This window comes from Artemia franciscana, chromosome 17, assembly GCF_032884065.1.
Source record: "Artemia franciscana chromosome 17, ASM3288406v1, whole genome shotgun sequence".
In the NCBI taxonomy this organism is placed as follows: domain Eukaryota; kingdom Metazoa; phylum Arthropoda; class Branchiopoda; order Anostraca; family Artemiidae; genus Artemia; species Artemia franciscana.
In genome coordinates, this window is record NC_088879.1 from 7,720,469 (window position 1) to 7,792,557 (window position 72,089).

At 34.4% G+C, this 72,089-nt stretch overlaps 2 protein-coding genes across 8 annotated transcripts in view; one reads left to right on the forward strand and one right to left on the reverse strand.

The window, feature by feature from the left end:
• The first annotated feature begins 12,321 nt into the window (after positions 1-12,321).
• On the forward strand, positions 12,322-45,396 carry LOC136037824 (MFS-type transporter SLC18B1-like). The gene is made up of 9 exons (XM_065720660.1): positions 12,322-12,348; positions 13,723-13,796; positions 21,199-21,346; positions 26,904-27,090; positions 29,443-29,558; positions 31,764-31,954; positions 36,865-36,960; positions 39,987-40,155; positions 45,210-45,396. Exons 1-9 carry the CDS (start codon positions 12,322-12,324, stop codon positions 45,366-45,368), a joined length of 1,167 nt encoding a protein of 388 aa, XP_065576732.1. The 3' UTR covers positions 45,369-45,396.
• A 22,721-nt stretch (positions 45,397-68,117) lies between these two features.
• The window catches only part of LOC136037778 (rho GTPase-activating protein 45-like), a 242,982-nt gene continuing 239,010 nt past the window's right edge, over positions 68,118-72,089 (reverse strand). For all 7 annotated transcript variants that reach the window (XM_065720602.1, XM_065720603.1, XM_065720599.1 and 4 more), the window contains one exon: positions 68,118-71,102. In XM_065720602.1, the coding sequence (XP_065576674.1) occupies positions 70,272-71,102 (831 nt within the window). In that variant the 3' untranslated portion in view covers positions 68,118-70,271. The remainder of the gene's footprint in view (positions 71,103-72,089) is intronic.

The window sequence follows — 72,089 nt, forward strand, 5'->3', positions numbered from 1 at the left end:
CAGACAGACAACTTATTTTTATATATATAGATAGATAGATAGATATAGATATTCACAGGGGGGACACAGGGACACAACTACAATGCTTGGGTCGATTTTAATGCCTCCTCCCTCAAATCATTACTAAAATACATGTGAAATCGTAGTATGACGAGGAAAACTTCATTTACCTGCCTCTCAGAGGCTTTGACCGAGAGATATATTCCCATTACCCCTAGCTACACCATTGGCTGTTAGTAAGATTAAGGCTAATTTAAAAAAATACAGTGAAAATTGTCAAAATGAGTCTAAATTTCTTTCTTAACAAAGGCTATATGCAGGCATCAGTGACATAATTTGCGAGGAGACTGTCCCCCCAGACTTCTTTGAACCTCTAGATCTTGAAAAAATCTTTTTTCGGGGAAAGGGAGGGGGTTTCTATGGAAGAAGGGTAATTTTGTATTTTTATTTGAAATACTGCAAAATAGCAAATATTTTTCCTCTGGAGTTTAAAAACCTTTGTGTATTCCTGTATTATTGTGAATTGACACCGCTACCCGACACTCGGGGGAGTAAGTTAGAAAGGAAGCGACCCTGAAATGGCAATATATAGAAATTGACACATAAAGAAATTTCGTTATTGTTAAAAAATTAGAATTTTGTTGAAATGGTATGTAGTTCAGAGTGATATATACACTAGACTAGTTGTCATTTTTATTTCACTTGGTATTGTGACACAGTGACAAGTGACATAGAGCAATCGCAAATTCTGTCGGTTTGTCTGTCTGTCTATCTATCGGTCCCGGTTTTGCTACTTTTGGCACTTCCAGGTAAGCTAGGACGGTGAAATTTGGCAGGCGTATCAGGGTCTGGACCAGATTAAATTAGAAATAGCCGGTTTCCCGATTTGACCATCTGGAGAGGGGATTGGGGGGCCCGTTAATTCGGAAAAAATAGAAAATTGAAGTATTTTTAACTTACGAACGGTTGATCAGATCTTAGTGAAATTTGATATTTGGAAGGATATTGTGTCTCAGAGCTGTTATTTCAAATGCCTACCGGATCTGGTGACATTGGGGGGGGATTTGGGAGGGGGAAACCTAAAATCTTGAAAAACACTTAGAGTGAGGGATCGGGATGAAACTTGGTGTAAAAAATAAACACAAGTCCTAGATACATGATTGACATAACCGGAACGGATCCACTCTCTTGGGGATAGTTAGGGGAGGGGGGGGGGGGGTAATTCTGAAAAATTAAAAAAATATGAGGTGTTTTTAACTTACAAACGGGAGATCAGATCTCAGTGAAATTTGATATTTAGAATAATATCATGTCTCAGAGCTCTTATTTTAAATCCCGAACGGATCTGGTGACACTTGGGGGAGTTGGGAGGGGGAAACCTAAAATCTTGGAAAATACTTAGAGTGGAGGGATCGGGATGAAACTTGGTGGGAAAAATAAACACAAGTCCTAGATACATGATTGACATAAACGGAACGGGTCCGCTCTCTTTGGGGTAGTTGGGGGGGGGGGGCACCCACATCATCTGCTTTTGACAATTTTGTCCGAATGAGGTATTTACCAAGTGACATATAGCGATCGCGAATTCTTTCGGTCTATCTATCTGTCGGCCTGTCAGTCGGTCCATGTTTTGCTAGTGTAGGCACTTCCTGATAAGCTAGGACATGAATTTTGGCACGTGTATCAGGGACCAGACCAAATTAACTTATAAATGGTCTTTTCCCCAATTCGGCCATCTGGGGGACGAGTGGGGGACGGTTAATTCGGAAAAATTAGAAAATATGATATATGTTTAACTTAGGAACAGGCGATCGGTTTTTTATGAAATTTGATAATTAGAAGCATATTGTGTCTCAGAGCTCTTATTTTAAATCCCGATCGGATCCGGTGACATTGGGGGGTGGTTGGGGAAACCTAAAATCCTGAAAAATGCTTTGAGTGGAGGGATCGGGATGAAACTTGGTGGGGGTAGGGTTAATTCTGAAAAATTAGAAAAAACGAGGTATTTTTAACTTACGAAGGAGTGATCGGATCTTAAGGAAATTTTATATTTAGAAGGACCTTGTAACTCAGATCTCTTATTTATGATCCCCACCTGCATCCAGTGTCATTGGGGGGAGTTGGCGGAGGGGACCGGAAATCTCGCAAGACCTTAGAGTGGAGAGATCAGGATGGAAGTTGGTGGGAAGAATAAGCACAAAAGAGCTCAAATAAGATTTCAAATAAGAGCTCTTCTCTTATTTGAAACCCCGACCGGATCCAGTGACATTGTGGGGAGTTTGAGGGGTAAACCAGAAATGTTGGAAAACGTGAAAATTGAGGTATCCTTATCTTACGAATGGGTTATCAGATCTTAATTATTCTTGATATATAGAAAGATCTTATGTCTCAGATACTCCATTTTCAATTCGAATTGGATCCAGGGACGTAGGGGGCTAGAGGGGGGAAACAGAAATCTTGGAAACTGGAAAACCCTTAGATTGGAGAGATCGGGGTGGAATTTGATGGGAAGAATAAGCACGAGTTCTAGATACATGATTGACATAATTGGAATAGATCCGTTCTCTTTGGGGGAGTTGGGAGGGGGGGGGGGTCCAGTGCTTTGGTGACTTCGGTGCTTCTGGACGTGCTAGGACGATGAAAATTGGTAGGCGTGTCAGGGACCTCCACAAATTGACTTGATAACAGTCGTTATTCTGATTCGACCATCTGGGGGGCCACAGGGAGAGGAAAAATTGAAAAAACGAGGTATTTTTAACTCACGAATGGGTGATCGGATATTAATGAAATTTCATATTTAGAAGGACCTCGTGTCTCAGAGCTCTTTTTTTGAGCCCCGACCGTATCCAGTGATATTGGGAGAGCTGGAGGGGGAAACGGAAAATCTTGGAAAACGCTTAGAATGGACAAATCGGGATAAAACTTGATGGGAAGAATAAGCAAAAGTCCTAGATACGTGATTGACATAACCGGAGTAAATCTGCTCTTTTTTAGGGAGTTGGGGTGGGGTTGTTCATTCGGAAAAATTAGAAAAATTGAGATATTTTTAACTTCAGCACGAGTGACCGGATCGTAGTGAAATTTGATATTCAGAAGGAGCTTATGTTCCAAAACTCTTATTTTAGATACCGCCAGATTTGGTGACATTAGGGGAGTTTGAGGGGAAAACCGGAAATCTTGGAAAACCCTTAGAGTGGAGAGATCGGGATGAAAATTGATGGGTAGAAAAAACTAATGTCGTAGATACGTGATTGATGTAACTGGACTGGATCCGCTTTCTTTGGGGGAGTTAGGGGGGTTCCAGTGCCTTGAAAAGCTCGGTGCTTCTGGACGTTCTAGGACGATGAAAATTGGTAGGCGTGTCAGGGACCTGTACAAATTGACTTCATAATGTCGTTTTCCTCTATTTGACCATCTTGGGGGGGCTGAAGAGAGGGGGAAAATGAGAAAAAATGAGGTATTTTTAATTTACGAGTGGGTGATCGGATCTTAATAAATTTGGCTATTTAGAAGGACCCTGTGTCTCAGAGCTCTTGTTTTAAATCCAGGCCGGCATTAAGCCTCTGATTTTCCTTTTAAATCAATCAATTTTGCTAGAGATCGTTCGATACGAGCTCTTGGCTCTTGGCTCTTCCGACCTCGTCACAAGTGCCACATGAGCTCTTAGCTTTCGTTGTAAACGAAAATCCCCAAGAATGTGGAGGGATGAAACAATTCATATGCATATACATATTTGTCAATCTCTGCCAAGCTGCGCCTTAACTTCTCTATTTTTCATTGATTTGGATGTAATTTAGACTTCGAAGAAAGAGGCGAGTAAAGATCACATTTTTATTTAGCAAAATTTCGATAAACATCTCCAAGAATAATTCTTGTGGATTTAATTAAAAACTAACCTTTTACAGCTATAAGACACAAAATATTATTTCTTTAAACAGTGAAGTAAACATAACCAATTTTGGAAAATGGTTAATGCCGGAGTTAAGTCGTTCCACTTTCTTGCTTTCTTTCTAAGATTTCCTAGGAACTTGGGGCTAGAGTCACTCTTCTAACATACATTAGATCAGAAATGGTTTTCAGATTGAGTGTGTTGGGTATTAGGTTTTTTTTTTTATTATTTATAACTCAGAAAAATGAGCACAGGAATGGGGTAGGTGACCGTATGAAATTTGGCTAAAACTTCAACGACGGTTGTCAGCTCCCTTTTTTAAATTGACAACAGACTTCCGGAAAGTATCTACAGACTGATTAAAATCTAAATCCGCCTAACTCATAAAATGAAGGTGTCTCCATTTTGTGTTTAACTCTTAAGATCGACATGAAGAAAGCATTGTTTAAATATCTCAAACAGAAGAAGAATTGACTTTACTTGCCTGGAAATTGTGGAGAAAGACTTGAAATTTCAAATGGTCAGATGGTAAAGTAAATCCAATTTCAAATGCTATATAGTTTCTTTTTACTTCTTGCATTTGGCGCTTTTCGAATCGGGCGAATTGAAATTCACTAAGGAAATTGGCTCCTCTTTCTTGAAGGAGGAATGAGTCACTACACTTTAATTTATGGGTTTTTACTTACGTATGAAATTCGGCTTTTAGTTTGTTAACACTGGGTAAAACATGTTTAAGAAACAAATAAAACAATTTTACTTTTGGATCAACTCGAATAAAGATTGACAGCACCCATGCTCTTTCCATCTAAGAACGGTATCTTAAAAGACTTAGAGAGTACAGCCCATTGTTCAATCAAGTGGTTGGCAACTCATTCAAATACCAACCTTCTTGTTGCCCATTGGTAGAGTAGGGCAGTTGATGTTCCGCTGCCTGTAGCAAAAGATTAAATTCTTTCAGCTCTGCTTATCAATGCACACTTCCTGAAATTTATGATATTTTATGACGATTACGTTCAATATTATGATATTTCATGGCGGTGACGTTCAATATTATGATATTTCATGACGATGACGTTCAATATTATGATATTTCATGACGATTACGTTCAATATTATGATATTTCATGACGATTACGTTCAATATTATGATATTTCATGACGATTACGTTCAATATTGTGATATTTCATGACGATTACGTTCAATATTATGATATTTCATGACGATGACGTTCAATATTATGATATTTTATGACGTTGAATAATTATGAAAGTCAAGACTGAATTGCACGGTTTCAGAAGGAAGTTTTTGCAGGCGAGAAGAAAAGAGCTAAAACAAGTGACGAACACCATTAATTATTGCAAGCTAGGGTAAATTGTGTTTAATTAAAGTGGTTAAGCCGTTTTTTTTTGCCTAGCAATATACTGGCATTGTCCTGAAGCTGGATTTCATCAAAGTCGAGATCGCAGACACCCATATTAAGAAAGAAGAATTTCATCACTAGATTCAATACAGCAATAGAATATATTACTACAGCTATGTCTGGGTGCTCAAGGGGAGGGGGGGGGGGGTTACAACAACAGAAAATTGACCATGATATTTGGAAGTAGATTAGCGTAAGATACTCCAATTCCAACTTAACTGATCCCTTCCCCTCAGTGCTTGGGTATAGGCTTGGTTATAACTGAAAATTGGCTCATTTAGAAATTTTCAACTTTTTTTTTTGTCAGTATCAGCTGTCCACAATCCCATATCAAAATAACAAGCTTTTGTTTATAACCTACAAAAAAGTGTTTAAAAATAATGTAAATGTACTGCAGGTGATAACACAAGAAATTACTCTCTGTTTTTCTTTTTCTTCAAATATTGTGGTCTCAGATGTCTTCACTGTTAGATATGAGGTTTGTCGACAGGTCTTCCGTGGGATGTTTAAACACTGTTGTCAGCACTTGTATGAATTTTGAATCTATTACTTGAATTTGAATTATCAGTTGAATTTGAAACTGAAGAGTTTAAATTTTGACAATGTAGAAGATAAATGGAGTATTTCAGGAAAAGAGTTTTTTTTGTTCTTGAGAAAAAATTGGTGATATCAGGCTGCTAAAAGCTTGAGAATCAATGTAGAACTAGTCAAACATTGACCTAGGTCTGAGAAAAGGTAGAAATACAGCTGGGAATACAGCTTTAAGTTTGATAGAAGAGAGAAGGAGCTTTTACAAAAAGTTGCAGGGGGGGGGGTAGATGTTACGGAAATAAAAGGAAAAAATAAGGGAAATAGAAGAAGTCACAGGTTAAATTAAGGTGGTATGAAAGGGGTGCCATGGACAAAGATGTCGCGGATCTGGAAGATATCACCAGAAGTAAGATACTGAATTAGCATGCTAAGAAATCAAGAGGAAGTAGTCATTACGGAATTTCCTAGTAAAAGATAGAAACAGTGAATGACTAGTGATAAAAAAAAGTGTTAAAGAGAGGTGCCAAAACATTTTGAGAGTGTGTTTTACCGCTATTAAAAAAAAAAGAAAAAAAAAAAACAAGTCTCATCAACTGAAAGTAAGGGAATACATTAAAAATTAAAGCAAACAGAAATTATTACTTATATTGGGGGGCTTGTCCCCTCCTCATTACCTCACTCAGCTTCACATTGTTCTGATTAAACAACCCTTGGTTTCAGGAGCCGTTCTTAAGGAATTGGGACAAAAAGTTAAACTTAGCGTAAAGAGCGAGGAATTGAGGAGGGGATAGCCCCCCTCAAAGATAAGAATAAAAAAATCGACAATTTTGAAATGAAGGAATATTTATTTTGTGAAAAAGAGTTCGACAGTACTAAAATTATTTCGAAGTAATAAGGCATCAGGTGCCGATAGCTTGGTAAGCTATTTTTGAAATATTATGGTTGAGGAGTCAGTGATAATATACTAAAAAATATGAACATGATTTGTGAAAAAGCTGTCAATTAATATCACAAGAATTTTGATGTAACCCCTTTTATAACAATGGTTATAAGAGTCAGTGTGATGATGATGTTACTTACTAGATTAAGAGAGGTTGTAGGCAAAGTTTCAAGAGAAGAAAAGGGCGGTTTTAGTAAGGGGAGTTGATGTGCCGACCAAATTTTCACTCTTAAATAAAAGATTGTGAAGAGGCATTCGGTTCAGCTGATAAAAAGCTTCGGTGAATGTCCTATCCTTGGATATTATACCAGATAAGTATTAAAATGATCAGTACACTGTGCGAGGGTAATGTTGATGTGGTAAAGCTTATGAAGTAAAGTTAGCAGTTGGTTCAGTGTTGAATCAGGAGTTACGAAGAAGTTGTGCCCCATCCCCTCTTTTAAGGAGTAAGCTCTATCCACGCTTATAATACTGTCCAAAATGGGGATATAGAACTCTTCTATAGAAAGATAACGGAGATGATTCTAGTGCTTTACATATAATGTTTGCAAAATAATTGTGTTTGGAGGTTTCCACAGTTGAGGGTGCTTTTTTGGAAATTAATCTCAAGTAGACATTGTCGCTAGAAATAAATCAGTAGAAAAAACAAGAAATAAATAAATTAGATTTAATAAATACAAATTATTAATTAATAACCAGTAATTAATAAATAACTAGAAATAAATGATAGAATCAACTAAAAATAAACGAGGGCGAATAGATTATGTTAAAAAACAAGAAAATAGATAAACTAATCTTGTGTACTATACAAGGATTTGACATTCACTCAAGCTTTTTTATCAGCTGAATCCAATGGTTCCGATTTTGAATAATAGATTTTCCACTTTGCTCAAGAAAGTTTTTAGTGTGAAGTATGTAGAAAGTATATGGTAGGCCAAGAGGATTAATGATGTTGAAAAACAAGAAAAAAGACCAACTAATCAGGTGTACTATACAAGGATATGACATTCACTGAGGCTTTTTTATCAGCTGAATCAAATGCCTCTTCATAATCTAGAATATGGTAAAGAATGCGGCATTAGTCTTTACAGTCCCTACCAGCGGTGCTGATTTCCGTTTCTTGGCCCTTCAGCCAGGAAGTGCAATGCGGGGTTGGGGGCCAACAATCCTGTGCTTTTGCACACCCTTCCCGTTTACCTTCCCCAGATTTCTCCAGGTACCCATTTAGAGCTGGGTCGACTCTGGCTGAGCTTACAGAGTCACGCCACTGACCACCGACCCAAACTAAATAATTAGAAACACTATGATTCGAACCTTCGCCCTCCCACACAAAGGATCCTGAATCCAGCGCAAAATAATCTAGAATACTAAGTATAAAATTCGGGGGGTTGAGGGCTTGAACCCCTCCAAAATTTTGTCAGACTCCGAAATATAATAAAAATCCATATAAAAATTTTTTGAAGCGTTTTTTTTAAAGTTTTTTTTTATCTGGACCAAATGATGAAATGTAGGGCTTAAAATTAAGAGCAACATATGAGATATACATTTATTAAGAAAAGAAAACAAACACTGTTCGCCTGCCAAGAAAGGCAATAAGCTTGTAAGGGCAAGCGAGGTTATCACCCTCAGCTAATTAAAAACACATTCATATCACGCTACTCAATACAAAAGAAACTCAACTGATGAAGGAAGAAAGGAAAAAAGAGAAAGAGGAAAAAGACAAGAAGAAGACAGAGAAAAAAATTAACAGAAAAAAATTAACAGCAAGTAAATCATGGAAATGCCTTGAATAGAATGACAACCTGGAACGGGGCTTACATCAAAATTATTCACGAGATAAAAGAAACTTCTTTACCCGTGACTTGAAAGCCGGAAGACTAGGCACATTTTTCAAACCCTCGGGCAAAATATTCCAAACATGGGGACCATAATGGCGAATCACAAAAGATGCCCGAGTAGTACTCCTAAACTCATGAGTTAAGTTATCAGCTTTTCTTGTATTATGATCATGATGGTCTCTATTAAAAGTAAAAAAAAATTCAAAAGCAGAGATGAGCAGGCGATTCAAATATTTATACGAGAAAATTGCAACTTGGTAATCACGAATTTGGGATACATCCATTAACTTATTCTTTTTAAAATGCTCGTGAGCAGGAACATCATCAGAATCATAAAATTCCGATAATAATTTTACAGCTCTATTCTGAAGTTTTTGTACTCTTTTGAAACATGTTACAAAATTACTTGTCCATATAGAGCATCCGTAGCTAATATATGGACAAAATATAGAAAATAAATCCTTTTTAGAATCTTTTTTGGGACTAGATTTTTAATTCTTCGCATCACCCTAAGACCTCTGCTTAATTTTTCAGCTACAGCATTTGAATGGTTTTTCCACGACAGGTTTTCATCAATTAAAAACCCCAAATATTTTGTTGTTGCTACTCTTTTTATCACATTTCCTCAAACATGGTTTGATCATTGCCAACACTTGACGAAAGTCTAGAGAATATCATAAAAAAAGTTTTAGAAAAGTTTAGGGTTAACAAATTTTGTTGAGAAAAAGTTAGAAATTCAGAGACAGCATTATGAATGTATTATACAAAACATCGCAGCTAGAAAGAGCAAAGTGTCATCTGCAAATAGGATGACAATAGCCTCCGACAGGTAATGCTTCATTCGATCAATAAAAATGATGAAAAGGAGGGGTCCCAGGATTGACCCTTGTGGGACCCCGCACTCTATTTTCTTTTTTGAAGATAAAAATGATCCATTCTGTACTATCTGATACCGGTCGTGTAGATATGATGAAAACCACTCAAGGCTTGAACCCCTCACCCCAATCGAGGCAAGAACTTGAATAAGCCCTGGGTGGTCCACCGTATCGAACGCTTTTCTCATATCCAAAAACACAGCTGCAGGTATAAGATCATCTTTAAATGAATCATTAATCCAATCAACCAATTTTAGAACTGCCATATCTGTAGATAGCCCTTTTCTGAACCCAAATTGGTTTTCCATTAGAATTTTATTCTTTTCGATATAATAACTTAACTGGGCATGTACAGCTTTCTCATATAACTTAGAGAAAAATGGAAGAATAGACATAGGTCTTCGATTCGATGGGTCATCTTTTTTCCCTTCTTTATGAAGAGGAACCACTCTTACAATTTTTAGTGCTTGCGGGAAGACTCCATGATCCAGAGAAAGGTTGATGAGGTGCGTCAAGACAGGTAAGACACTCGTTTTTGCGGCTTTTATGAGTTTCAGCGAAAACTCATCCATCCCACTAGAACTCGATTTCATCGTAGCCAGGAATTGTGCCACTTCCCGTTCCAAACATCTTGTAAATTCAAAGGAATTCTCACTTGCAGGCTGTCTTTCAAAAACAGATCCAAAACTCACAAATGTGCGTAAGCTAGCCCGCGCTTGATCGCAAAGTCTTCTTCCTTCATTTACAAAACAATCACACAGAAATTCAGCTATGTGTTGAGAATCAGTAAGACGACCTTCTGTCGTCTCCATGGCTCTCACCTCCTCCCTACTGTGAAAATTACCCAAAAGTTTATTTATTGTTTTCCATGTATTTTTCATATTCCCTTGATTTTCATGAAATTTATTTTGGAAATGAAGTTGCTGAGCTTTCCGTTTAACTGAATTTAAAATATTCCGAAACTTTTTGAAGTTTATAAAATTATCATTTGAACGATCCTTTAAATAATTTACATAAAGTTGGTTTTTCTGCTTTATTGAAGCTAGAATGGCTTTTGTTATCCATGATTTCTAAGGAAAATTTCTATTAAGGTTGATTCTCCGTAAGGGACATGTTTCATTCATTACATTAGTCACTATCTCACTGAAGAGGTCATATGCTGCATTTGGACACTTTTCCTCTATTACACGCGAAAAATTCGTTTCATCCATCTTATTTGCAAAACTGTTTAGGTTTTTACTTTTCATTTCACGGTAAAACGATGCCCTTGCATACCGTTTATTTTCCTTTGACTGATTCAGCTTTATTTTACTTATTAAAACAAGGTGATCCGACCCGTCGGACACAATCACATCTGCTTGGGATCTTTCAAGTAATCCACCATTAACGAATAAATTATCAATTAAGGTTGCCGAAAGATTCGAAATCCGAGTTGGAATAGTTACAAGAGGAAAACTATCATTTGAAACCATCATATTAACAAAATCTGAGCTATTCGCTTTTTTTAGTAAATCAATATTAAAATTGCCCATCATAAATTTATTTTTATTTTCATTGTTAATTTTGTCTAATAACAATTCAAATTCATCAATAAAAAAACAAATATCACATGATGGATTTTTGTAAATTAACCCCAAAATCAAATTTTTTTTCCCTTCATTTTTTATTTCGACGAAAAGGGTTTCGATCCTATACTTCCAGTCGCAGGGAGAGGTCATTCCTAACCCAATATTGGGTAGCTTCATTTATCAAAATACATAGACCGCTCCATGGCTGTCCGTTCTCTTCGCTCGCAAACATATCCCGGAAAAGGAAAATCCCAGGGCAGTGACTTGCTAGAAACAAATGTCTCACATAGGCCTACAATGTACGGTTTATTATCTAGTAAATTTAAAATCGCACATAAAGGAGAATATGCCGTCCTTAGACCTTGACAATTCCAGAACACGATCGCTCTTTGATCTGCACTCACAAGTTTTGAATACTCATAAAGATTATTCGGATTCACATAATTACTTGGGCGACAATTCAACGAAAAATTATCGATGCATTCATCATCCCCCGCAAGTGTGTAACGAGCTTGGCTTCCAAGAATAAACCGGTTTTGTTCAAATTCATTCAAAACTTCATCATATCTGTTCACGCTCGTTTAAGGTGACTATTTAATACAAAAAAAAAGTCTGATAGGCAGAAAGAAGAAGGAAAAAGAAAGAGATAAACATGAAAGAAACTGACAATGCAAAGAGGAAAACAAACATACAAGTAGTGCAACAACATAATTTCATAACTCGAAATTATGCGGTGGGATTCGGCAAACGGACCACTTCAGCCATAGCTCTAATTTTACGGATCTCTCCTGCTGAGTCTTTTCCAAAAATTGTCCCGTTGTTCGACCAAACATTTCTGTTTCCGAGCTTACTTTTAGCCAAGTCAAGAATCTGTTTCTTTTTTGATGTTAGGTACTCGGTAACAAATATTTCCGACCGAACAAGTTTTGACTTACATGAAAACACTTTTCTTGCTCATTACTGTGTTTGTTCTTGATAGCTTCGACTATGGAAACTATAAAAACTATAACTGATGTCATAGGAGAATGCATTTTAGATCAAGAAAATCTTTTTGGGGAAACAAAACAATAGTGGATAGGTTCACTTACCTGGCTAGTTTTATTTGAAAAAAAATAATGGATGCGATGAATATGTAAAAACTAGAATAGCCAAGATACAGGGTGATATTTGCAGTTGGAAAATTTGGACAAATAGGAAGTTGTCTGCGAGCTTAGCTTGGAGAAAATGAGCTCCATATATTGAAGGTCACGGTTACGATAATGGCCAAATTTGGATCTGAAGCATGGGTACTTCGAAGCACTGAGGAAGATTTGTTAACTTTCTCCAAAGAAATTATCCAAGGATGGTTTTAGGTATTTGTTGGCTATACTTAGTCCTAATAGCTTCGTGTTGTTGTTAGGACGTTAATCAAACAGTAAAAAGATTACAAGCTGTATGAAGAATAGGGCTTGGTGCACTTCCTAGAGTTAATAAAAAAAAAGGGTTAGGGTAATTAGGGTAATAAAGAGTTAATAAACAAAGGTTTAGGTAGCTAGGCCGATTTTTAGAGATAAAGAATGGCAGATTGCCAAGATTGTGCTTTTTCGTCTTTCATTAGGGTTAAAAAGAAAGCAGGCTGGTACTCTAATGAGAAGAGAAGAGGTCATAAGAAAGAATTGATAGAAAATTGGAACTAAATGGGCAGAGGTAAAGAGTGAAGTATTGAATAGGTTGAGGTAGAGAAGCATGCGCAGTTATGTTTGGCTCGTGTGGTCTGGTGCTGCAGTGTCTTGTTAAAATTAGCAGTACGTATATTTATTTATTTATTGCTTGTTTAATTGTTTTGTAAGAGGGTTACCCGAATACACTGGTGTATGGACACGTACGAACTCAGCTTACTAGACTACCGGATGATATTTTTTAATTTTAGAATATATACTATTGTTTCCACTGAATAAATTGTTTCGTTTATTTCACATTATTTTATTTTTCAAATATCCTTTGTTCTAATGTAAAGAAGTAAATTACTTACAGTACACGCATAAATTATACATTACTTGTTTGCCTGTTTTAGATAGCAAATTTGTTTCAACACTGAAGCTCCCATTGACTATTCAGAAAAAAACATTCTTTGGCCATTTTTTGGTAGCCTTTAATAAATCTTTACTTTTTTGTGTATTGGGGTCCCTTAGCACAGTGACTTCTCGAGAATGCACTGCTGAAACTGACCGAAAAAAATAAAATAGTTCTGGCCCGTTTTTATTCTTCGTTTTAGGGCAGCTACACACATCCAGTGTTTCTAAGGTTTCTTACTGATCAAGGGCAAAAAGTGCTTAGCCCATTTTCAGACTTTTTAACACTATTCCCTCTTTCAACAAATGTGTGGTCTCAATGGCCTGTGTAATGATCCCTGAAGGCCTCAAACTATTCAGGCAAGAAAGATTGAACATGTTAGCCCTTTTTCACTTAAAACCTGTCTGTAAATAGAGGAGTGTGTATTAAACTTGCGTAACAGGGTCCTTGCCCATGAATCTGTATAGATTATGTCATCCCAGAGGTTATATTTGTCTGATTTTTCGACTTATTATCCGTTGTCTTTTAAGGAAAATAGTGACAAATTTTGGATTGTGACTAATGATAATTGAGTTGAAGAATGCACTTTAACGTTCTTTTTGTTGCAGTTAAATGTCATCGGTGCCAAATTTGTATTCACTACCGGCAGCTTCGTTGTTGCTCTGTGTACATTGCTATTTGGGTAAGTCCGAATGTGTTTTTTATAATTTCGTATCTTAATTTTCATAGTGTACAAACTGCCATATTGTCATAAACTGTCAAACATATTGTCATAAACTGTCAATCTGTCATAAATAGTGAGTCATTTGAGCCAGTGACGGAATTCCACCATTTTCGATAACCAGGTCACTAAAAATCAGGAAATTTGAGAATCAAGTTTTTAAGAACTGACTGAATACTACCAGAGGTGAAAACGGTTTAACTCCTTCTCATTTTTGAAGCTTATGGTTGCGACAGAGAAATCCCGAAGTCAATCACAGAATGTGATTGATTAATTGATTGTTGATTGATTAATTGTGATTGATTGATTAATTGTGTGATCGATTGATTAATGTGATTGATTAATTGATTAATTGTGATTGATTAATCACAGAATGTGATTGATTAATTGATTAATTGATTTTTGATTGATTAATTGTGATTGATTGATTAATTATGTGATTGATTGATTAATATGATTGATTAATTGATTAATTGTGATTGATTAATCACAGAATGTGATTGATTAATTGATTAATTGATTGTTGATTGATTAATTGTGATTGATTGATTAATTGTGTGATTGATTGATTAATGTGATTGATTAATTGATTAATTGTGATTGATTAATCACAGAATGTGATTAATATTAAGACCAAAAGACCCTTTCACCTGTCACTATATTGATAATATATGATACACTATCAATAGTGATATATTGATATATTGATACACTATATTGTGTATCAATTATTTTGTATCAATATATTGTATATTGTGTATCAATGTGAAGCGATTGAGCGATTTAGCTTTATTCGGCAAATAATGTTTTTTTCAGACTTCGTCCTTTCACTTGACTTTTCAATTGCTAAGAAAGTTCTTATCTTGAACCGGAAATATTTTTGCACCTGTATGAATTTGAAATATTCCAGTCCATATAATAATTCCCTATAATATTCACCACACCCACGTATGGGGCTCTAGACCAAGACTCCCTCTAAAAAAAATGAGGTGTTTTAATTTCCCATAATTTCGGACAATTGTAACCCCATAATTACCGCAGAGGGCACCTTTGGAGGGATGAATTCGGCCACCCCCATGCCTGAAAAGGGTCATCTTATTTACCACATATTGTCAACGTCAGTACATCACATAAATATGCGTGACTTCAGCAGAAGAAGGTCCTGCTACTCGGCATTTTGAAAATTTATCTGGCTTCTAAATCAATTGCTAAGAAGTTCTTATCTTGAACTTTTTGGTTTTAAATACTGTTAAATATGCCTTCGGTTTGGGGTTTACAGTAGGACAGCCAAAGTGATGGCTGTGTCCCACAAGTGCCACTAATTATTCATTTCATGTAACATAGTAGAAGGGGGAGAAGAAGGGGATGGCCCCTTCTTTTGTGAGGGTGGGATGGCTATCTGTTGGATTTTCTTCCTTTCCTGTGTAGTAGAAACTGCATAAAGTAAACTGCGCCCACGAGGATCGGTCATTCGTTATTCATTGCAGAAGCAGATGAAAATGTACTAGATGTTTTCCAGAGAAATTGCCTACGCGTTGTTCTGGGTACCGGGCTGACTGACCGTATTTCAAACAGTAGGTTGTACGAAAAGTGTGGTTCAATCCCGCTTTCCTGGGCTATAATGAAAGAAAGGTTGAGATGGTTAGGCCACGTTCTACGGATGAAGGATGACAGATTACCGAAGGTTGTCCTTTTTGGCCAACCGTCTGGGGCTACACGGAAAGCAGGTCGTCCTTGTCTGGGTTGGGAGGATGTCATAAATAAAGATTTAAAGGAAATGGGAACTTCCTGGGAGGGTGTAAAGAGGGAGACTTTAAATAGATTAGGTTGGAGGAGGAGCGTGCGTAGCTGTGTTGGCCTCAGGCGGCTTGGTGCTGCAGTGAGTTAGTAGTAGTAGTAGTATCATTAGAGGTAAACAGCCTTTTTACCGTTGTGGGACGTTGCAGTAATACTGAACTCGGTCCTACGTATGACACTCGCCCAGAGTGCAACGTACTACCAAGGTCTCTTCTAATGCAACCAAAGATTTAATTACTATGCTGTTGAAAAAATTACAAGAATAGATTCAATATGGATAATAATGAAAGATCAAATACTATCGAAAACCACTGAAAATATACCAACATTTAAAACATACAAGAAATGCGTAAAACGCCTGAGAATCAATACCGTATAACCATAGTCTTTGGAATGTTTAATGAAAATCATTTTGCGATTTTCCGCTATAATTCTTTGCAAACTATAGACGTCTCCTCAAATTCACATTTATTGTTCGGATTGGTGATAACTTTTTTGAAGAAGCTGAAAAGGAAAAAATAATTTCAAATACAAAACATAAAGTCATACTGAAAGCATTGCTTACATTTAACAAGCCACGTGCGAAGAGAGCAATGGTGCATTAAAAAATTTACATGGGGGGAGGGGAAGCTAAAAATTCAAGTGAAAGGAAGAAGTCTGAAAAAAACATTATTTGCCGAATAAAGCTAAATATCCTGAAAATATTGCAAAACATTACTTTTTATGCAAGTTTTTCGTCAGAAACTGCTGGCGCCTTCAAAAGAGCACAATTGCTAAAAAGAGAAGAGTTTTTTTTCATTTCGTTTTGTTGAGTTTCACTAAAGTAATTTACTATTATTATTTTTTTTTTTGAAAAAAATTCTACCCTAGCCAAAATAAGCATTTAGGAAATATACTGTTCAAAATTCGGATTAACAGTTGATCCACATTCACCAACGTTGTTGTGAGGTAAAACAAAATTGGCTCACAATGTATTGCGAGTTTTTCGCCAGAAAATACTTTTGCCCTCAAAAGAGCACAATTGCTAATAAAAGAAGCTTTTTTTTTTGTTTCGTTTTCGTTGAAATTGGCTCACAATATATTGGGAGTTTTTTGCCAGAAAATACTCTTGCCTTCAAAAGAGCACAATTGCTAAAAAAGAAGAGTTTTTTTTATTTCGTTTTGTTAAGTTTCACTAAAGTAATTTACTATTATTTTTTTTTTTTTTATTTCTACCCTAGCCAAGATAAGCGTTTAGGGAATATACTGTTCAAAAAATTGGATTAACAGTTGATCCACATTGACCAACGTTGCTGTGAGGTAAAACAAAATTGCCTCACAATATATTGCGAGTTTTTTGCCAGAAAATACTTTTGCCCTCAAAAGAGCACAATTACTAAAAAAAGAAGCGTTTGTTTCATTTCGTTTTGTTAAGTTTCACTAATGTAATTTACTATTATTTTTTGTTTTTAATTTCTACCCTAGCCAAGTTAAAGGTTTGGGGAATATGCTGTTAAATAATTGGACTAACAGTTGATCCACGTTGACCAAAGTTGTTGTGAGGCAAAACAAAATTGGCTCACAATATAATGCGAGTTTTTCGCCAGAAAATACTTTTGCCCTCAAAAGAGCACAATTACTAAAAAAAGAAGCGTTTGTTTCATTTCATTTTGTTAAGTTTCACTAATGTAATTTACTATTATTTTTTGTTTTTAATTTCTACCCTAGCCAAGATAAGCGTTTGGGGAATATGCTGTTAAATAATTGGACTAACAGTTGATCCACGTTGACCAAAGTTGTTGTGAGGCAAAACAAAATTGGCTCACAATATAATGCGAGTTTTTCGCCAGAAAATACTTTTGCCCTCAAAAGAGCACAATTACTAAAAAAAGAAGCGTTTGTTTCATTTCGTTTTGTTAAGTTTCACTAATGTAATTTACTATTATTTTTTGTTTTTAATTTCTACCCTAGCCAAGATAAAAGTTTGGGGAATATGCTGTTAAATAATTGGACTAACAGTTGATCCACGTTGGCCAAAGTTGTTGTGAGGCAAAACAAAATTGGCTCACAATATAATGCGAGTTTTTCGCCAGAAAATACTTTTGCCCTCAAAAGAGCACAATTACTAAAAAAAGAAGCGTTTGTTTCATTTCATTTTGTTAAGTTTCACTAATGTAATTTACTATTATTTTTTGTTTTTAATTTCTACCCTAGCCAAGATAAGCGTTTGGGGAATATGCTGTTAAATAATTGGACTAACAGTTGATCCACGTTGACCAAAGTTGTTGTGAGGCAAAACAAAATTGGCTCACAATATAATGCGAGTTTTTCGCCAGAAAATACTTTTGCCCTCAAAAGAGCACAATTACTAAAAAAAGAAGCGTTTGTTTCATTTCGTTTTGTTAAGTTTCACTAATGTAATTTACTATTATTTTTTGTTTTTAATTTCTACCCTAGCCAAGATAAAAGTTTGGGGAATATGCTGTTAAATAATTGGACTAACAGTTGATCCACGTTGACCAAAGTTGTTGTGAGGCAAAACAAAATTGGCTCACAATATAATGCGAGTTTTTCGCCAGAAAATACTTTTGCCCTCAAAAGAGCACAATTACTAAAAAAAGAAGCGTTTGTTTCATTTCGTTTTGTTAAGTTTCACTAATGTAATTTACTATTATTTTTTGTTTTTAATTTCTACCCTAGCCAAGATAAAAGTTTGGGGAATATGCTGTTAAATAATTGGACTAACAGTTGATCCACGTTGACCAAAGTTGTTGTGAGGCAAAACAAAATTGGCTCACAATATAATGCGAGTTTTTCGCCAGAAAATACTTTTGCCCTCAAAAGAGCACAATTACTAAAAAAAGAAGCGTTTGTTTCATTTCATTTTGTTAAGTTTCACTAATGTAATTTACTATTTTTTTTTTGTTTTTAATTTCTACCCTAGCCAAGATAAGCGTTTGGGGAATATGCTGTTAAATAATTGGACTAACAGTTGATCCACGTTGACCAAAGTTGTTGTGAGGCAAAACAAAATTGGCTCACAATATAATGCGAGTTTTTCGCCAGAAAATACTTTTGCCCTCAAAAGAGCACAATTACTAAAAAAAGAAGCGTTTGTTTCATTTCGTTTTGTTAAGTTTCACTAATGTAATTTACTATTATTTTTTGTTTTTAATTTCTACCCTAGCCAAGATAAAAGTTTGGGGAATATGCTGTTAAATAATTGGACTAACAGTTGATCCACGTTGACCAAAGTTGTTGTGAGGCAAAACAAAATTGGCTCACAATATAATGCGAGTTTTTCGCCAGAAAATACTTTTGCCCTCAAAAGAGCACAATTACTAAAAAAAGAAGCGTTTGTTTCATTTCATTTTGTTAAGTTTCACTAATGTAATTTACTATTATTTTTTGTTTTTAATTTCTACCCTAGCCAAGATAAGCGTTTGGGGAATATGCTGTTAAATAATTGGACTAACAGTTGATCCACGTTGACCAAAGTTGTTGTGAGGCAAAACAAAATTGGCTCACAATATAATGCGAGTTTTTCGCCAGAAAATACTTTTGCCCTCAAAAGAGCACAATTACTAATAAAAGAAGCGTTTGTTTCATTTCATTTTGTTAAGTTTCACTAATGTAATTTACTATTATTTTTTGTTTTTAATTTCTACCCTAGCCAAGATAAGCGTTTGGGGAATATGCTGTTAAATAATTGGACTAACAGTTGATCCACGTTGACCAAAGTTGTTTTGAGGCAAAACAAAATTGGCTCACAATATAATGCGAGTTTTTCGCCAGAAAATACTTTTGCCCTCAAAAGAGCACAATTGGTAGAAAAAAGAAGAGTTCTTTTTTCATTTCGTTTTGTTAAGTTTCACTGAAATAATTTACTATTATTATTTGTTTTTTGAAAAATTTCTACCCTAGCCAAGTTTGGGGAATATACTATTAAACAATTGGATTAACAGTTGATTCACATTAGCCAACGTTGTTGTGAGCTAAAACAAATTTGGCTTACAATAAATTGCGAGAGCAAGGGTGTTTATTGCACTAAAACATACTAAAAAAGGTCACCGCAGCACACCAAACAAAACAGGAAGAATTTTGCTGCATTAACCCTATGCCCTAGTTCAAGTGTCCTCGTTTTCTTTCCCTCTCTATCTCTCCCTATTTCTCACCTAAACCTAATTTATAGTTCATTCGTTTCTTGCTACCTTGTTGACTATATCAAAGAGCTATTTTGTTATTTCCTAAAATATCTTTAAACCATCTGTTAAATGAAAGCTGTTATCATAAAATATTATTTTAAAAGCTTGAAAGCCTTGTTTTGAACAAAATATTAAGTAAATTCTATATTTATTAAATAAAAAGCTCTATTATGAAACACAAAACTCTATATTTCTAAACCTGCCACATACTTCTTTTTAGACTTACAAATTTGATACTGAAAATTCTTAGGAAAATTGTATTAATTCTCACCAACAGGGCTGGATTTTTAGCTTCGATGGTTCTAGGCCCAAACATTTTTGCCACTCCGTTTTTGCAAGATTTTCGGGGAAATTCCCTGAAAATTTGGGGATAGTGGAAGCACTGAGCTAAACGCAACTGATGAGCCAAAAATAATGAAACAGGGAGGTGATAACAAACTCTCAGCTGGAATTCTTGGGAGACATCTGACGGTTTATAAATGACCAGGGATTTCCAGTGTTCTTTTAAAATCGCTTTTTATGAACAGCCAGCGCGGCGGCGGGGTCCACTTGACACTGACGATAAATCGCATCTGACCGATTTTGCTTACGAAAAAGTCAATCCCTGATAATTTATCGGGCCGCTGGCATTTTGCGCCCCCTAGGCCTGGGCCTAGTGGCCCTGTTGGTAAATCCTGGGCTGCTCACTAGGTTCAGCATTCGTAATTGCAATATAATTTGAGACTGAGCCGTGAAAATACCGCTGTCTTTGTTTAATTTTATCCTGTGTGACAAATCTGATCGCACATGTGGAAGGATCGCATGTGCCATCATATGATTACGCTTTGGAGTTGGTTCTTGAAATAAGCAATTCTTATAAGTCATAAAAGAGTTTCTATGTCTTTTAAGAGGTGTGTCACACTGAAGTTGAGAATCGAAAAAAAAGTAATGTTCTTGACTTACACAGAAATATCCATCAGATTCAGTGAGAACCTTGCTTACTGATGGTACAAATTTTGTTAGTGTGAAAAGGTGGACTTGTACCTATTTTGGACGGGTAAGGAGGGGATCGTTCATGAATTCTTAGTAGAATTTGCAGGAGACTTAGGAAATCTTTTTGTGTAAATATTCATGTTAGTCACGATCAATTCTTCTTTTGTCTAATCATTTTCCAGGGTTTTCTCTAATTTCTATGAATAAAAAGTTGTTTCTTTGAAAATTATCGTCCATAGATGTACGAACTTGATATATAATTCGTTAATTTTTGTTACTGTTCGTTTTTGGCGAAATTTTGGGGAGTCCAAATTTCTTTTGGGGTAATTTGGGGACAGGGAAAGCACTTATCACAATCCCTAACACAGCTATCCCATATGCATATTTTAACATCTAGTTTATTTTTATAGTTCACTTGACCTGGTGAATGGGCATGCCAGTTTTATCGGGCTATCCTTTGCAATCAGAATAATTGAAGCTATTGGCAATGCTGGCTATTTAACTGCAAGTTATTCCTACCTTGCAGCGGAGTTTCCAAGCACAGTTGCCACGGTATTTGTAAGTACATCTTAAGTGTTTTACAAAATACTGTAAATGTGAATACGGAGATAGTTAGTTTAATATCATGAAAAGAGAAATCACCAATGCAACAGCACAAACATAAAAAAAAGAAAAAAAAGAGAGACAGAAGGAGAAAAGGAAGACTGTTTTATATTTGATTAATATAGACCAGCACTTGAATGAGGCCTTAACTCTACTCATCCATACAATCACATAGGTCAAACAGCATAGCCACACACAATCAACCATAAAGAATAATCCATGGACAGGCAGTCATGTCGTCACTGTAAGCGATGTTTGGAGTCGTTGGACAGATAGCTCCAGGGATTAACTACTTAGAAATCTGGACGAATAACAGAAGTAATAACTGAATAAAAGAAGTAATTAGAAGTTCCAGCGTATCAAACGTTTGTATCTCTTCTTTTGAGCAATGGAACTTTTCCCCTCTTTGAATGGGATTTTTGAAACATGTAACATTTTCCCCTCTTTGACGAAACATAAGTTTCATGTCTCATTTAGACATGTGTTTAGCTAAAAACACCAGTTATCTTGTGTCTAAAGCAAAAATATGAAGAATAAACAATGGAAACAACATTGTCTGTTTAAAGCTTACAGGTTGAAATTACATTGTGTCAGGCCCGGATAGAATAGGTACGGAATCCAATTGGATTTTTTGTGAGACCCCCTCTACTGATTAAATATATAAACAGAATTCATATTCAGTATATATGTCAATAGTGAATATACTATTTGTTACGCTAAACAAATGTCAAGTAATAAACATATTAATAAATTTCATCCAGCAATACAAACTTAAAGTAAATTTATTTTCAACTTTTTGAATAATTCGCATTTTTCCATTATCTTCAGAAGCAATTTGGTTTAAATTTTGAAAAACTTTTTGTTCATTTTGATGGTAGCGCGGGGCCCGATTGGGCTCAATCGTCCTTTTTGCAGCCCTGTATTTTCTTTCAAATTTTGACTTCATTTTGCTGACTTCATTTGAAAACAATTTGCGAATCCACGGCCTCACTATTGTTCGAATTTTTATAAATTGTCAGACCAAATATTTTCTGAAACAACCTAATACAGAGACATGATCTAAGAATATTGTGGACTTTCTCCCTTCATCGAAGCATGGTATTATGGGCCAAGAGGTAGGATGAATGCTCTGAGTTCATATATAGCTTTGTTTGCTACTCATAATGCTACATTCAAACAGAACATCTTAGTCTTAGGCTGAAACTCAATGTACTGCACCGAGAGGTGGACTACGGCAGTAAGTGTCAACTTAAAACGTTCGGTAGTCTGCTGACTGCACGGTTCGAACAGGTTGTTTACAAGCTATATAGCTTACATCATGTTGACACATCTATTGCTGGTGAGCCAAATAGTCTCATACTCGCAGTCTATTCATAACGCTCGGAGTCATACCTTTGAAATCCTTTATTAATAACTCAAAACGGATTCTAAATTTTTCGGCTACTGTGGACTGGGCTTCGATATTTACTGGGTTGCAGCTTATGCTGTTAACATGATGCTACAAAAAGCATAACTAGAAGTTAAGCGTACTCAACATGTTAGTTATACTTGTTTACAATCACGTGTATTTATCAAAAATTGAGCATTCTGAAAGTCTAATTAATATCTGTCTAATCTCGTTGAAGCAGAGGTCTTGCTTGAAAGGTCAGTTTTGCTAGCTGACATTTACCCATTACGTTGCTTAATAATATCGAAATAGCTTATTCGGCTTTGTAAAAGCAAGGATGGACTGGAAAAAAGATAACAAAATCATTCACAAAATTCTGCGATAGCGTTTCTACAGCGATCCCTTTAAGGCCCATTCACAATGAGCTTTTATAATACCAAACTTAACAAGCACTAATTTGAGTCAACGAGATTTTGTATGGAATTTTCTGACTGGCTGGAAAATTCTATGAAAATTCTGATTGGCTCAAATTAGTGGTATCTATATCTTGGGGTCAATAAAATATCAGTGTGAATAGACCTTTAGCTAAATCAGACTATAAATATAACAGTTTCTGTTTTGAAGCAAATTAGATATAAATAAATATCACTCTATAAACGGGGAGGACGGAGAGGCTCCATGTGGCGGTGTATGAGGTAAGTATCAGCTAATCTAACCTAACTTTCATTCAAAAATTATATTTTGGTGTCGGCACTTGCTTTATACACAGTTACATAGTATAAACGATAGAATAGATTCCAACTGATTTGGTAGTTGGTATAAAATATTGTGTCCTCGAAAGTTAACATTAAAGAACATTAACGACTTGTTTTGAGTCAACGTTTGTGTATTTACGGAGGCTAATTTTCAGTAAGATTTTAAAGGACCTTATTTAATTTTTTGGAAAATTTGGGGAAACCCAAAAAGTTGGAGATAATGGGAGTAGTGCTTGCACTCTACTATAATTGAAAGAAATAGTGTACCATTGTAAAGAGAACGCACAGAAAACTTTTCAAAAATAGACAATATCAAAATAATAAACATTGATATCTGATTTTTAATTTTCCTAAGATAAGTGTCTTCAGAGAACCATTTACCGGCAACCACTAAAAATCTCAAAAATTGCCAACGCCAGTTGAAAATAAGAAAATGACAGAAAGATAAATAGTAAAATAGTAAATAAATAGAAAGATAAATAGTTTTCAGATGATAAATAGTTTTCAGATATATAGCCAGTAAAATAGTAGCCTACTGGTAAATGTTTTCAGATATATTTCTTTCATGTCCTAATTTTTCTGTTTAGCATTAACAAATAAAAAAAAACACTTTCGCTGGAGAAAAATCTAGGAGGGTTTACTGTTGCAGGAAAATCCATGTGACTACATACCTTTGAAATCAAATATCTAAATAAATTTAGTATAAGTAAGTAAATATTAATAGCATGTGAAATAGATAATAAATAACCAGAATTAAAATTATAATAAAAAAGAATAAACTAAAAACAGTAGTAAATAAATAAAACAATAAAGAAGACGGTAATATTCAATCCATTCCCTAATACTCGCCAATTGACCCTCCCTACCCCTTCCTGCACTTCCAAATCCACCTTACCCTCCTAAGCACTCTCACCTTAGCCCATTCTTCTTCCCCTACCCGCCCTGTTACTCACAATAAAATTCAATAAATAACCTCTAAAATAATACTCTAATTTCTTTTTAAAGTGAGAAACGTGTTCCACAGCCTTAATGGTAGCGGATTCTATAGTACAATAGATGGTAGCGACAGATTGGCATGCATGGTAGACAATGGTAGCGACAGATAGGCATACATGGTAGACAATAGGTGCTCCATTGAAAGTCTAGACCAAGTACCATGATATAAATTAACAACTATATTATAGCTAAGCCTAGCTCCATAATTATGCAGTTAACTTTTACTTTAGTAAAATCTTTTTATATCTGGTGCTAATCCATTACTACACTGAAACAAACATACTGCAGCCTGGTAGTCTCATACTTGACCGATATTAAGGAGCTTCAGAGACATAAGACCAGCAGTGGTGTCATGCACTTCCTTGACCTGCCTGATTTTTCTAACAGCTTTGTTTTGTAGAGCTTATACTCTTCTATAATTTCATTTAGGTTGCAGAGGAGTTAACCATAGGAGATGTATGGATAAACTATGGAATAGTACATGGTTAGAAGTGTGCCATGTGAGAGAAAGTGCTCAATGTATGTTACCTGGGTGATTGTACTGATAATTCCGGGGGGAAAATGCTATCTAATCTTTTTGGAAGCAAAATTTCCTAAACACAGAGGAAATGATTGAGTTTCTTAGCACTTCTTGGCAAAATGCTAATTTTCAGCGTCTTTTTTTATGTCACTGGCAGGCAATTCACTAATGACACCTACTGTAAAACAACTGAACAGAATATTCAGAATGACAGTGGATTGACAGAATATGAAAGAATGACAGTGGATTGATAATCCACTGTCAGTCTACTCTAAAGGGTTTCATGTGCCCATGCTTCAGTAGGACTAAATATTTGTTCCTCCCTGTCTATCCTCCTAGATCTAAAAAAGTACCTTTTTTGGTATTTTTATTGAAAAATACCTCTTTTGCTGGTATTTTTTTAAAGAAAATCGAAAAAATTGCCACCTCCCTTCCTTTATGAAGACGCATCCCCCTCCTCATATTGTCGTAAATTTTCACCGAGGCCTTGCTGGCCTCAATAAAACTACCCTATATACATAGTCTTTATCTGTCTGCTGGGCATCTCAAGATCCTTTGACTAGCCTTTGTTGATATGCCCAATGTGTGAGGATACCCCTTTCTACGTAAATAATAGGTTATCTTGGTAACTCTCAGGTGATCACTAATTTAGTCTCTTAAGGAAATCATAAGATGCTGTACAACAGGTACTTGAAGCCAATAATAATTATTGTACATCAATAGGTTTCGTTAAAAGGGTGTGAGTTTTATGTGCAGTTTTGTAAGTCTATCCTGCCTCACAGTTAAGAATGAATTGAATCTTCCAATTTTTGTTTTTGGGGGAGGAGGTGGAATGGGTGCAAGGTGTCTTTGATTTATTTGTTGAGGGGAAGTGGGCCATAGGTTTTTCCTCTGGTTGTTCATAATTTAGTGTGAGCTACTTTTTTTATGCCTTTTATCTGATAGTCTCTGCTGCTAGTTTTTTCATTAACAATGAGCAGCGTTTGAACAATATCAACAATTCATTATGAAATTATCTGAAAAAATATCTATCAGGAAAATATCATATCACTCTCTTCTTCAGCTCATTTTTTTTTCACTTCTTAGCTGTAATAAAATACAATTTTTTCAGACAAGATAAGAAAACAGAAAACCTGGAAAAGAAAAAAAAAAACGCGAATATTTACAGCCAGTGAAAGTGAAAATTCAATGTAAATATTTTATAAAATACATCAGAAAATTTATCTGTATAAAATACAGAAATTATGTATAAATTTTTTCGGAGGGGAGAAAAGCAGAAAAATGCATTTCTTGTTTTTTGATTGACTGTTATTAAGGACCAGTGTCCCAATTTTGTCCCCATAAAAAAAGAAAATACTGAAACTGCCAAAAATCTGCAGAAAACTTTGAACCTCGGACAGTATTACTTCGTTGATAATGTTAAGAAAACTGAACAAACTTTGATAAAATTTGTCAAATTTTGTACATTACATCTTTTTCTTCATCTAAACATAAATGACAAAATCTAAAAATTTAAAACAATTTTGCGGAAAACCAACAAAACTCCAATTATCTAAATGCATCTATAAAGCAGCATATAATTAATTTTATCATTAGTTGATGATAAACTGTTAATTTATGGTAAAGTATCTTTAAGTATTTTTGAGCCATGTGCAAATGGCTCGAAAACCTCCAAAAACTATACAAAATAAAAAACAGTTGGACTTAATATTCTAGTGAAAATCTAGTGCGATCTACCATTTTTCCACCGAAAATCACCAGAATTTTACAAATTTTATAAAAAGAAAAGCGGAAACACTGACTACAGCTGTTCTATAGATGACCTGCCCTTCTAGCTTTAATTTCTATTTGTAGGCTTCATTAGAAACCTTCTATGGGGTAGGGTTGATAGCTGGACCGGCTTTGGGTGCTATTTTCTATCATATTGGAGGATTCAGCTTACCCTTTGCTGTGTTTGGAGTGATTGTTGGTGTTGAAGCCATCTTTGCTTATTTCTTTCTTCCAAGCTATGAACCAACAGAGGTGGACACGCAAAATCCATGTAAGTTTTGTAGCTAATTTTGACATATTTGTTAGAATTAACTTATCGCAAATAACAATCAAATTTCTGCTGTTATATCAAAATCTATTTTCTATGTATTATTGCTTAGAGGGCAGAAGGTGTAAATTTGATGTTATATTGAGAAAATACTTAAGGTGTATAGCTCGGGATGATTCAAATATTAAGATTTCATCAACTTTAGCTCAAAATTGGCTAAAGACAGAGGCTTCATTTGGGCCAAATCTTAGGGTGGGCATGAACTCCATTTTGGGCCCCCCAGAAACTTTCTTATTTAAGTAAACAATACGTTGGTGTAAGTAATAGGCGTGCAGCAATTTCAAATCAATTGAACAGAATGGATTATGTTGGACATAATGGATTATTATGGCCGCCAAAGGGCCCTTTGTGGTGGAAGCTTGGGCCCCCTGAAAAATCTGGGGTTGGCATTTGCCCACCCTTGACCCCCCCCCCAAATGGCGCCTCTGGCTAAAGCTATGATTTCTTTTTATGAATATTTAAAATCCAAAACTGCTGGCATTGCTCGGAAATCCTTGTCAATTAATTGACAGCTATAATTTCGATCCCAATTAATTAATTGACAGCTATAATTTCAATCCCAAAATTAGGTGATATTCAGTCCATATGAAGAGTCTGATGAAGCAGTTCATATGGACTGAAAAATAGAAAAAGAAAAATAAGGTGCTTTTGCCTTAAACGCAAGTCACTTTACAATTTACTTCCACGACACGTAACAACCTGGTCACGTTACGCACACAACACCTTCCTATTCCCTCACACACACACAAATGGACTTTTAATATCTGAGTGTCCATGCCCTGACGGTGATGTCACCAAATTACTATTACTATTACTAACAACTCACTGTAGCACCAAGCTGCCTGAGGCCACCAGAGCTCCGCCTCCATCAAAACCTCCCTCTTTACACCATCTCAAGAAGTTCCCGTTTGCCTTAAATTTTTCCATGCGATATCTTCCAATCCTATTTGGAGACGACCTGCTTTTCATCTAACCCTAGATGGTTGGCCGACAAGGTCAATCTTTGGTCATCTGTCATCTTTCATCCGCAGTATGTGTGCTAGCTACCTCAACAAACTGCGGACCAGATAGTGGTGAGTGTATAGCGCTCTGAGCCATTCCCCGATGTTTCACTGTAAGAGCCAGCGTTTGTTGCCGCGATCTGATGACCGCGAGTATCAGATGACCTTGACGCACACTCACTGAAACTACTAATTCCTGTAGTACTAAGATGATTCAGTGTAGTAAGTCACGCTCATTCAAATTATATTTCCCGACGCGTATCGACCAATAAACATTCCTTAGAAATTTAGCGAAAATTGGTTGAAGACTTTTTATTTTACCATTCCGCTGCTTTAACTGCCGCAGGACTGGTCACCTCACCTCCGACTATAAGAATAACACGCTATGTTTCAAATATAGTGTTACTGATCATAAATAAGCTTCTGATTCACCATTTGTGAGGAATGGCTTCTTTGTTGATTGTATAACTACAGGCCATACATGACATAACGTAAAGTATACGAATAATCCCAAACATTTAAATCCATGAGCTCAATTGTTAGCCCATACTTATGTATACCATTCGAGCCGTCCTGGCCGAATGGGTGAGAAATCTGGGGAAGGTAAACAGGAAGGGTGTGCGAAAGCACAGGTTGGTTGGCCCCCAGCCCCCCATTGCACTTCCTGGCTTAAGGGCCAAGAAACGGAGATCAGCACCGCCGGTACGGACTGTAAAGTCTAATGCCGTATCCTTTACCTTTACTTCTTTACCATACTCATGGATTATAAATGGCTCTTTTGTTAAAGATCTCTAACTTTTGGTGATTCTACGCTCCCAATTTGATGCGGTACACCTTCAAAGACATTTTGTTTCCGAACAGCATCAACATAGAGTCACTTAATGATGCGGCAGCTTACTGTGTTGTTGCAGGCAGCTCCATAATAAGGACTGACCCTCTGGTAGGTGATCTTTCTGGTGATCAGAAAAGGAAGATCTGGTGATGTTTCTGAAATTTTCTTCACGTTCCAGCATTTTCGAAGCAAATAATCATTATTTAGCATTTTGAGTATTCTACTTTCTACTTTGCACCTTGTTTACTAAATTACTATTCATCTATTTTATTCCAATTATATTCCTCTTTCTCTCCCCTCTCTCTCTATCTCCCTCTCTCTCTCTCTCTCCCTCTCTCTCTCTCCCTCTCCCCCCTCTCTATCTCTCGCTCTCTTTCACTCTCTCTTCCTCTCTCTCTCTCTCAACCTCTCTCTCTAACCCTCTACTCCAAAAAACAATTTAAAAGTAATTTATTATTTTAGTTTTGGTTTTACAAGTTCTGAGAGTTCCTGGAATTTTGTTGGCAGCATGCACAATTGTAGTGTCTGCTATTTCAACTGGTTTTATTGCGGCCACTCTTGAGCCGCATTTGAGACAGGTAAGTAATCTAATATCTTATGCGAATATTAAATTTAATAAACAACTCGTATAAAGTCGTCCTTGGTCATCAGGCCTTCCTTGTCTGGGTTGGGAGGATGTCATAAAGAAAGATTTAAAGGAAATGGGAACTTCCTGGGAGGGCGTAAAGAGGGTGGCTTTGAATAGATTAGGTTGGAGGAGGAGGTGCATAGCTGTGTTGGCCTCAGGTGGCTTGGTGCTGCAGTGAGTTATTATTATTAGTAGTAGTATAAAGTTGGGATTCTAGACAGCCAGTAAAGAAAAGTAACTAGGCAGATCGGCTAAAAACACGGGCATAATAATAATTTTCAAGTGCTACAGTCACTTTTTCACCTGCATGTTTTCTTCAAGGTCATCAATATGACTTTTACCTATTGAGACAGTTTTCACGATTTTTTTTTTTGGGGGGGGGGGGGGATAGAAAGATGGATTCAAACGTCTGTGGCCTCAAAAGTCAACAATAAAAGCTATGTAACCAATAATGAAAGTAAATAAAAAGGGTGACGAGCACGATGGAAAAAAACTGGTCTGTATGGCAGCATTGGATTGGACTATGGTCAGTAAAAAAAAAGGGCAATGACTTGGTATCCACCTCTCAATCCTAGTTGTAATGCTAACAGGGATACCATTTCGGAAAGCCAAGCAAGAATCCAGGGGTGCCAATAGGGAAGGGGGACAAATCTCCTCGATTTTCCTTCTAAATTCTTTGTTCCTTCCCCCTTGGAAAAATTCCTTTTCTTGGTATGTTTATTGAAAAGAAACTTAAAAAGAGAGAGAGAGAGAGAGAGAGAGAGAGAGAGAGAGAGAGAGAGAGAGAGAGAGAGAGAGAGAGAGAGAGAGAGAGAGAGAGAATTTTATTTGACCAAAAAACAAAACACATAATATTTTTGCCGCATCTGCCATGAAAACCCCTAAAGGCTTGTTGGCAGCATGTGGGAATCCTTTATTCTAGATATTCTAAAAAAAAAAAATTATTGACATTATTCTACTTGGTTATAATACTAAATACACACATCTACAACAAACATTCTACTTACGTAAAACACATAGGCTAATAATAAATTATATTCTTTTACAAGAAAAAATTTTTTGGCTGCGGCCTTGAAGGTTACCAGAGTATATGCATTCTAAATTGCAACCGGTATTGTATCCCATTAGAGGGAGCAAAACCATATACGCAGGGAGTGCTGGGAGCATAAGTACTTCGCATAAAGATTAAGGGCTATCGAGAAAGTATAGGCAGTGAATTTTGTGGTTGTGAAACACTAATCACTAAATCACAAAGAGTGAATCAACAGAAAATCATTGTTGGTAGTGAACCTGTAAAAGAGAGGTTTGGTGTATAACCGAACATTTGTCTAAGCATAGTGTCATGTACTCGTTTGATTCACCGTTTATGCAAAAACAAGCTGTAAAAGAAGTGCGGTTCGTTCCCACTTTTTAGGGCTATAATGAAGGAGTGGTTAAATTGTCTAGGCCACGTTTAATGGACGAGTGGGCTGCAAAAATTTTGTTTTTTGGCCATCCATCTTGGACAAAACAAAACCGGGTCGTCCTTGAATGAGGTAGAAAAAACCCATAAGAAAAGGATTGGAAGAAGGTTGAAACTTCATTGAAGGGACTGAAGAGTGAAAGTTTGAACAGGTTAGAGTGGATGACCTGGAACATCTATGCTTTTAATCAGCCAACTTGGTCCTGCTGTAAGTTTATAATAGCAGCAGTAACCTTATCTTAATATACTTATTTACAGCTTGTTTAACAAATATTTTTTTTTGAGGCTCCATTTCTCTACAAATTTGCTAAGGACTTTGCTTTTCTTTACCAAAGAAAACTCATTGACAGAATTCTCACAAATCTGGAAGTGGATGTCTTTATCCTAGTCCAGTAAGAATGTAGTTTGACCTCAAGCAAATTTCTATACAAATGATTCTTTCTCTACACGACAAAAAAATATGTGCTGATTCCAAATCCGGAAAGTTTGCCTCTAGCCCTTTCACAAATTTAAATTCCCTTAGGTTGAGGGTGAATTTTATTAATGTAAAGAATGCCGTCCTGAAAAGAAAGTTCCGAATATAGGACCTGGTTTAGGGGTTTTATCTAAAATCACTGCAAACATTAGAATATTACAGAAAATTGGAATTAGGATCTAAGAATTGAGGATTTATCTCTTTATTCCTCATTTTAGTTCAATCTAAGTCATGCTCAAATTGGAAGCGTTTTTATGATTGAAGGTGGCACGTATGCTGTTTTTGCACCGATATGGGGGCGTGTTTGCGATCGATTAGATACGCCTGAGATAGTCACAATGGCTGGTAGCTCTTTCATGCTTGTTGGATTTATTTTTCTCGGACCTTTATCGATTATTCCAATCCCAACGTGAGTTTTTTAAGTAAATTTATCTTTATCATTTTTTTTCTATATATTTATATATTATATATTATTATATATTTATATACATATTTATATATATTATATTATATTATACATATTTATATCTATTTACATTTACATATATATATATATATATATATATATATATATATATATATTATATATTTGTATATTTACATACCTTTATGTATTTATCATATATTTATCGTATAATCAGAGCTGTTTAATTCTATGGGTTCACTTCACCGTCTCGACTCGGTAAGAACTTTGAAATATTTCATGTTTCTATACCACAAATTATGTATATTTATTTTAATCTTATAAATATATTCGATGCAAATGAACTGTATTCCATTTTGATTTTAGTACAGTCCTTCTGTCGAACACAATATTTTTTTTTTTTAAAGAGAATATCGTAAGTTTCTAATATCAATATTTCATGGTTTTATTTTGAAAATACTGAGTAAGATAAGCGTCTCTATTGAGATTACTAACTGTATTCTCCTCTGTAGCATCTGATGCTACGTTCAGACGGACAAGATTATGGTAAAATTCTTTAAATATTTGCTTTTATATATAACTTATAGAATTTTCAAAATATTTTATATTTTATTGTAATTAATAACTCACTAAGAATCTTTGAAATCTTCCTAACAACCTTACAGAATATAAAAAACATCAACACATTTGCTTGTTTAACATTGTTAAACGAGCAAATGTTTCACTATCCATTTTTAAGCTACTAAACAAATTTAATTGCCCTAAGATACATTCCCTCCGTGTTAACTTATCCTTTATCAGGCCGTTTTTGGAATATGCATGTCCGGTCTGGCATTCGCAACTTTCAAATGAACTTAGTGACAAAATCGAGTCGGTCCAAAAGTGTTCGCTCAGGATCATTTACAAAGAAGGCAAAATTTCATACTCCTTCCTCCTTAAAGCTGCGCACATTACCACCTTAAAAGAAAGGTAATTACCACCTTAATTGAATTATTAGCACGATTGAATTATTTAATTGAATATTGATTGCATGACTTAATTGAATTATTATTATCAGCATGGAATTAAATCCATGCTGTTATAGAAAGGTTTCGCAAAAGTTTTATACCCTTTATTCTGGAACACCTTAATAATAATTCGTGATTATGTAATTGCCAAATTCCCCTTTTCCTCTATTGCCGTTTTTATTCTTTTTTTTATTTACTGCAATGTTTTTGTAATTTAATTGTTAAGTTTACTGATTTGCCCTTTATCTTTAATGATTTTGCTTTTTTAATTCCTTTTAATTTGAAGTGTTTGACTTTTTTACTTTTTCTTAGCTTTTAGTGACATATAAAGCGAATTCGGCTCTATAGAGCTTGTGATAGTCTTTTACAAATAAATATTATCTTATCTTATCCTGTCCAAAAATAATATAGTTATCTGGTACAAAGCTGGAGCTAAAATTGAATAAAGTACACCAAATAAGTCATATTACACATTATATTGGTACAAAAAAATTAACCTAAAGCTTGAAAAGAAGAATTGTATGCTATTTCGTTTATTAGGCAGGGCACACAAGGCACTGGTAGATGATTGGCGTTTTTTTTTTTTACTTTATGGATGTGTTTTATTTTTCCCTTGTTTTGCTTTTACCTCTTTTTTGTGTTTTGCCTGTTTTTCTTTATCCCGGAATTCGTGGCCATAGAGTATTGTTTATGTGGGGGGGGGAAGTATTTGATTTTATTTTTTTTTTATTATTTATTGGATCTATTTTTATAGCAAACTTCAACGGGAGAACCTCAAATACTTCTTCTAAAAGTTTAAGTGGTGGTACTTATAGTTTGTAAATCATTTTAATGAAATCATTTCATTAATTAAAATAAATCATTAATTAAAATAAATCATTAATTAAAATAATAAAAATTTTATTAAATTATAATTAAAATAATAAAAATTTTATAAATTTTATAAATTATAATTAAAATTATATTTTAAAAAATTTATTTTATTTATATTTTAAAAATTTTTATAAATTATAATTAAAATAATAAAAATTTTAATGAATAAATCATTCATTAATTAATTAAAATAAATTCATTAATTAAAATAAATCATTTTAAAGTAAATCATTTAAATCATTTTAATGAAATGAGGCTAAACTCATTTTGTGTTGCCAAACTAAAATGACCTTTGTGCAGAAAAGAAATCGTTTTTCCTCTTACAAGTTGCAGCAAAATCAACAAACCCAAATTTGATTGTCGCAAAGCTTCAAATGGCCATAATTTCTAATTAGAATAGCTTCCGGTCAAACAACTTGTGTTTTCAATCCCAAGGGAGTGTTGAAATCCAAAACGTGTTATGTACATATGGGTTGTCAAAAAGGTGAAAATCATAAATGACTGAGCGCATTATTTTGGAATTTTTAGGGAATTGTAGGGGGGGGGGCGATGGCCTGACCGAAAAGGCAATATTTGCTTTGCTACTACTACTACTACTACCACTAAAATTACTGCTTTTTTAGTGATTAATACCAAGGCTGAGAGTATTGAAGTGAAAAATTGTTGAGGGCTTATGGGTAATTTGTTGCCTATATATATAGTTGAGGGCAATTTGGTTATAGTGACTATTAAAGGACAATATAGCTTTACTTGGACTGATGAGGAATTAATTTAGATTTTTCTGAGTTTATTTGATGTCCGTGACAATACAGTGACAAAAGAAGTGTTTAAATGCTTCTTGGGGTAAAAGCATTCCAAAATATAAACTTAGAAAAAAAAATACTGAAAGATTTTGTTCATTTATTCTTTGCTCACTAGCCAATTTCAAAAAAGTAAACATTCAGAAATTTACTTTTTACATAGATTCAGATTTTTAATTTTGCGCTGAAAATCCGTTAATTGCTTCTTCATTCTAAACATATTGCTTTGAAATTCATAAGAGAGCCGAATAGATTTGTCACTGCAAAGCTTCACTTCAAAGAATAATATGGATTATTCTTTGAATAACATGGATATTATCAAAGATATGCATATAATAATACGGAATATGAAGGATAATATTGATATTCATCGCGCTATGATTGGAGTACAAGTGGGATGACTTCCCAGATCATATAAATAATAATTTCTGTTCGTTTTGAGTTTCAGTTGAATATCAGTTTTATTATTAGTAGATTATAAGTTCGTTTTGATTTGTTTTTGTTTTTTATTAAGTCTAATATCTGTTCCTTTTAAATTTAAAATCTGTCTTTAATATCTGTTTTTTTTTTTTTTTTTTTTTTTTACTATAATAGGGGTTGAAGGGAGACAAGTTCCCTGTTCATATATCTAGTAATTTCTGTTGGTTCGGAGCTGGGCTGAATACCAGTTTTACTTTCGGTACACTTTAAGTTTCATTTTTCATTGGTTACATTTTTTTCATTGAGTCTAATATCTGTTTCTTTAACTTTTAATTCATTGTTCATTATAATTTCTGGTATTTTTTTTTGCTCTGCTCAAGACATAGCTTTGCTCTTTACTTTTGTTTAAGAAAACCTTGTTTTTTTATTTAATCAGTAACAAATCAACTTAATTTTCATCAATAAGTTATAGTTGCGTTACTCTATCTGTGTATTGGGTGCACGTGTAATTTTCTGTGTGTGTTCTGTGTGTATTTCGGAAATATCACGTAAATCTAATGAACATGAAAATCAGAGGCTTTGGAATTGAAATTAAGCTTGGTTTTTCTTGCATCTTTTGATATTAGAGATATGATTTTGACTAACTTTTTTTTACTGTTATCTTCAGAAAAAAATGAAGGAAAAGGGTCGAAGAACTATTCCTTTGGAGATAACAAGACCCCTCATAGCCCTTGGGGATAGGTCTTTAAGTTATAAATTTGTGGGTTCGTAAGGAGAAGAAAGCAAAATTGGGTAAGATATGGTCCTCGTCAATCAGTCACTGACAAACTACTGCAATAATGAAGTACCTTTTGGTTATTGAATGTAAATTAAGCTTGTTTTTTTGCATCTTTTGATCTTACAAATATTATTTTGACTAACTTTTTTTACTGTTATCTTCATATAAGAAATGCAGGAAAAAGGTCAAAGAACTATTCCTTTGAAGATAACAAGACCCCATACAGCCCTTGGGGATAGGTCTTTAAGTTATAAAATTTGTGGGTTCGTAAGGGGAAGGAAGCAAAATTAGGTAAGATATACTCCTCGCCAATCAGTCACTAACAAACTAGTGCAATGATAAAGTAACTTTCCGTTAGTGTGTGTGCGTGGTAATTCGTGTGCAATCGTTAGTTTTAGTCCTTGCCTGTGTGTGTTTTTGCACACTAGTGACTAACTATGATTATGAGTATGAGTTAGCACATGTGAGTTTGTGTCAGTGTGTGAGCTCGTGTCTAAGATAAAATCTTATTACTGGCCAAAAAATATTTAGAAAATTAAACTTTATTAAAATTTCCTTGAAGGTTCGTTCAAAGTGGGAACAGTTGGATTTGTCTCATTTTCTCTCTTGGGGAAGGTGGAAGTCATTGACTTTCTAGCGCAAATTTAAGAACCGAAAGTAACCGGAGGGCAACTTTTAGATGAGAAATTCAGGTGATCCCAATTTTAATACAAACTAGAAATCATTGTCTATTAATGATGTTGAAGGTTGAGGTTCATTTTTGTTAAACATGAAATGAACACGTTTATGTGTAGCCAAGAACACTTACATGAGGGGGACGGGGTTTGCCCTTTTTTCTCTCTCAAAAAACGACGACTATGTGACAAGCGGAAACATTTTTAATTTTTATAAAAAAAAAATACGCTTTTTTGACTAAAAGTCATTTTTAAATTCCCCTTCCCTCCCGGAAAAGTTTTAACAGTTTCTCGATCAATCACTTAACTTGCCAAAATATATCTATTTTACTTTCTTTTTTAGGCTATTATGGCTATCGTGTCTCAGTCTGGTTTCGATTGGAATAGGATCGGGTGCATTACTTGTTGCTGGATTTCTTTCTGGATTGAAAATCGCATTGTGAGCTTTCTTTTTATTTCAATATTTTCTTATGGAATGATCTTGTTTTACTGGTAGCAATCTTAATATTCCGATTTTCTTGTGAATCCAAGAAGAATGTAGGTTTTAAATGTTATCGTTACCATCAACACGTTTGAATATATGAAATGAAGAACTAGGTAAGTGATTACTAGGTAAGTCAACGTAAAAAAGGTTGCATAATAAAAGCAAAAAAGGAAAAAAAGTGACGGTTAGGTTATAATGGAAAGGAAAACTCAAAACTAGGCAGGAAAAGAATGGGATTCAGACAAATGATAATTTTTTTCCGCTTTGGTACTAACACAACTAAGTTAGTGGTAATCTAGTAAATAAACCACTTACTCCATTGAATGGGAAAGTTAAGTTGTGTAGGCATACTTACTTTTAGCCTGAGTCGTTCCTTATCTTGTTACTTGAAGAGAAAATATATCCTGATATTGGCGGGAATTGAATCCCCCATGGAACAGAAGGCTAATTTTCAAATTCAGGAAGAACTATGTAAAAAAGCTCGTGGGGCGTAATCTGTAATATTTTCTTTAGATTTATAGAAAACAGCTGCTTTCCGGACTAAATTTTTTGAAATTTCATAAAAAGTTGCAACTTTCAAAAGTAAGATCAGATCTCAATTTATCTTTCAGATATAAAAAAAACAATTTTTTGATTTTCTGTGAAATATCTCTGATGAAAAAACTGCCTCAGATTTAATAAATGATCTTCCATTTCTATCAAGAGATCTCTGATAAGCTTTGTTTTCTGAAAATAAATCTTGCGCAAGTTCCTCAGAAAATACTTACTGGATAAAATGTATGGCTATTCTGATTTTCTCCAAAATGTTTCTGATGAAATATTCTTTGATAAGAAAAACTGCAGATTTAATAGAAAACCTTGAATATCGATTAAACTTTCTTCAGAAAGAGTTTTTTTTCATAATTCTCAAAAAATATTACACTGCCGAAAATCATCAGACTTTTTATATGATTTTCTGTTAAACGTTATTGATGAATGTGCTTCCGTAAGATTTCTGGTTTTCTTCTACAACTGGCTTAACATTTTCAATAACTATCTAGCTTTATTCAAAAAATATATCGTTTTCCCACTTTCTAGATAACATTTTCCTGATAAAAGGCATTTGGCTACTTTTATAATTTCCGCTGACATCTATGTGGTAAAATAACTACTTCAAATTTAATAGATATCCTGTATATCTTTTCATTGATCCCCGATAAGTTTCTGTTTATTTTCTAAGAATTCTTCTTCAGTCCTCTAATAAAATACGTATTTGATGAAAGGTCTTAGGCTGCTCAACCATCATCTGAAATGTTTATGACGAAATATAGTCCCTGGTAAAAAAAAAAAAAAAAAAAAAAAAAAAATTGAGATTTGATAAAAAAAAAATCTTTAATACCTTTTCAGTAAATTTCAGAAAATATTTCTTTTTCTTTTTAGAAATCACTTTTCTTACGAAATCTCAGGTGCAATGGGTTAGGCTGCGTCTCTAATTTTCAGAGATGTAGCTCTCTACCTAGTTCTCTATCATTAGTAATAAAAAAGCTACCAAAAATTAGCTGTCATGTCAACCAATAAAACTAGATCACTAATGCATATCATATGATCAAAAAAAACCTTTAGCATTTCCATTGTTAGGAGAGACGTTTCTATGAGACTCCTTGAAATAGATTATCGTATTAAATCAATTTCCGAAAAAAACCTCAACTCTAATTTCATCACTAATTGAGCAGTGTTGTAAGCTGGATCTTAAAAATGAAAAAAAAAACCTTAAATGACATAAATTGCATGGAAATCTGTGGTTTCATCAAATCCAAAATATAAGAAAAATAATAACCTTAAAGAAAAATCGAAAAGCGTTTCTTTTTTATAAAAAAAAAACTAAAATAATGTTGATTTTTTTTTTAGTATGATTTTCCTTACGGTCAGGGGTAGCTCCAGCATTTTTACTGGGGGGAGAGGGGTCTACATATGGAGAATTAATGGGCATGGGCTATATAATTCCTTTTTTCTAAAACTATTGGAGGGACTAGTTTACCCTTACCGCCCCCCTCCCAAAAAAAAAAACAGAAAAAAAGACACCACTGCCTATGGAGAATTTTAAGTCTGTTGAGGGTTTATTGTCTCCTTCTCATACTTTCTCTTTATTTTGATTAGGGCTATCTGTTCAATGTAAGACCAAAACATCCATCATTTTATATTCGTATTCTTTCATAAAACCATACAGGCTAGCGACATTTAGTAAAGCCTATTTTTTATTATTATTTCCCGTTTTTCTACGTTTATTCTTCCTGGTAAGATCATGCAGCTCTTTAATGGTAGTGCAATGGAATTGTGTTCCAAAAAGGTCTGATTAAAATCTTAAATGGGAATTTGTTTTATTATCCTACCCAGTGTTCTCATCCATAAGAAATTTATTTTTGAAGAAGTTATTTTATGTCTAGGGGTTCTTCTGTTCTATTTTACCAAAATCATCTGAAGTTCAACTGCTTTAAAGTTTGCAATTGTTATCCTTTCGAAGTCTGATTTCTTAGAAACATTAGTTGTCATATTAATATAAATGATGTTCAAAATTAAAACTCAAAATCTAGAAAAGCCTTAAGTACCCTCTTCACTACTCTAATGGTTCCTACTATTTTTGTTAATTTTGCGTTGATGCAGATTTTAAATCTGCTAAATTTTAAAAAAGTTATTTTAAATCTAGGTGTTCTTCTGTTCTATTTTACCAAAATCATCTGAAGTTCAACTGCTTTAAAGTTCGCGATTGTTATCCTTTTAAAGAGTCTAATTTCTTAGAAATAGTATTTGTCATATTAATATGAATGACGTTCAAAATCAAAACTCAAGATCTAGAAAAGCCTAAAGTACCCTCTTCACTACTTTAATGGTTCCTACTATTCTTGTTAATTTTGCGTTGGTGCAGCACAGTAAACTGTAAAACATTATAAATTTATAAACTGAAGGGTAAATCCTTCAGAGGATTAAGCTAAACTATTTTGCAGGAGAGAAGGATACCCATCAAACTTAGTTACGTTTGGTGTAATATCAGGACTTTGGTCTTCAGCTTTTGCGCTTGGATGTTTTCTTGGTCCTTCTATTGCTGGTTATTTGTACGACCATGTTGGTTTCAGGAAAGCAACTTGGTTCTGCGCTGGATGCCACACTGTAACGGTGAGTGTGAAAATTGGCTAAATGCCAATTTATTCAGGTTTGGAAATTACGGACTCTTATTGATTTTATTAATCTGTTATCTAACATGTTTGTGCATAATTACTGACTTAGGATATAAATTTTGGTTTAAGATAGGAAATTTTCCCTGAAATTTCAAAAATATTTTTTTCTACATTTTCATTCAATACTAAAAAAAACTCCTTCCCTAGCCTATAAAATTTAGTATCGTTTAGTGCAATGTCAGGACTTTGATCTTCAGCTTTTATGCTTGGATTTTTTTTTGTCCTTCTGTCGCTGGATATTTGTTAGACAGTGTTGGCTTCATAAAAGCAATTTGGTTCTGTGTTGGATGCCATATTATAACAGTGAGTAAACTAATTGGCTAAAACGCCAAATTATTCAGATTTGCACATTACGGACTCAAATTTTTTTTTTATGAAAAAGACAACTTTGTTATCTAAAACATGAGCGTATGATTACTGATTTAAGATATCAATGTAGGTTAGAGATAGAAAATTTTCCCTTGAAATTTGAAAAATATATCTTTTTCTGAATTTTCATTGAAAACTAAAAGAAACTAAAACACTTCCTCCCTACCCTGTCAAATTTAGTAAAATTGAGTGAAATGTCAGGACTTTGATCTTCAGCTTTGGCCCCTGGATGTGTCCTTTGTTTTTCCAGCACTTGATATCTGTTGGATACTCTGTTTCCATCGTGAGTACACAATTTGGCTAAACTCCAAATCGTTTCGACTCCTAATCAATTCTGGATTCTCGTTTTTTCTATTTGAAAAAATATATCTTTGAAAAATATATCTTTTTCTGAATTTTCATTGAAAACTAAAAGAAACTAAAACACTTCCTCCCTACCCTGTCAAATTTAGTAAAATTGAGTGAAATGTCAGGACTTTGATCTTCAGCTTTGGCCCCTGGATGTGTCCTTTGTTTTTCCAGCACTTGATATCTGTTGGATACTCTGTTTCCATCGTGAGTACACAATTTGGCTAAACTCCAAATCGTTTCGACTCCCAATCAATTCTGGATTCTCGTTTTTTCTATTAAACCAACTCTGCCATCTAACATTTAGGTGCATAATTAACAGTTTAGACATCGATTTAGGTTAGAGATAGGAAATTTCCCTGAGAATTGAAAAATCACCCTTTTCTGCATATTCAAAAAAAGTTAAACAATAAAGAAAACAATCCCTATGGGCTTTGATGCACATCAAATTTAGTAGCTTTTTTGCATAATTTCAGGACTTGACCTTCAACGGTTGGGTGACCCCAATGCTTAAAAGTAGACAAATGTTAACCTAGAAATGATGAACGACATGCATAATTGACACTGTTGTGGCGAATAATTTTGAATTGATAAAACATTGTTACTATAATACGTCAGGTTGATGATATAAGAAAAGTAATTTTTGAGATATAGGATCCTAAAGTTAAATGATCCAAATCATTTCTTGCTATTGGCTCTATGGTTAGTGACATTATGGTAAAATGTATTGAAGACCCAGAAATATCTCTCCAATTTACTATCATAAAAAATTATATCCTCCAGTAAATAATGAGAGCAGTAAACAAAACGAAACTAAAAGAGTCTTTTACTATGAAAAAAAATTATACTGATGAACTAATACACTCATATGAATGGAATTTATAAATACACTGACATATTTAGTTTAAGCTATACCGAGCTATAAAAGCCTTTAAGCTGTCAGAAAAAATAGAACAATACTTGCTATAATGGGTATTGTTTAAAATTTAGTTAGTTTTATTTTTATGATACTATTCCGAGTTCAACTTTCAACTTTTTCTTTATTCAACTTGAAAAATACAAAAACAATATTATGCCCCAACAGAGAGCAGAGCTCGTAAGGCTAGGGCAGTGCAAAAACATAGAAAAAAACATCAACATCTCATCTTAATGATGATTCCAAAATTTAACTCGGCAAAAGACAAACAAAATAGAAAAAAAACTCATAAAAAGAAGTACAAGTACAAGGATAAGTAAATAATTAAATATCGGGTAGGAGGGGTGTGGGAGGCCATTCCAGACACAGGGACACAAAAACAAAACACACGAATAAGAAGATCAAATAATTTAATTTTCGATCATCAATGGTGAATAATAAAAATTTTAGCAAACAATTTTTAATATTTGCTTTTTTAAATTTAATTGAGATTTCTGGGATGGATCAAACAGAATTTTATCATTCAGCTTATAATTGTTAGCAATGAAGGGTATTTAGTACCTAATCGGAGACCTTGACCTTTCAGAACTTATAAGAGAAATTCGGTACATCCCAGGCCTCGGACAATCCGAACGAGTGTGTCTTTATTATAATCATTTTCGAAACCAGAGAATCTTTGCACATTAGGGGGGCTGGGGGTAAGGTATTGCGGTTCTGAATGCAAAATGTTGTTTTCTAACTTCATACTGTCCAAATACTTTACCAACATCCCCTTCTAATGTTCAAATATGTAGCTCAAATTATATGTTTTCCATCTTATCTGCCGCTTGTTTTTGTCTTGGCTCGCGTTAAGCTGAAAGAAACTACCAAAAGAAACTGGCTTCATAGTGAGGCTGGATGAACAACATGAGTGGTAGGCGCTATAACAGACAAGTACTTTTTTCCTTTTTTCTCCACTTCAAAATCAAACCCTCCAAAAATATAAGATATGCTGAATTGCGAAATCATTTAAATTTGATTTTAAGTGGTTAGTTTATCACGTGGCTCTTAGATCGTCACTTGTCATGATAAAAATCGTAATGCTCAGATCTCATTGCCTTATGAATTTCAAGCCGCTCGGTGAAAATCCTTGCCAAGTGGACCCACTTTTTGCCTGTAATGAAATAGATCATTATTTTGTCATTGAATATATCAGCAAATTAATTTTGTTTCCTTTTCTCTATGCCCCACTTCTACCTTGTGTAATAAGTGATTTTTCACCCATGGGTTTTTCTATTGATTTTCTATTGATCTTTCACTGGGACAAGATGTCACAAGCCCATGCAAAGTATACATTTCGGTCATGATGGATACGGCTCAAGAAACGGGTAGAGTTGTTGGTAAAGGATTTTTCTTTGCGAGGGTATATATTATGGCACCAGTCAGCAGTGATGATCATGATCTTAACGACAACATCAGAATTGTTCAAGATGATATAGAGCAAAAAAAGCTGATAAAATGATGGTGATAGTTTTGGAAATAACCACAAAGACCTTTTTTATTGCCGTTGTCCTCGTCCCATCATCATTGACGTTACTATTGGTAATACTGTTGCTGACGATATTACCGTTAGTTACTGTCATTTTGACCTCACAGTAAGCCAGACCACCACTGTCCTCAGCACTATGGATTATCTGTTTTATGGTGTCATAGATTGACTTCAGTATCATTACTACCCCTACAATTCGTTGTCTTCCAATATCCTCCCTTCACCTAGCCATGTATCCATCAAATTTTCATGGTGGCTTATCGTCATGACGAGTTGTTTCAACTAACAGTGACACGTTGAATTTTTCATGACTTGAATTTTGTTACGTTGAATTGTGTATGGGTTAAATTTTCCTCGAATTTTCTTTGAACAGGTTGTTTCCTAATTTTGCTTGATTGGAATTTTGCTATACTGAAATATACCTCTGTTGAATTTTCGAGGCACCCCTTTTTACTTTTCAAGATTACATGAGAGAAAACATTTTAAAAGTCATTTTGCTTCCACGTATTATTTTTCCCCAATCCACTTCATTTAGTAGGAGCGTTTGGGAGGACGTTTTTTCAGTTGATACTTTAAAGTTCTACCTTCCGTTTTAAGAGTCAATAGTGATTGGATTAATTGGATTGGATTAATGAAAAATTTTCGTTTTTGTTTTAGGTCGTCATGACACTAATCTACAACTTTAGATCGTCCTAAAGCGTTTGTGAGGACCTTTCTTAAGTTGGAACTTTAAAGTTCTACTTTCCTTTTTAAGCGTCAAAAAAGATTGGATTAAAGTAAAATGCAATGTTCACCAAAATGAGCTCTGGTCTATAGGAGTCGATGTTTTAAAATAGTGATAAAAAAAGGATATATCGCAGATGGAACAGAATCAAAGGATCAGGGAAAAGTATTGGTAGTACATAAAATAAATGTAAAGACCGAATCGCAGCCCAGGCTAAACAAAAATTTACAAGCTTGTTTTGAAAATTAATAAAAACGGACCAACCCACGTTAAACATGAAGTTTGGTATGAGGGACTTGTCGGTAGGGATTAAATCCCTGCTGAAAACACCACAAATTTATCCTGAAAATTTTTCTTACGTTTTTCAATAAAAAAACTTAAATTATCCCCATAAAATGTTGATTTTTCTGATGAATATACTGTTATCAGAGCTTCTCTTTAAAAAAAAATTTAAAGAAATTTAAGAATTAAGTGCGACTTGATTAAGTTGCTACCACAGATTGCTTAACAAAATTGAAAATTAAAAGCTGTACTGCTTTTTTTAAGAATTAAGTTTACAAATTAAATTTAAGTTTACGAATTAAGTTTACGAATTAAATTTATGAATTAAATTGCTTTCGTAACTTAATTCATAAATTTACAAATTAAGTGCGACTTGATTAAGTTGCTACCGCAGATTGCTAAACAAAATTGAAAATTAAAAGCTGTACTGCTTTTTTTAAGAATTAAGTTTACGAATTAAATTTAAGTTTACGAATTAAATTTATGAATTAAATTGCTTTCGTAACTTAATTCATAAATTCACGAATTAAGTGCGACTTGATTAAGTTGCTACCACAGATTGCTTAACAAAATTGAAAATTAAAAGCTGTACTGCTTTTTTTAAGAATTAAGTTTACGAATTAAATTTAAGTTTACGAATTAAATTTTTGCTTTCGTAACTTAATTCATAAATTTACGAATTAAGTGCGACTTGATTAAGTTGCTACCACAGATTGCTAAACAAAATTGCTTCAAAAAAATTCGGAATTAAAAGCCGCACTGTTTTTTTAAGAGTTAAAACTGACCTGAATAACTATTAATAACGAATTTTTGTTCTAATTTTAGATTGTGACGACACTAATCTACATCGTGATGTATAGGCTGAAATGTCCCACAGAGCCACCGGATTTATTTTCAGAACAAAGTGCAAGCACTGAACTGACAGAGTCAACAAAATTGCTGGGACAAACTGATTCAAAGTTGCAACAGAATAGAAGCGTTTGATTTTGTTATTGATAAATAAATAGAATGTTTAAAAAATAAAATATTTTTTTTCCTAAAAGCAACAAAACTTGTTATTCAAGGTGTTGAGTTCTTGTTTTTAATAATAAAATAAACCACAAAAGGTTCAGAGCCCAACTAGGAAGATAAACTCGTAATGCCCGGTATGTAAAACACTTCTGGATGGAAAAATGGTTAAATAATACAATACCCATACTTCACTATATGCAATTCATAAAAGTGTAATTAAACACATTCTTCCGTCATTGCCCGGTCAACAACACCACCCGTTGGTTCGTCCAGCGAAAAAAACATAAAAAAATAATAATAATTTAAAAAATGAAAGATACTAAGAGCCCTGGAGAATGCCATTCACTTGTCACATCAATTCACTTATCACAAACAAAACTCATTATGTCAACATAAAATTAAGTTTTCGTTTGGTTATTTGAATTGACTTTGAAGTATCCAATTTAGACGTATGAATATTCCAGTATCGAATTACCGAGCTTCGAAGCGAAAATTTCGATCTTTCATTTATTATTCATGGCTGATACAATTTGTTAAATTCTTAGTTGGATGTCCGTGCTCAATACCTTTAAGTAGGAAAAAGTTCGAGGAATGAAAAAACGAGGGAAGCAAACCACGGTCATACTTCAGTTTGAAGAGGATAGATTCAACAGTCAAAAAAATGTCTTAAAGGAAGAATATTAAAGCCGTTGACGATGGATGGTGACATCCCTGGATATAATTTAGGGGAAGGCAAGTGGCTCTTAAGGACCCGCAAAGCTTTGTACTGTTGTCTCTGAAGTGGTATAATATGAGAACTAAATGTGTTAAAGTGATGAAAACATTAAATGAGGATGAATAAGTGCATAATAAAGTGATCTCATTGCTTCAAGGGGAAGGGATGACCTGAGTCTTCGCATTATCCCTCTATTTCTCCCCAATTTCATCTGCAGATTGGATATATGAGGCTTCCATGATAGATTTGAGTCAAGGAGGAATCCCAGGTATCACATAGCTGCTGCTCGTGAAATCTTTGTTTTAAAATGACTCTTAATTTAATTGATTCAATTAAATTAAGCTCAGGAACGCAGCGTTACATCGCGAGAAAACCACAAATTTTATTTTATCAGCGTTAAGAGCTAGGAAATTTGACACAAGCCCCAATAGAAGATGGTTGAAAGCTTCTTCCAATGCAATTTTCAAACAGCTCACATCTTTCCCTGCGAAAGCACACTCAGTGTCATCAGTATATTGCAAATTTAAACCAAATTATTTAAATTTAAAATTATTTAATTATTTTAATTATCAATTCCTATTTAAATATTATTAATTAAAAATATTATTAATAATTAATAATTATTATTTATTTTAATTATTTAAAATGTAATTATCATTGAATTATTCAGGTCGTTCACATAAATTAAAAAAAGTCATCTCCTCCATCAACATGCTGAGAACGGCCCTTAACATAAGATGCTATTAGGGATTTTTGCTGGCCCTCTTATATCGTAATGATCCAACTTATGCATATCATGAGGTATTGAATCAAACACTTATAATGTCAAGAAAAATGGAAGCTGGAATCTCTCCACGGTCAAGAATATCATGGACATTATGGGCTAGTAATAGAACCGCATAATCGGTAGAATGACATATGTGAAATCCGAACTGTAGCTGATTTATCATTTCAAATGATCTAAAAAAACGAACCGTTCTTAAGTTAAAAATACCTCATTTTTTCAAATTTTTCAGAAATAACCCCCCCCCAACTACCCCAAAGAGATCGGATCCGTTCCGTTTATGTCAATCATGTATCTGGGACTTGTGTTTATTTTTCCCACCAAGTTTCATCCCGATCCCTCCACTCTAAGTTTTTTCCAAGTTTTAGGTTTCCCCCTCCCAACTTCCCCCCCAATGTCACCAGATCTGGTCGGGATTTCAAATAAGAGCTCTAAGACACCATATCCTTCTATATATCAAATTTCATTGAGATCCGATCACCCGTTCGTAAGTTAAAAATACCTCATTTTTTTAATTTTTCAGAATTACTTCGCCCCCCCCCACCACCCCAAAGAGAGCGGATCCGTTCCGGTTATGTCAATCATGTATCTAGGACTTGTGCTTATTTTTACCACCAAGTTTCATCTGATCCCTCCACTCTAAGTGTTTTCCAAGATTTTAGGTTTCCCCCTCCCATATCCCCCCCAATGTCACCAGATCCGGTTGGAATTTAAAATAACAGCTCTGAGACACGATATCCTTCCAAACATCAAATCAAACAGTTCGTGGTAACGAACTGTAGTAAGGAGCGACCCGGCTCAATAGTAACCAAAACTAAAAAATGGAATTTTGATACCAATAGCTACATCAAAAGAATCGCATTTTAATGCTGATTTTAAATATATAAGTTTCATCAAGTTTAGTTTTACCGATCAAAAGTTACGAGCCTGAGAAAATTTGCCTTATTTAGGAAAATAGGAGGAAACACCCCCTAAAAGTCGTAGGATCTTAACAAAAATGACACCATCAGATTCAGCGTATCAGAGAACCCTAATGTAGAAGTTTCAAGCTCCTGTCTACAAAAATGTGGAATTTTGTATTTTTTGCCAGAACACAAATCACGGGTGCGTGTTTATTTGTTTGTTTGTTTGTTTTTTTTTTTTTTTTCTTTTCCCCAGGGGTCATCGTATCGACCAAGTGGTCCTATAATGTCGCAAGAGGGCTCATTCTAACGGAAATGAAAAGTTCTAGTGCCCTTTTTAAGTGACCAAAAAATTTGAGGGCATCTAGGCCCCCTCCCACGCTCATTTTTTCCCAAAGTCAACGGATCAAAATTTTGAGATAGCCATTTTGTTCAGCATAGTCGAAAACCTTAATAACTATGTCTTTGGGGATGACTCACTCCCCCACAATCCCTGGGGGAGGGGCTGCAAGTTAAAAACTTTGACCATTGTTTACATATAGTAATGGTTATTGGGAAGTGTACAGACGTTTTCAGGGGGATTTTATTTTGTTTGGGGGTGGGGCTGAGGAGAGGGGGCTATGTTGGAGGATCTTTCTTTGGAGGAATCTGTCATGGGGGAAGAAAAATTCAATGACAAGGGCGCAGGATTCTCTAGCATTACTATAAGAAAACAATGAAAAATAAACATGAAAACGTTTTTTCAAATGAAAGGAAGAAGTAGCATTGAAACTTAAAACGAACAGAGATTATTACGCATATGAGGGGTTCTAAAAATACTTTAGCATAAAGAGCGAGGTATTTAGGAGGAGATAAATACCTTGCTCTTTATGCTAAAGTATTTTTAGTAATTTCAACTATTTATTCTACGGCCTTTCTGATTCAGGGGTCATTCTTAAAGAATTGGGACAAAACTTACGATTTATTGTAAAGAACGAGGTATTAACGAGGGTACAAACCCCCTCGTATACATAATAAAAATATAAGGTTATGAAAGTTTGTTACGTAATTTAATTCTTAAGTTACGTATATTTTTTACTAATAAAAACGTTCGTTAAAAATTAAAAGTTCTAGTTGCCTTTTTAAGTAACCGAAAAATTGGAGGGCAACTAGGCCTCCTTCTCCACCCCTTATTTCTCAAAATTTTCTGATCAAAACTAAGAGAAAGCCATTTTGCCAAAAAAAGAATTAATATACAAATTTCATTTTAATAATTTATATGCGGAGAGCCAAAACCAAACATGTATTAATTCAAAAACGTTCAGAAATTAAATAAAAAAAAACCAATTTTTTTAGCTGAAAGTAAGGAGCGACATTAAAAGGAACAGAAATTACTCCGTATATGAAATGAGTTGTCCCCTCCGCAATCCCTCGCTCTTTACGCTGAAGTTTGACTCTGCCATAATTCTACTTTTTAAAACAATTTAAAGCTTTAGCGTAAAGAGCGAGGGATTGCGGAGGGGACAACTCATTTCATATACGGAGTAATTTCTGTTCGTTTTAAGTTTTAATGTCGCTCCTTACTTTCAGCTAAAAAAATTGTTTTTTTTTTATTTAATTTCATTAAGATCTGATCAACTGTTCGCAGGTTAAAAATACTTCAATTTTTCTATTTTTCCGAATTAACCGGCCCCCCAGATGGTCAAATTGGGAAAACGACTATTTTTAATTTAAGCTGGTCCCGTCCCTGATACGCCTGCCAAATTTCATCGTCCTAGCTTACCTGGAAGTGCCTGAAGTAGTAAAACCGGGACCGGCAGACAGACAGACAGACCGACAGAATTGGCGAGTGCTATATGTCACTTGGTTAATATCAAGTGCCATAAAAAAAGGGAAAGGAATAACACTCTTTTTAAATAATAGTCATTATAATCATGACTGCAGTTCACTGTTAGCTGTTAAGCTTCATGATGGATTATCGTATTTGACCCACTCTTCAGAGTTCAGGTGATGTAGTTCTAACCATGGATCCGCCCCCTTTCGTTTGATCCTGGAGGACTCACATTTTCCAGCTTCGTGCAAACCTTTAGCCTTAGCAAGAAGGCTGTTCCTGATGTCTTTAAGTTTGAGAGGAAGATCAGACACAATACGAGCTCCCGAACCTTTAAGCTTCCCTACATTACGCATAATTAATTGCACGTCTCTGTCGTTGCTAAGGTAAAGAAAAACTTGTTTTAACGTCTCAGTTTTCGATGAGCCTCGCCTAGTGGTAATGTTATCGCTTGTTTTAGACCCTGGTCGGTACGAATTGTGAATGGTAATGGGGTAAGACATTCATTCAGACTTCGTCCAGTTAAGACCAGTGTTGAAAAAGGACTATATTTTGAATAGTGATTTCAGTGTTATTTCAGTGTTACACATGATTTTTATTGATGATTTATATTGATTTTATATTGATGATTTCAGTGTTAATTTCAGTGTTACGCAATAGAGTAAAGTTATACGTTTTGTAAAAGTACTGGATCTAATTATTCAGTGACGAAGAAATTAAATCTTCTTTGAATGCTTTTCTGGATAAATTTTATGAGAAACAAACGAAGGCTGGCATGTCTATAAATAAGAAAGGCAATTAAAAGGTAACATTTTTCTAATTATCCGATATGCCTGGAGGATTCGAAATTAGAGGAATAGCGTTTGCAAAATTCAAAGGATCTCCAAAATGGCCGGCTCGAATTGTGGATACTGTTCAAAAGAAAAATGGATCACACTTCGCTGTTTTCTGTTACGGCAAGCATGAGGTATTAACCTCAAGCATTGAGGTATTCAAGAATCTCAGCTTGAACCATACCAAGAAAACTTTGATGAAGCTGTGAAGAAAAAAACCAAAGGAATAGCAAATGCATTCAGCGAAGTTACCACTTTTCCGGATATTCACGTTAAACTTGGATCGGGTTAAACTTGGATCCGATCCAAGTTAAACTTGGATCGGGCTTCTCTTGCCTGCATTGTGGACAATGCTCAAAAAGAACTTGAAAATTGGCGAAGCGGTTTGAGAAATGAAATTGAACAAAGGGTTCGTGACAACATGAGCATGGTACCTTCTACAGGGCTATCATCATCAATCACAGAAGACATCGTTTGTAAAATCCATGATTCAATTTTGGTTGAATACTCGGCAAAGTTCAGTGGTTATGAAAAAATGTTATCTGGGCTTAAAAAGGAAATTGCATCTCTGGAAGACAGAATCGAAGTGATTGAACTAAAACTTGATGATATGGACCAGAAAACGTTAATGGATACGCTTATTTTTCGTGGTTTAAAGCAAGCACAAGGAGCCAGTGTTGAGATGTCAGTGAAACCAGTTATTGAGGAAAAATGGGACTACCGGATATTGCAAATTCGCACTTCCTGAGCGTTCTTCGGCTCCAGAATCCATCCAATCCAGTCTCCAATAGTTCTAACGTGTCTCCCGTTTGTGTTGTGTTTCGTAATCTGGATACTGCGAAAACGGTGTTCATGGCAAAATCGAAACTAGCAAAAACTTGTATATTTGTGTCAGAGTATTTAAGGAGAAAGTACAAACACTTGCTTGATTTGGCTCAAAACAAACTTGGTTCAAAGAACGCATGGTCAATCGATGGAATGGTTTTTGTCAAACAGGGTCTGAATATCAGGAAAATACGAAATGCATAGATCTTATCGGTGAAGGATCATCAGCTTAATTGCTGCTTTTCTCATGTCAGTTTGTGCAGTGCCATGTTCTCACTCTTTGTTCTTTCAACAATTTTTCGCTTGTGATACCCTACCTTTTTGTTTCTTTTTGTCATTTATGCTCTTCACTTTTTTTCTTTTTTTTGTCTCTGCTTGTACTCTTTATTAATTTCTTTTTGTGGTTAGGTCATATCAGGGTCCCGATGATCGATTGAAAAATTATGAGGAAAATAAAAGTAAAACAGTTCAAAATAGAGGTGAAACCTTTTAATTGACAATGAACAGATATAAAATTATTTAACTGGATATTTCGAACACTGTATATGTGTTCGAAATATCCAGTTATATAATTTTATATCTGTTCACTGTCAATTAAAAGGTGTCATCCCTATTTTGAACTGTTTTACTTTTGTCATGGATAGGCAGTGTGGTCTTCGAAGTTATCTATATGAGGAAAATAGATTAGTTATTGATGATATGTTTTCAGATGTTTCGTTTGGTCAGTCAGGATTTAAAGCTGGATTAAAAAAGTACCCTAAAGATAGTTCATACGTTGAACTTGAAGATCTTACTAGATGGGATGTACGTAAAGGAAATCCGTTACTTTTTTGGAACTGCCAAGGATTCCGATCGGCTAAATGTTCTTTGCTGTGGACAATGGAGTGTCATAAATCGCAACCATTGTTTGTAGACCTATGTGAAACGTTTTTGAATGATGAGAACCTGAAAGCAATGGATTTTTCTGTTCCGGGGTATAAGATTGACTATAAAGGTCGCTCTTTTATGTAGAGAGAAGGACTATTCGCTTTAATAAGAAGTGACGTACATTATGAGGGAAGACATGACTTTTCACTCTGGCTTGAAGGTAGATTCGAAACATTGTTTATTGAAATAAGGTTGTCATGGTCAGAAAAGCAACCGTTTGGAATAATATATAAAGTACTATCATTTTCGAAGAAAGATTCTTTAAATGTATTTGAAAGTCTTCTGTCACAAGTTGCAAAAGAAAAGAAAACGGTAGTGTTAATGGGAGATTTCAATATTGATCTCTTCAATCCAGATGATCGTGTTGATTTCCTTAATACATTGTTGTCGTCTTATTTGTACCCTTTAGTAACAATTCCAACGAGAATAAAGCATTCTTCGGCAACTTTAATCGATAATATATTTGTTGATGGGCAGTTATTGAATGGTTTTACGGCCGATGTACTTGTTAATGATGGATCAGACCACCTTATATTGATGAGTAAAATTGATAGTTTAAAGAGGAGACCACCAAAAGATGAGATTAAAAATCAAGATTTATCAGAAAATAGTTTGAAAAATCTGGTTGTAAATTAGGAACATGTTGATTTTTCGAAAGTTTTCAAAAGGAAATGCGCAGAAAAGGCTTATAATTTGTTTATGGATATTTGGGTATATGGATGTTATGAATATTTGATTTTTAGCTGAGTTTGATAAATGTTGCCCCTTAAAGAAAGTTAAAAAGAAAAAAAATAACCTTTGGAAAGTATGGATGACGATTGGTAGCCTTATTTCTGTAAAAATGAAGAATAGACTGTATAAAGATTAATTAAAGATCCCATGAATAAAAAACTCCTGACTTTCAAATAGTATAGAAATCGGCTGAATAAAATTAAACGGTACGCTGAAAGAGCTGATTACGAAAAAGACTTTGAACAGATAAATGGAAACATGAAGCGGACTTGGATTAAAATCAATGAGACACTGGAGCATAAAAAGGAGAAGGACCAGATTAAAATGATGAATTTTAGTGAAAAAACTGTTAATGATTCAAAAGAAATTGCGGAAAATTAATGCAAGTATTTTTCAGAGGAAGGTTCTAAGCTGTGCCATGAAGCAGTTAAAAGATAAAAAAGTCCACCAGTATTCAAACTTAAAACTCGTCATATTACTTCTGAATTCCTTTTTACAAATGGTGATGAAAATGACATAAATGAAATAATTATGAGAATGGAGTCACAATCCCGTGGAGTAGATGAAGTATCGTTAAAAGTTGTTAAAGCAACAAAAACAATTGTTATTCCTATTTTGACTCATTTGGTTAATTTATCAATTGAAGAGGGAACTTTTCCAGAAAGACTTAAATTAGCCCGAGTGCAAAGGACTTTCGGACCTTGCAATTCTGAAATTGGTTGACTGGGTGAATGATGCATTTGATAAAGGCTTAATGCCTGCAGCTTTAGTTTTAGACATTAAAAAGGCATTTGACACTGTTAATCATGATAAATTACTCCAAATTCTTGAATCATTTGGTGTACGTAACGTGGCTTTAAAATGGTTTCGTTCGTATTTTATTAATGCAGCTCAAGTTGTACAAAATGCCGTGCACAAAATTTTACCGTGTGGAGATCCACAAGGTTCAGTAATGGGACCACTGCTTTTTCCCATTTATATTGACTATTTAAAATATTATTTATCTGAAGCTAATATCATAATATTTGCAGATGACACACTTCTTTTTGTTACTTGTGAAAATCTACCTTTTTTATTTAAAAAAATGGAAATTGCTCTGACTGAATTTTTATTGTGGGCTGATTCACAGTATTAAACCCTAAATTATGGTAGAACAAATTATATTTTATTTTCTAGAATCGGATCAGTAAAAACAGACCTCAATTTAAATGTAAAAAATAATATTGTGAATAGAGTAAAAACCAGTACATATCTCGGATTTATTATTGATGAGAATATTTCGTGGAATGAACATTCTAAATTGATTGGTAACAAACTTTCAGGATCCCTCGGAGCTATCCGCCGTCTTAAATTCCGTTTCCCAAGAAAAAAAATCCTGAAAATGATTTATCATTCTATTTTTCACCCCCATTTGTCTTATGAACGCTTTATATGGGCAAGCAACTTCATCTCACGTTATAAGAGAATCCAGATCATCCAAAATTAGGCAATTGAAGTTATATCACCTCTCAGCACTCAAATAACATTAACCTCCATTTTTAACTTACTAAAAAATTTGACGTGTCAAAGACTAGAGATGTTCAGATTACAACTTTTTGTTTGAAATATTTTAACAACCTCCTTCCATCGTCATTTGAAAATTTATTCACTTTAAATCAAGATTTACATACTTATGAAAAGCGAAATTCATGTGACATTGTCCACAAGCCACCGTCAACAAAAAGAGCTTCTTTTTAATTAGATTTTTTGCACCAGCTTTTTGGAATTTCATCCCCTTGGAAATCCGGAACTCAAATAACCTTATTACCTTCAAGCGAGCAGTGAAGGGTCATTACAATACTATATATATTTGAATATCGTGCGGTCCTCTTCTTTTCGGTCTGGTTCTTTTCTTTTTTTCTTTTCTTTCTCTTTGTCCCCCCCTGTTTTTCCTTTTTTTGATAAATCCAGTCGATTCGTTGTTTCTTTCTGTTATTTGTTTTTTGTTATTTTGTTTGTTAGTTTGTTGATTGTTTAATTGTTCCTTAGTTAAGTTTCTGCCCTAGTCAAGCACTTTTGTGCTTTCCTTGTACATGCAATTATTTCCATTGTACATGCAATTATGTGTTTTTGTTTAAATATATATAATTGAATTGAATTGAAGAAATTAAAAAAGTATCACTGATGCATGCTTTCATACTAGATTCCAGGATTTGGTTACCCTTTTCGTTTCTTAGACCATGCATGATGAGGTTTTTTCTTCTGCTTTTTAAGTCAATTAACAATAGTTCTTTCGACAGTAACTCACAGGAAGATTTATGTGCGCTCAGTTGATTTTCGAGTTCACGACTCCTATTGTAACGTTCTAGTCCATCCGATTTTATGACTTCAATATCTGCTTTCAAACTCGCAAACTTCAAATACAATTCGTTTTAATTGCCAAAATGATGTCGAATTTATCCAGTTTCGTCAGCTTAGCATTAATCCTAACTTTGAACTCCTTTTTGATCACGCTCGCAATAATTAAATAAATCAATAATCACAATCTAGTTTAAATTGCGTTAGATCATTCCTTGCTATCAACAATAATCAAACAGGTCGTGGTAACGAACTGTAGTAAGGAGTGACCCGGCTCAATAGTAAACGAAACTCTAAAAACGGAATTTTGATGCTAAAAGATGCATCAAAAGAATCGGATTTTCATGCTGATTTTAAATATATAAGTTTCATTAAATTTAGTCTTTGTCATCAAAAGTTACGAGCCTGAGACAATTTGCCTTATTTTGGAAAATAAGGGGAAAAACCCCTAGAAGTCAAAGAATCTTAACGAAAATCACACCTTCGCATTCAGCGTATCAGAGAACCCTAGAGCAAAAATTTCAAGCTCCTATCTACAAAAATGTGGAATTTCGTATTTATTGCCAGAAGACAAATCACGGGTGCGTGTTTATTTGTTTTTTTTCCAGGGGTCATCGTATCGACCCAGTGGTCCTAGAATGTCGCAAGAGGGCTCATTCTAACGGAAATGAAAAGTTCTAGTGCCCTTTATAAGTGACCAAAAAATTGGAGGGCACCTAGGCCCCCTCCCACGCTCATTTTTCCCAAAGCCAACGGATCAAAATTTTGAGATAGGCATTTTGTTCCGCATAGTCGAAAACCATAACAACTATGTCTTTGGGATGACTCACTCCCCCACAGTCCCTGGGGGAAGGGCTGCAAGTTACAAACTTTGTCCAGTGTTTACGTACAGTAAAGGCTATTGGAAAGTGTACAGACGTTTTCAGGGGGATTTTTTTGGTTTGGGGTGGGGTTGAGGGGAGGGGGCTATGTAGAAGCATCTTTCCTTGGAGGAATATATCATGGGGGAAGAGAAATTCAATGAAAAGTGCTCGGGATTTTCTAGCATTACTATAAAAAAACAAGGAAAAAATAAACATGAAAAAGTTTTTTGAACTGAAAGTAAGGAGTAGCATAAAAACTTAAAACGAACAGACATTATTACGCATAAAAGGAGCTCTAAAAATACTTTAATATAAAGAGCGAGGTATTTAGGAAAAGATAAATACCTTGCTCTTTATGCTAACGTATTTTTAGTAATTTCAACTATTTATTCTACGGCCTTTCTGATTCAGGGGTCATTCTTAAAGAATTGGGACAAAACTTAAGATTTAGTGTAAAGAGCGAGGTACTAACGAGGGGACAAACCCCCTCGTATACATAATACAAAATATAAGAATATAAAAGTTTGTTACGTAAGTTAATTCTTAAGTTATGTATATTTTTTACTAATAAAAATGTTCGTTAAAAATTAAAAGTTCTAGTTGCCTTTTTAAGTAACCGAAAAATTGGAGGGCAACTAGACCTCCTTCCCCACCCCTTATTTATCAAAATCATCTGATCAAAACTAAGAGAAGGCCATTTAGCCAAAAAAAAGAATTAATATGCAAATTTCATTTTAATAATTTATGTACGGAGAGCCAAAATCAAAAATGCATTAATTAAAAAACGTTCAGAAATTAAACAAAAAAACTAGTTTTTTGAACTGAAAGTAAGGAGCGATATGAAAACTTAAAACGAACAGAAATTACTCCGTATATGAAATGGGTTGTCCCCTCCGCAGTCCCTTGCTCTTTACGCTAAAGTTTGACTCTTTGCCACAATTCTACTTTTTAAAACAATTAAAAACTTCAGCGAATAGAGCGAGGCGTTGAGGAGGGGACAACCCATTTCATATACGGAGTAATTTCTATTGGTTTTAATATCACTCCTTACTTTCAGTTAAAAAACCTAGTTTTTTTTTATTTAATCTGATGCAAAAACAGGTTTAGCACGGTTTATTTCAGCGAGATGCTAACACCTTGAATGACCAGCCAGGGAATAACAATTGTCTTACTGAAGCTCTTTGCAGTGTGAAGCCTCAATCAAGACTGAACTCTAAATCAAGACCTATATCTAGATGTGGCCGAATTTCATGCTGACAGACATGTCTAGATGATGTTATGGATAGGGTAAACGTGTTTACCCAATTCCAGTGCTGGAACAGAGCGTCAGTTTTCTGAGTTAGGAATGATAAAGACCCCACTCTGAATAAACTCAATCCGAAGACTGTTTCTGATCTTCTGCGTGTAAGAAGAGCGAAATCCTGACCCAAGCTCTCAGGAAATCCGATATAACCTTGTAAGGAAAGCAAGAAAGTGGAAAGAGTAAACTAACAAAGCTAACCATGTTCCAAAATTGCTTATTCTTTTGCTTCGTTGTAAAAGTATCTAATATGTTTTGTTTTATACCTGAAAAAAAAATCAGCTTTAAACTAAGTCCAAAGTGAATCAGTTGAGGTTTTTATCTATATTCTGCTGAATAAAAATCCAATCTTTACCTGTCTTTTTCAGCAAAATATCCTAAATTACATCCAAATAAGTGAAAATGGAAATCCAACTAAAGCATACCTTAGTAAAATTGGAGCGAATGCATTCTCTGTATAATATGCACCTGATTTGTTAACTTCGTCATATTCTGGGGGGGGGAGGGGGGAGTTTGCTTAAGAAAGGTGAATAAAGACCTATTTAATGGTTTATTTTTATTTTTCCTGCGTGAGAAAAAAGCGTCAATCAAGATTGCTCGAGAGAAAAGGCCAAATTGCATCCATATAAATTCGATTGTTTTAAATCCATGGCTGTTTATGCTGCAAACGCAAAAACGGGTTCTAATTAATTAAAATTTAGAAAGGATCAAGTTCTTCATATTTTCTGGCATGTACTCCCTCCTCCCATGACTTCTCTTTTTATGGCGGCTGCACAACTAATGCTGTATGATCGTAAACATTACTTTGTTTGTGGCCTATATCAACCGTTCCTTTGTGCATAATCCGCACATACTTAGTGGAGGATACCCAACCACGCCAAAATGGTCTCTGAAACTGAGAACTGTGTAACTAAGTTTCTGAAGAAAAAAAACAATAAGCATCGCCCAATGACATTTTGCTCCTGTTGGGCCCAATCAATGTTTTGTTTCAAGAAATTGTAAAAAACTGGTACTTCGCGTGCTTTGAGACCTCCAAAAGTTATTAAAACTTCCACTTTTGGTGCGTGTAAGCTCTCAACGGATATTCTGTGCTAACTGGTATGATATCTTAAACAAAGATAACTTCGAAGACCACACTGCCTTTCCATGACGAAAGTAAAACAGTTCAAAATAGGGATGATACCTTTTTATTGACAGTGAAATATAAAATTATTTAACTGGATATTTCGAACACATATACAGTGTTCATCATCAGCAGTAAAACTAAAAGACATGAATAAAAATAAACAGAATTTATACCTAATAAACTAATTACATATAGTTTATTGCTCTTATTTTTTTCAATGCAACAGCCGAGGCAAATCTCCTTGACCTTTTCGGTTCCGATTCATTAGATTTAACTGACGTATTACGTGGACAGAGGTCATAGCTCTTAGGTGAAGTGATATTTACTTTATTTGACCTCAGTAAATTATCATAAATTGAGTTCAATCCAAATTCACCTGTATCTCTGTTTATGGAATTATTCTTGAATAGAATTTTTTTAATTTCGATTGTTTCCCTGAAAGTTTGCTTTAAACCTTGGTCCCTAGAAATCAAAGAAACATTTTCAAACAAAATAAAATGATTTGGAAAATTAAAGATATGCTCCGCGAGGGCCGACGTGAAATCTTCAGATTTGGTATTTTGCTTTAAAGACGATGAAATGGAATTATGATGTTGTAGCAATCTCGTTCTTATATTCTGGTTAGTACGTCCCACATAAGAGCTTCCACAAGTACATGGAATTTTATAAACCCCACTTTGTTGCTCTACGGAAGTCCGATCCTTTCCAGAATTTAAAAAACTTGCCAAAGTATTACTACCTCTTAAAGCTACCTTTAAACCATTATTTTGTAAAATTCTTTTAAGTTTTTCACTCAAACCTGGAACATATGGTAGAAAACAAAAGATATCTTTCTTTTCTCAACTTCTGAGAAATCTGAAGTGATATTTACTTTATTTGAAATCAGTAAATTATCATAAATTGAGTTCAATCCAAATTCACCTGTATCTCTGTTTATGGAATTATTCTTGAATAGAATTTTTTTAATTTCGATTGTTTCCCTGAAAGTTTGCTTTAAACCTTGGTCCCTAGAAATCAAACAAAATTTTGTTTTAAAACTAATAGAGTCCCAGTTGAAGAAATTATCTCTTCAATAGAAACATCTTTACATAGAAACCCCATCTTAATTAAAGATGTTAGCCTAGTAAGAGCTTCTACTGTTAAAGCCCTGTCAGAGTTTGCTTTAAAACCAGAAATCCCTAACAATTCTATCAAAGACATAAAGATTCTTAATAATTTAAGAAGGGATGAATCTTTTATTATTACAAAAGCAGACAAGGGTAACACTTTAGTGGTAATGGACACAAAGGACTACGATTCAAAATTAAACGCTTTACTGAAAGATGAAAAAACTTACAAACAACTTTCTTTTGACCCGACGGACTCATACACAAAGAAGTTTAAGAACGAGTTAAAGAGTTTGAAGGAAGAAGGGAAGATTACACCTCAACTTTTCTACAAATTCTTACCAAGAGGTTCTTTGTGCCCTAAATTATATGGACTTCCAAAGATACATAAGCCAAATCTGCCATTGCGACCAATTGTTGCGAGTAACAAGTCACCAACAAGTGCTCTGAGTAAGTGGCTAGTGTCATTGTGTAAACCACTCATGTCTACACAAATTTCTTACATTAAGAATTCGTCAGAACTTGTAAAAAAACTAAAAGAAGTTGAGATTTCTTCAAATTCTATAATTTCAAGTTTCGACATAGTGTCAATGTATACGAGTATTGATGTAAAAGCCGCGGAAATTCTTCTTGAGAGAAAGATACTAAGAAATTTGGACTTAATTGGTGGTGAAACAGTTTTGGAGGTCGGTGTCATTATGAGTTTAGTTAGGTTGTGCAATATGTTCTCTTATTTTTTTCAATTCAGAGGGGGGTTTTTTCGAACAAGTAAATGGTTTACCTATGAGGGCCCCTTTAAGTCCTTTATTAGCAAATTGTTTTGTAGAAAATATTGAAACAATAGCGTTAGATTCATATTTTTTAAAACATAAATTTTGGGGGAGATATATGGATGACATAATTTCAGTATGGAATTATGGGGTGGAGGAATTAAAAAGTTTTTTAGAACATCTTAATTTTTGGGGAGGGGATTTAAAATTTACAATAGAATTAGAAGAGGATAATAAACTTCCTTTTCTGGATGTCCTTCTTTTAAAAAATGAAAATAGTCTGGATTTTAAGATTTACAGAAAACCTACTAACAATAACAGATTTTTGTCATTTTTCTCCGGTCATGCCCGCCAAGTAAAAATTGGTTTAATCATATCTTTAACTGACCGCATTTTTAGAATTTGTTCTCCAAAATTCATTGAGGAGGAATTATTATTGCTAAAAGACATTTTAATAAGTAACCATTATCCGGGTTGGTTAGTTGACCAGACTTTTTCGAAAAGAAGGAAAAAATTTCTAGAATGTTCTGACGATATTCTGGAAACAACAGAAAAGAAAGATATCTTTTGTTCTCTACCATATGTTCCAGGTTTGAGTGAAAAACTTAAAAGAATTTTACAAAATAATGGTTTAAAGGTAGCTTTAAGAGGTAGTAATACTTTGGTAAGTTTTTTAAATTCTGGAAAGGATCGGACTTCCGTAGAGCAACAAAGTGGGGCTTATAAAATTCCATGTACTTGTGGAAGCTCTTATGTGGGACGTACTAACCAGAATTTAAGAACGAGATTGCTACAACATCATAATTCCATTTCATCGTCTTTAAAGCAAAATACCAAACCTGAAGATTTCACGTCGACCCTCGCGGAGCATATCTTTAATTTTCAAAATCATTTTATTTTGTTTGAAAATGTTTCTTTGATTTCTAGGGACCAAGGTTTAAAGCAAACTTTCAGGGAAACAATCGAAATTAAAAAAATTCTATTCAAGAATAATTCCATAAACAGAGATACAGGTGAATTTGGATTAAGCTCAATTTATGATAATTTACTGAGGTCAAATAAAGTAAATATCACTTCACCTAAGAGCTATGACCTCTGTCCACGTAATACGTCAGTTAAATCTAATGAACCGGAACCGAAAAGGTGAAGGAGATTTGTCTCGGCTGTTGCATTGAAAAAAATAAGAGCAATAAACTATATGTAATTAGTTTATTAGGTATAAATTCTGTTTATTTTTATTCATGTCTTTTAGTTTTACTGCTGATGATGAACACTGTATATGTGTTCGAAATATCCAGTTAAATAATTTTATATTTCACTGTCAATAAAAAGGTATCATCCCTATTTTGAACTGTTTTACTTTCGTTATGTTAAACAACAACAAAAAACACGTAACTATTGCCATTATTCCCAGATAATAAACAAATACACATGTTTTATATATGTGAGGACAATACTTCTGCTACATGGTTCTCGGACACGGCGAATTTTAAGGTTTTATTTTCCGTTTTAGGCGTCAAAAGTGATTGGATTAAAGTAAAATGCCAATAAGAAGTAAAAAGTGATCCTAGTGTCGACAAAAAAAGATCAGGTATAGTTTTTTTATCAGGAACAGATATCAGACACTAACTTCTAACCTAATTTTACCAATTACACTAATTACATTATTATTCTTACCATTACATGGGGAAAAAATGCCAAGTGTCGCCTAACGCTAGATGGATTCGACAGTTTTTTCTGTCGACACTAGCGCCAGTTTCCACTCCCACTCTTTGGTATTAGTTATATAACTGTTACTACTAATGTATGAATACTACTACAAGCAACACATTATTATTATTGCTACTTTAATAAACATTATTGTAATTAAATATTATAATTATTAATCTATCATTATCATAAAAGCAACATTAAGACTCAAAACGGAAAGGAAATATCCCATATATAAGGGCGTTGCACTCCAATACCAAGCTCTTCGCCATAAAGTTTGAACACTTTTGTAAAAAGCTTCTTATTCTAATTAAATGGCCCTTGTGTTTTAGGAGTCATTCTTAAAAAACTGAGACAAATAGTTAGACTTCAGTATAATGAACAAGGTATTGAAGAAGGGAGCAACCCCTTCATATACTGAATAATTTCTGTTGATTTTAAATTTTAATGCTACTTCTTACTTAATTTGAATTTTTCAGGAAATACTGACAAGGATGTTGGATTAGATCAAAAGACACTGTGTTAGTCTAGGCAATCAAAAGGTTGTATTTGCAATATTTTAGAAACAACTAAGGGCATGACTTTGAAGTTGTCAAGGAATATGTTGGGGCGAGTTGAAATCAGTAAAAAGACACTAAGCTTATCCAGGTTGTCAAAAGAGTGTATCTGCAGTATATAAATAATGGCTAAGGGTATTAAGATGAATCTTTTTGGAGATGTTGAGAAGGATATGGATTTTCCGTTTTGACATCCCAGAAGCAAATTTTGTCTTTTGGTTTAGCTCACCGTCCCCTCAACGATCAAATACCTTTAGCAATTTCTGAGATTTTACAGGTACACACTTTTTACAATCTAGACGTAAATCATGCGTTTTGATTTATTTAAACGTCCCTCTCAAAATGCTTTAAGGATCCAAATTAGCCGTTCCTGAGATATTGCACACACCTTTTTGATATCCAGAATGTATTTAGTGTTTTTTATTTAGTCCGGTATGCTCCTCAGTATTCCTAAAAGTTTCAGATTAATATCTTAGCTGCTCATGAGATTTTGCAGAAATGCCCTTTTGTCAGCCAGAATGCAAATTTTTGTCGTTTGGTATCGTTCGATATTCCTCCCAGCATGAAAGTTTCAAGTTTGAATATTTTACAAAATCCCCATCATTTATTGCCTTTGGGCCTTTGAGGTAATGTCATCACCGCAGGGTTTATGTTGGTCCTTTTGACTATTTTTAACATTGCTATCTCAAACTTTTGATTAAAATTCTTTTGAGATAGGTATAAAAACGGCAATGGAGATGTTGCTATTGCATATGTTTCAAGGGCTAGTAGTGGGATAGTTGTTGTTAATCAATCTCGAAATGCTGAGATTACAAGGTGTTGGCTTAAATATGAAATTTCTGCCCAATTGCATGATCAGCCGAATATTAGCTGCTTATTTTCATGTGACTTGGTACATATTGCATGTATATTTGGGTACATTTTCCAATGAAAATATTTATTATACTCTTGATCGAAGTAATTTTCTCTTCTACTTCATTCTTAAAGAGACAAAGCTGGTTTTGAATCTAATCATTATTATTGATATGGGTTTATTATTATTGATTACTATTGATTTCTTATGGGTGGCAGGGTGATTAGGGGAGAAAGGGTGGGTTCGGCAGGTAAGGATGGGGCTAGGGACGTAAGGGTGGGCTAGGGAGGTAAGGGTAGGCTATGGGGGTAATGGTGGGCAGAGGGTTGAGGTGGGGTTGGGAGGAATAAAAGGGGGCAGGGAGAGTATGTGTATTAATGAGTAAGAGGGATTGGATTTGTTATTATAGGTAAGTAGATATGTGGACTTTCGCGCGAATACAAACCTTCATAGGTTTTCCCCAGCGCGAAAGTGTTGTATTTTATTTGTTTATTTTTGAATGTTGAAATAAATAAACTTGATATTATCTAATTGTTATTATTGCCTCTATTATTACTGAGTCTAGTCTATTACGGCTTGCTGGAATTGGAATGCTGTGTTTGAGCAATACTTAATGGCTAACTTTCGCGCGAATACAAACCTTCATAGGTTTTCCCCAGCGCGAAAGTGTTGTATTTTATTTGTTTATTTGTGAATGTTGAAATAAATAAACTTGATATTATCTAATTGTTATTATTGCCTCTATTATTACTGAGTCTAGTCTATTACGGCTTGCTGGAATTGGAATGCTGTGTTTGAGCAATACTTAATGGCTAAATTTGTGGCCGGATTTGTTTTAATAAAATGCTCAGCTCTTGTGGGAGTTTCTTTAACGTACTCAGACTCTTTGCTGGAAAGAATGCTACAAATACAGTCAAGGAGTAGTAAACTCCTGTGAGGAAGTTATTTGTGTCAAAGTGAACACAGTTAAATTTGGCACTGAGCCATCAGCATGTGGCCCCCTTGTAAGTTTGTTGTCTAGATATTGAGTTATATAGATGTTGAGATTATATAGAACTGTAATTATACTATTTATTTTGTTTTGTGTATTTACGAATGCTATGCTGAATGGACTTGTTTGGCTTATGATAAATTATTACTATTATCACAGATCTTTCCATAAGACTGATGTTGATATGATGACTCCCCCTAGACTAAAATTACGGTGACGATTTGGACGTCCAAGATGAAAATATAAGCAAAATGAACAGTCTTTAGATGCTTTGAGTGTCCAGGGCATATGAACAGGTATGAAAATTGTTGTTAATAATACTAAATTGCTTAGACTGGGAATAAGTGAAGGTGAGGAGGTGAAGAGAAAATTGATCAAGTGGATATATTTACATGTCTAGATAGTATTATTGGTAATTATGGCGGATGCAGTGAAAAGAATTCTTAATTAATTAAGAAGACTTAATGGATAAATTTGTCGCACGGATTTCTGTTGATAAAATTCTCATTGGAGTTTCTACATCCCCAAACTCTGGATCGAGTTTCTATACCATACTCAGCCTCTTTGCTGGAAAGAATGCTACACATACAGTCAAAGAGTAATAAATTATACTTTGTAGGTAAATTGAAGTGCGTTCCAACAACCTGAATTTCATTTTCAGTCAAATTAGTAAACTTAGAACAGTCTTTTTTTATCTTGACTACTTTACTATCCGAAATTAAAAAGATGTTATATATGTCTTGGTCGAAATGGCCGAAAACTTGCTAGGAGAGAATTATTTATTAAATAATGGCATAATGTTTCAAAGCTATTGACACTTTATGTGGTCAGGTACAGAGACTTGTTTCAGGTGGAGGGAGTGTGGTTTATTCTAGAGGGGGGGGGGGGGGTCAGAATTAGTCGAAACAGAAAATCAATCAAAATGCATGGGCTTAGATAGAATGACTGGAAATTCCTAAAAATAATACTTTTTCTGGGACGACCAAATATTCCTTCTTTTTTTTCTATTGACTTTCCCCCTTTTCTTCTATTGGCTTAATAAAAGATGGTCAGTGTGTCCAAAGATGCAACATTAACACTATTAGGCAGGAGAGGTGCTGGCATCTACTTCAGTCTTCTACCACTTACAGGTGTATGGTTTTGCAGGCTACTTTATTTTTAGTTAGATGATTTATAGGTGGCTATGAATCCTGATGCACTGATTGGCGAAACCTGAGAAACCACATAGACTGGCAAGTACAAGGCTATTATATTTTAGGGGAGCAGCAACTTGATCAGAACCCTATAAATAGATTAATTGTAAAAATCCGGGTAATACATGAACTTCATGTAACGTATGAACTTCACACATCGTCACTCAGAAGTTTTTCCTCTTGCGAATGTGTCTTAATTTTTTTATGTCCCATTTTCACTGACACATACCTAAGGACACTATGTGCTCAAAACCTGCTTAAAAGAATATTTTCCTTTCATTTTTATTTGGATGGATATGGACATCTCCCAAAGGGTCTATTGCTACCGTAAAATTTCCTACAATTACCACGCTTATTAGTCCATGTGTAGAAACATGAATAGAAAAGGGTAGGTCTAGACGAAATTGAAGATGACAGTTTGACATGAAATTTAGAATTGAAACTTAAGTTTTTTATCTCTGGCACTCGGAACGACAAACAAATCATCATACTCTAAACAGGGCCGGATTTACAAATAAGCCCGCTAGGCCCGGACATAGGGGAGCAGAATGCCAGGGGGCACAAATTATTTTTAATATTATTTTATTTCACAAATTATTATTAAGTGACTTTTTCTTCACAAAGACTGGAGTGATGTGATTTACCGTCAAACTGCCAGGTGCACTCCACCACGACGAAGCCTATTCCCAGAAAAGTGATTTTAAAACAACACAGGAATTCCATGGCTATTTATAAAATGTCGTATGTCTCCCAAAATTCAATCTGAGAGTTATCACCTCTCTCTTTCATGATTTTTAGCTCGTCAGTTGCGTTCTGTTCAGTGCTTCTACAATCCCAGAATTTTCGGGGATTTTCCCGGAATTTTTGCAAAAATGGAGAAGCAAAAACGCTTGGACCTAGAAGCCTCAAAACTTTAAATCCGGCTATACTCTAAACTACAGGGCAATTGTAGCATTTTCACAATTTTTGTAAAACAGCAAAAAAAAGGTCTGTGATGTGGTTTGTGTTAACATAAAAGTCTGTTGAATGTAAAAACTCGACTATTTGAGGAAGGTGAAAACTCGAGTGATTTTCGTCAGGATCAAGTGATTTTTTTTATTCAAAAATAAACTATAATATTAAAATATACAAAATACTTTTCTAATACATTTTTAAATTCTTCGTCTTCTCTTTCTTTTATCCAGAGGTATTTGGTCCTCCTTTTCTCGTTTCCTCTTCTTTTTTGTTTTCTTGATGATGGGTTGGTGACACTTCATGCAATGGACAGAATAAAATCGATTATTGTTTATTTTCGTACTCCCGAAAATAAAATAAATCTCGTTTTTCACTGTTTCATCTCTATTTCACTATTATTTCCTTCGCTTTACTACCTATCTATCGTACCTCTTGCTCAATATTCCATAGCCTTCAACTTTTCTAATTTCTTACATGCATAGTTTTTTTCAGTATGTAGTTTTTTCTTTTCTTTTAGGTAGTTTGGCATGAAATTTCAAGACGAAGCAGCTAAACTTTATTTTTTTCGATCTGCAACTCAACACTACAAATAAACCGTCATCTTTAAATCAAGAGCATTTGCATTATCTTGCAACAGCAAGATTAAGGTTTTTGGTGCTATTAGTGGTAACATTAAATTCTACTTGTTGAAACTACTTGAAAACATATGAAAAGTAAAACATCGAGTGATGTTTATCACAGTCTAAGCCTCTCTTTTTTTTTTCTTTATTTTTAATAACGGTGTTTCTATATTGTTTCTTCCATGATAAACTGATTAGTAAACTAATAATGATTCACAAACCTCATTTTGTCGTATTAGTTTTTTAACCATAAACAACAAGTAGAAGGATAGGCAATTTTTTTTGTAAGACAGTGAAACGCAACTTAAAATGAAGATTTCGGCTCTATATCCAAGGGCCATCCTCAACAAAACAAATGAAAAAAAAAGAATATAAAAGAACTCACATTACTTGTCACATTACTTGTGATATTGTATAAGGAACATCCTTACTTCACAGAAACTCAACCAGGGCTCTAAAGTTAACCAGGACTCTAAAGTTCAACCTGGTCGACCTTTTCTGAAGTAATGATGCTAGTACGGTTTTGAAAATATTTAGTTTTTAAAGGTTGTACTTTAATATGAGTTCTTTTATGTTCTTTTTTCATTTGTTTTGCGGAGGACGGCCCTTGGATATAGGGTTGAAATATTCTTTTAAAGTTGTAATCCACTGTCTTATAGAAACAATCCCTATTGTTCTGCTTGTTCCTTATGATGGAAAGGCAGTGCTGTCTTCATCGTAATTCACGTTTAGTTTTTGAACCACACGCGCATTTTTTAAATGGTTGGTAGAGCGGCAACGAAGTTTTCTATGCTACAAAAAGTACACTTTCAAGTCATCTGGATATGCCCAATTTATTTCATTGATATGGACGATGATAATAAATTCAAACAATAAACAACCGTAAAAACTTTGAAAATCAAATCACTACAACAATGGCAGTATTTAAAATAACAAATCAAACAACAAAACAAGAAATCAACAAAAACAACAATGATTATACTTAAACTGAAATAAAGTAAATAAAAGCTAGTTTGTGAATGTCATTCAGACACAATAATCTTTCTTCCTCCTTTTATTTGATTCTGTGTCTACTACTGCTTGAAATGTATTAAATAGCCACTTTTTATTCTCCTTTTTGTCCCTTCAACAGGCTATTGCTGGAAAATATCCTCCTCATGTAGTTGAATAAAGCATGAAATACCCCAAAAAACTTGTAAAACCAAAACATTCTCAATTTATGAAAGTTGTTATTGCCAGGACAGAAGTAGTAATTCAAAAGCTGTTGCATGAAATTTAAAATCTTTTTTGTAAAATCTTGATTTAAAGCCTTTCCCTCCTCAAACAAACAAGCTCTCCCATTCATTCCAATCCGTTATCTCCTCTCTCTCAAGCTCCGCCTTTCTTCTCTTTTTTTCTCTCAATCTACTTAGAAGCATGTTTCTTTTTCAAAGCATGCCATATCTCTTTTTTCTTCTTTGTTAAAGCCTTTCCCTCCTCAAACAAACAAGCTCTGCCATTCATTCCAATCCGTTATCTCCTCTCTCTCAAGCTCCGCCTTTCTTCTCTTTTTTTTCTCTCAATCTACTTAGAAGCATGTTTCTTTTTCAAAGCATGCCATATCTCTTTTTTCTTCTTTGTTAAAGCCTTTCCCTCCTCAAACAAACAAGCTCTCCCATTCATTCCAATCCGTTATCTCCTCTCTCTCAAGCTCCACCTTTCTTCTCTTTTTTTTCTCTCAATCTACTTAGAAGCATGTTTCTTTTTCAAAACATGCCATTTTCCCTTATTTTTATGCCATTATTTCCTTTTTTTAACTCAAGGAAATAGCTGGTAAATATACTTTTTAACATCAAAATAGTTTTTGTCATATTTTGGAATTCAAAATACCCTCTTTGAACAAATAACTAGTAGTCAAGACTTATGTTCCCTGCAGAAGGCTATTTATCTGCAGTACTTCTGCATCATTATGCCAACACATAAAAACAACATTGCTATCTTCCGATAAGAGATATTAAGTTTTTTCAATCTACTGAACAAAATCTTAGGAATTTGCAGTGTTTGTTTCAGACTGAATAATATGAATTAGAAACATGCGAAAACGGGAACATTTTCTAAGCAAATTTTGGTTATTTTCTAATAAAAAGTCGAAATGATATACGAATAAGGCTAACTTCAGGGGTGTCAATTTTGGGGGGTTCAGATTCCCCATTAATTTTGAAAATACATTTTTTTTTTTTTTGGTGTTTTCATTGAAAAATGTCTTTTCTTTGTATTTTCATTGTAAGATTAGAAAAACTCCCTCCCCCTAGATTTTGGAAAACATAACACCCTATATTTTCACGCATTACCATCCCCTGTCTAAGTAAATGGATATATTTGAAACTAGAGAATTCAATAATATAAGTATCTTATCTTTTTGGTGCAGGTTAAAACTGTATGGTTGTTGGAAAATAACACATTTTGCAAGGAGCATAAAACTTTTCAATGAATTAATGAGCTCCTAACACAATTTCAGTTTTTCAACGGCTTTATAAATTTATGTCGGGTAACATAACGCTTTTTTAGCAAATGTAGCTGAGGGTATATTAGGAATGATGACTGACAGCAGTGAAATGAAGTTGTTGGTTGTGAAATGAAAATGAAATGAAATTGCTGGTTAACTTATTTAATTCCACATTGTTTTAATAATATCCACTCGAATTGATATTAACAATCAGGTACACTTTCAAAAATACAAAACCATCCTCGAGTGTGAACCTTAATTTTAGGCATAGGTACCAATTTTGGGGGAGGGTGAGGGATTCATTTTGAAAAAATACCCTGTTTTGGTATTTTTATTAGAAAAATTGAAAAAAACTACCTCCCCTTTATATTTTGAAATTTGTTTTCATTATTTTGTTGGATTTTCATTTAAAAAATCGAAAATATCCCATCCCTAACTTTTTCGTAAATTGGCACCACCAATTTCAGGTTTTTTTAAGGTGAACTAAACAAACTTTTCCACTCTCCGTTCAAAATTTTTTGTATCACTCATCTTCTTTTCTAAATCCGTCGAAGTTCGCTGTAATCGACTTGCCTCTGTTCGAAATCTATACAGACTAGAGGCCGCTGCGTCTAACACCGTTGTTTCTGGCTTATCGCCAACACTTACCACACTATACTTTGTCTTTAAATCACTAGCAGATAACTGGGATAACGATTTCTGTAATTTGTAGTTTTCATGAATGGTAGCACCTGTTACTGGTATATTATGAATATGAAGTCCAGGAACTTGAATTTTCACTTTGTTTTCATCTGAATTAAAATTAGGTGCCGTAACCGTGGCTAATTTTCTTTCCATCTTTTCTTCAAAATGTTGCGTCTTTCCTTCTGCTAATTTTGAGTCATATTTTGGCTCGTTCAACTCTTCAGCGCTGTGGAAAATATCGTCATTTGATTTACTTGGGCTGGGAGAAGTAGAAGGAATTTCGGCTGCCGATAATCGATGACCGTCTAAGAACGACGCACTCTGTGGTGATGTCCCTAAGGACGTTATACCAAAAAATTGATTTCTCCGTTCATGATTGATTATTGCGTAATGACGTACTATTGGCTCATTTTCAATTGAGCTTTCAGCGATTGAGCTTGCTGATTTAGGAGCATCTTCTATACTTGATAGAGAGCTTTTGGATTTAGAAAGAGCTCCGCTTTGATTGATAGTTGACCGTGGCGGAAATTCGAAAGATAACTTTTGATGCGGTGTTCCGGGTTGAGATGCAGATGAGTGCTTCCTAGCATCAGGACTGCGTTCTTCACTTCCAAGAAGATTTAGGCTACCCTAAAATTAAACAATCTTAAAATTTTCAAAACAGACAATTTGTAAAAAAAAATCATGATATTTTCGAAAATTGATAAAAAAAAATAGTCGGACTTGAATTTGTGCAAAATGAACCAGAAAAATACATACATATTAAGCGAAAATATATATACCTTTCCCAATGCCTAAAACAGCTACTAAAAGGCAAACCTTAATATAATTCCAATTTCTTGTAAATGCAACCTTGTTTTTAAGCCTTGATCCTAAATTTTATAAATCAGACTAATTTTTTTCTTGGCTCTGCAAAAGTGAAAAAAAAGTTGGATTAAAAAAAGCATGTCAATATAACGTATAGAGAGAGGCCCTCAAATTACAACAAAATTTGGCCAGATTCGACCTTAATTGAAAGCGAATTGATTGTACTCTTCAACCAGAAACTCAAGATCTCAATTTAGGATCTCAATTTAAATACGTTTAAAAGCCTTTAAATACGTTTAAATACAATTTAAAAACTCAGAAACTCAATTTATACGTTTTCTGCCAAATTACTACTTGCTTTATTTTATTTTATGCATCTTTTCAATAAGCATGACCCAATTTTTAGAGGGAGAGGGGCTGTACTTTCTGTGCTTTCTTGTGTGTTTTCATGAGTCCCAATGCTATCTAAAGTGGAATTAAGAAAAGCTGCCTCTTGATGTCAATATACGCATAGAGAGAGGCACTCAAATTACAACAAAATTTGGCCAGATTCGACCTTAATTGAAAGTGAATTGATTGTATTGTTCAACCAGAAACTCAGAATGTCAATTTAGAATCTCAATTTAAATACATTTCAAAACGTTTACATACGTTTAAAAACCATTTAAAAACTAAAAGAATCTCCATTTATACGTTTTCTGCAAAATTACTACTTGCTTTATTTTATTTTAAGCATCTTTTCAGCAAGCATGACCCAATTTTTAGAGGGAGAGGGGCTGTACTTTCTGTGCTTTCTTGTGTGTTTTCATG

Coding starts and splice junctions, on each gene's coding strand:
- LOC136037824 (XM_065720660.1), top strand. CDS start 12,322: ATGGCCAAATTTGGATCTGAAGCATGG. Junction 13,797..21,198: donor CTGTGTACATTGCTATTTGG/GTAAGTCCGAAT, acceptor TTATTTTTATAG/TTCACTTGACCTGGTGAATG. Junction 36,961..39,986: donor TCTGGATTGAAAATCGCATT/GTGAGCTTTCTT, acceptor ACTATTTTGCAG/GAGAGAAGGATACCCATCAA.